Source organism: Ambystoma mexicanum, chromosome 2q (genome assembly GCF_040938575.1).
Source record: "Ambystoma mexicanum isolate Mex_15411 chromosome 2q, UKY_AmexF1_1, whole genome shotgun sequence".
Taxonomy (NCBI): domain Eukaryota; kingdom Metazoa; phylum Chordata; class Amphibia; order Caudata; family Ambystomatidae; genus Ambystoma; species Ambystoma mexicanum.
The window spans coordinates 1,249,870,472-1,249,942,560 of record NC_090924.1 but is presented as its reverse complement, the minus strand read 5'-3'; positions in this window follow the sequence as shown (position 1 = coordinate 1,249,942,560).

Here is a 72,089-nt window from a genome sequence, read left to right as displayed (position 1 = left end):
TATTGGAATGGTGTCATGTTCTATGTTGACTAATGGTGTTGGGTTTACCCCCAACCCTTGCTGTTGGAGAGAAGCATTTAGATGTATGTAAGCATCAGGGTTTTTCAACTCTTGTCCCCTTTTAACTTTCACTTCCAGGGAGAATTGTCAGGTCTTTTCTGGGATGGTGACTTCCTCTTTAACCTGAATTTCAACTGCATAAGGTAGCAATTGAGCTGACCTAAATGCTTTTTCTTGATCATCAAAGCCCATGGGATTATCCGCTAATCGGGACCAAGCTTTGAAGTTTATTAGGTCCAAACTAATGGCAAAGCGATTGAGAATGTCACTGCCTAAGTAAAAGGCGGCAGTGACGTCTCGCACGACCCAACAATTATGGACTATGCTCTTGTTGCCAATGGAGATTTTGAGCATACACCTGCTTGGCAGGAGATGTTTTGAATTGGGTGCTTCCAGGTCCATTTCCCATTTGTCTATCAGTTTGAAGGTGGCAATGGCTGGATCTTTTGGGAGTTGGCGGAACATGGCTTCGCTGATGAAGCTCTTACCGTTGTTCACACACACTCAAGCGAGAACAGAGTCCTTCCCATCATTTAACTGAACAGGGATGAACAACTGCTCTCCAATTTGCTGAATATCAGCCAGGCTTTGAGCTGATTTCACATCTTTCTGGACTATAGGAGTGGGAGTTCCTGATTGTGGATTAGTATAGAATTTCAGAGTGTTTCCTTCCAGCGTGGAATACCACTTTAGACTGGAAGGAAGGTTGATTTTCAGAAATAGAGAGGACCCCCCATCACCAGTCTGTTGTCCTACTGCTATTACTGTCACGTCTGGAATTTGGTTGTTCTGGAAGTGAAATTCTACTTGGTCAGATTTTTGTTCAACCATGTGGCATGTGCCGTTTAAACTAACATGGTTGACACTCTGTCTTAATTTTATTGGTTGGCTAGTCTGGGTCCAGAGGACCTTGTTTACGCAATCTATTAGAGGTGACAACCTTCTCAGGAGGTCATTCCCTAGTAAACAAGGGGTGCCCTCTGGGGTCACAACTATGACCGGGTGTTTCAACTTGTGTCGCCCGATCTTAATGTCCAAGTCTGCAGTCCCCTCAACGGGAATTTCCTTCCCGTCAAAGTTCTGCAGTTGTCCAGGAAGAGAGGTGAGAGGAATTTGGTAATTCTCTCCCCTTCCTGCATTCAGTTCGTCAAAGGCCCTTCTGGACAGAAGGGTAGCTTGAGATCCAGTGTCCACCAGTGCCGAGATTGTACCCTGCCCCTGTACTTGTACCGGGGCATAATATCTTCCCTCCTTCTCCTCAAGGGGGCACAGATAATGTACATTTTTGGACAACTGGTGGGCTAATTTTCTGGTTTTGAACATCGCGAGAGAAGAATTTTGGGCAGAATTCTGTGGAGAGTCTTGGGAATCTGAAAGAAAAAGTTGGCAACTGGAGATCAGAGCCATTGTGGGTTCCCCTGGTTCCGGTTCTGGGCCGCCCCCCCCTTTTTGGAGGCAGTCCCCAGGATGGGTTTGAACCAGGGGATTTTCTTGCTGTTGGTTCTGGGATGAGATGGTGGGCGGCGGTAGCTCAGTCTCCACATCTCCCCAGTCTGGATTTGCATCCCTAGGGACCCATTTTTCTTTGGGAGGAGTTCCCCCCTCTCTGAAGGAGAAGATCCTTTCCCCAGGATCCTCTGAGGATCCCTCTCCCTCAAATTGGAAGATCTGTACCTCCTCCTCAAACTGAGTCTGTTTGGGTCTTTTGTTTCTCCTACCCCCCCTCTGCTCCTTAGGAGGCAGACTTTCAGGGGCAAGAGATTTTGTTCCCGGTTCCTGGGTTTCCAGGGGCTGTTTACAAGTGAGGAAGGAAGCTTCCTCCAAGGCTTTACACCCCCCTTCTCCTTGTGCCTCCTCCCTGGGAACCGGTGAGTTATCGGGGTGCTGCCCCCGTCATTGTTCTGGAGCACCAGGTCCAGAGTTGGATGCGTTCTGCGCCGGCATGCTGATCTGAGGGTTCTGCTGCGCCCTCAGTATATGACCCATATCCCGCGCCATGTTTTGAACCTGGCGCTCTAACTGGGAAACCCGCTCAGGCTGATACGGGGCCCTGTTTTCTCCCCTGGGCTGATCCCGGGAAGGGTAGCTGTCCCTCCTCTGGTAATACCCCGGGTTGGGAAGATTTGGGTACCCCTCCACCCTTGGCCTCCCCTCTCCCGGATTCAGTGGTCTGGGCTCAGGGAACTGGGGAAAGAAGGATGGATGGTTTTGGGGCTGAAAGTCGGGTGGATATCTGGGGAAAAAGTTCTGCCCAGGGTTTGGTAAATTTCTGCCCTCCTGTGGGAAGTTTGGAGGGAAGTTCCCTGGGTTAGGTGCTTGGCTGGATCCCCCCCCTTGGGCTGGAGGAGTCCACACATAACCCAGGATGGGTCGATTTCCCTTGTAACGGGGACTCACATAATCAGGAGAGCGAGGGACCCCATTTGTGGGGCTGCCTCCTTGGCTCCCTGTCTGTGACTGACCCGAGGACCTCCTGGGCCTAGCATTATTAGGTGCAGGTAGGTTTTTAGGCCCCCCATCTCCAAATCCAAAACGGGGGTGACCTTTACCTCTGCCACCTTGGCAGCAGCAGGGGTGCTGTTGGCTTTGGGGTTTTTCTGGGCATTACTTTTGCTATCTACCGGTTTCTGCACCTCATAGATCCGGGTAGCCTGTTCAATGACCCAGTCTAAAGATCTTTTCTCGTGAAAATCCCTCACGAGCTGGGTCATGATATATTTGGGCAAGGCATGGAAAAACGTATTAATAAATTCCCTGCTATCCGTGCGCACCCTTCTTGTGGTCTGTGCAAAAGCACGCTTTAACTCCTGCACAAATTCTTGTGGGGCCTGATCCTCCCCACATTGCAAATTGTAGGCTGCCTTGCGAGCCTCTTGAGGATTTCTGTGAACAGAAAAATGTTTCAAGATGGCCGCCTTATAGGTGGACCATCTTAAATGATTTTGGTCCTCCAGCCCCGCAAAGAAACTGGAGTATTCCGGGGAGAAGGTCCACTTTACATATTGAATACAGCTTTGGCTGTCCTTCAAATGTAAAGTCTCCATCATTTGTTCAAACAACTCTAAGTGCTCCCAAACAGAATACTTAGCGTTCTTATGGTAAGGCGTGATGACGCTCCTGATCGCCTTAATCTGCTTTAAGGGGTCCTTAAGCAAGGCCCTTTTTGCCTTATTGGCCTTTTTGGTTCGGGTAACCCTTGTCCATTCTTCCTCGGACTCAGAGGCACTGCTCCCAGAGGTTCCCGTCTGTTCTTCCAGGTTTTCCCGGATTCTGCGAGCCTGGGAATGGCTGGCAGAATGTGGGGACCTGATCTCCTGTGTCCTGCGCAGTTCAGAGGAGTCTTCAGATTCCTCCTTGCTGCCAGGATTTGATGGGTACCCCCTCCACTGACCTAACTGGGCAGAGGTTTTCAGGATGCCCTTAATGGGCCTACTCTCCTGGGGTTCCCCATTGAACTGTACTGTACTTGGGTGCCCATACCCGGATGCCCACCCCTCCATTCCTGAGTGGTACTGGCCTATGAGCCCCATACTCTTAGCTGGATAGTAATCTGCCATCCCTGCGGCCCTGTGCTCATGTGCGCCAGGGGACATGGGGGTGGTAGAGTCCAGGGACTGGGGGAGATGAAGGCCCCTGGTGTTAGGGCTCCTGCGGTTATGGTCAGGAGTCTCTCTTTCCCAGCGGACCTCATCTCTATCCGCCCCTGCTCCCTGTTGCAATGCAAGAGCCTGCATTTGTGCTTTCAGTTCCTCTGTTAAGGCCTTACTCGACTCTATCAGTCTCTCCTGCATCGCTACCTGTTGTTGGAGCCTATCATTGTGTTGACAGAGGGCCTCATTTTCCCTCTGTGCTTCCTGGTTGGTCCTGGAGAACTGGGCCAGTCTTTGCTGCAGGAGGGTTACCTCCTGAGCTTTGTCCCTATTGGCCTGCTCCTTTCTTGCTAGAGCATCCTCCACCCTCCTGGTGTGCTCTAGCAAGTTCTGGTGTTCTTTTTGGAGGTCACCCAGTCCCTGGTGAGTCAGGTGATTTTCTTCCATTTTTCTTTTTAAATGGCAGACTTCCTGGCCTAAGGTATCCCTTTCCTGACTGAGAGCCTGCATCTGTGCTGCCAGGTCGTCCCTTTGCCTTTGGAAGGCACCAGCATTCTGGCGCTCCTGATCAAACTCTGCCTGGGTATCCAGGTCTTTCAGAATTAGTTTGTTGCTCTTCACTCTATCTAGGTGGCCTTGCAGGGTGACTACCTGCTCAGCACATACCCTATTGAAGTCTAGCTGTTGCTCCAGCTTTTTCTGGCTTTGCAGTAGGGAGTCCAAACCTTCTTGGTGTTCTTTCTGCAAGGCCAGAAATCTGGTATCCTGTTCTGACTTTTCCTTTTGCAGCACATCCATATCCTCCTTTATTTTAGTGATGTACAGTCTGCTGTCATTTTCTGACTCCTGGCTCCTCTGCAGCCTCTGCTCAGAAGAGACCAGGTCAGATTGGACCTTCTCTAACACCATCTGTTGCCTATTTGCCAGATTTTGGCTTTCAGCACATCTATCCTGCATGTCTCCCATATATAGGTACAGGTATGCTGCTATCCTGGCAATCTTATTGTGTTCCTCTTTGGCTTTAGGAGCCATATATAGTTCACTCAGGGCCACATGTAATGGACCCTGATCTCTCCATAAGTCTGACCCTGTTTCAGTGACCTGTCGCGTGATGGCCTGCAACCAGGCATCCTGGCCCTGCTCAGCCCATTCACCTCTCACAAATAGTTTATGTAAGAAGTGCTCTCTGGCTATTTTCATATCTACCAAGGTCGTCATTCTAGAGATTGGTCTCTGTCCTGACTTACAGGAGTTAGTATTTTATTTTTGCAGAACAGAACTTTTCTTGGAGTGTCCCTTTTGAGGAATGCTTCACAGCGTAATGCAGCGTGGTGATCCGACCGGATGTATGTATCCCGTCAGTTAGCGCACTGTATTAAGCTGCACAAATGGTAAATCTAACCCAACGTCTCGGCTCGAGCCCCCAATTTGTAAGAGGATTCAATTCAGCACTACAGCTAAGTTAACGCCTAGTCTAGAATACTGAATGAAAACCCGTATTGATATATCTTTAGGTCCAGTTCATGTGTTCTGGATGACTACCCCTATATAACACCCCTCTCTTGGAATCCCCCTGACCCCACTGAGCCAAGAAGTAGTTCTGTTTTGCAAGTTAAAAGGTTTATTTGATAATTTAAACAATAGGTATATATATCCCACTTTATAATAAATTAATAATTGAATATCACCCTTAATCTGATATGATAAAGATTAACAATGGAGAATCTGGCACTAGCACACTTCTTTATAATCACTAATGAGTTGACATGAAATGGATAAGATAGCACACTGGTAAATAGGTACAGAAGTATAATGTGGTAGAGAATGCTTTATAGAGTTCAACTGGATGTAATGTTGAATGAAAATGCAATACAGAAAATACTCAATATGATTTCAACAAACAAGGTAATCACTTTTCTCTGGCAATCCCCTCCCCCCCTTGATGCAATGCAAGGAAATGGAAGGAAGCACACAGTTCTCAGAAATGCAATCAAATGTGATTCAGTTCAATCCCAGCAAGCTTACAGAAAACAGATAGGAGTTTTGATAACACAGGCCCAAATGCTTTGATATGTGCTAGCAATGGATGAGAAATATGCTGGAAATGCTTTTAATTCCCTTTCAGAGGTTCAGGGTGAGTGGTATCTAGTTAATATTAGTCCAGGCTCACACTAGCAATGATGCAGGGATAGTTAGCAGGTTAAACGAATTTCTGGCAAATGGAAGGCAAAACTGCTGTCTTTTTACACGTGAAGAAATTTGCAAATCGCGGCAAAATTCGCGGATGCGTGTTCCGCGATTGCGGTAAAACTATAAGGGGTAGGAATGCGGTTCTAGGTTCGTAGGAAAGCCACGATTCTAAGCTTTCAGATAAAAGTTACTGCAAGTCTCTAGCCCAAACGGTTACAGAGTTATGACCGATTTTGTGAAGGTCGTTTTTGGCTTTGCAAATTTTAAAAGCTCAAAATGACAAGTGACAGATTTTGCAGCTAGAATGACAGGTGACAGATTTGGAGCTATCAGGCAGTTCTACTTAGGTTAAATAGATTGAATTAGATGAATTTAAACTGAAAGCTTGGTTCTACACAGTCCTGCTGGGTACTCACACTATATTCTTGAATTAAATGGGCCTCGTCACGGATCTGGTTAGGGTTTTGGACTGGGCTCGGGTCTCTCTCTGGGCACAGCACTGCTTTCTCTCTGGGTACAGCACTGCTTTCTCTCTCTGGTCTGGTCTCTAGTTTGGCTTTCTGGAGGTTGATGAATTTGAAGTCTGGATCTCTGGATGTTGTATGGTCCGGCAGAGTGCGTTGCAGCAAATGGAATTGAAGGTCTCTACCTAAGTTTCAGTGGTCCATTTATATGTTCTGCAAGTGGGTGGGTGTGTTGGTCATAACTAAACTTGCCCCTCTCACTTGTCATTGGTCCAATTTCCATTCCTCACTTGATTTGGGGAAGGAACTGTGAGTCAGAGTGATGTCATTTTATGATCTCTTGAAAAAAACTCCCCTGTAATCTGTGCACCCAAATCTATATATGATCAAAATCCATATTTCACAGTTACACAGTTGTTTGAAATTACATACCCATGTCACCTATCACATGAGGTATACTCTGTCCCAAATCTGCTGTTTCTAGGAGCTTGCATTCAGAAATGGCACATATTTGACTTTTTAACTGATTTTTCAATTTCTGACATTGACCCAACTTTACATACATGTGCGCAGGGAGTATGGACATTAACTGATGAAGTTTCAGATTTTTAACATGCATACATTTAGAGTAATATCCTCTTTTCCGCTAAAACCCCCCTGAACATACCACCGGTTCTAAAAACCTCTTAAACTGTGGGCAGAAAAATCACAAGAATTATGGTATCATTTATAAAATTTTCACATGTCCGCTCTATGAATGATCCATCTTTTTCTAAACAATATTCTGGCTACAAAGGGGTGTGGTTTCCTCTCAGCACAAGGTAGAAATACTGGTTTATCCAGTTCTGCCAAGCCAGCTTGCTCTCACAGGCAGTGCCCCTCCCAGCTTCTGCCAAGAGGAAGCTACATTTTACGACTGCTGTAATAAAACCTTTGCCTGAGTCAGAACAGGCTTTGTTCAGAGCTCCTGTAGAGCATAGGTAATTCAATTATCAGATAGATGGCATATCCTTAGTGTTGCCAGCAAAAGGCAGATAGCCTGGGAACACAGTTGTGACTCAAGTTTCACTCCTGATGAGGGTAGCTGTCAAGCAAAATCAAGTTCCTTAAACCAGACTTTCAGCTAACTGTCATGTTTTTTTTTTTTTTTGCTTTTTAAATTAACTTGCAATTTTACACATGCAGCTAGAATGCTGATTCTAAGTGCAAAACTATGACATTTCAACAGTTACAAAGGCATGTGACACCAAACATAGGTCACTCATTTAATCTAAACATTTTCGATTTTAGTGTCTTTAAATCCAGTGCAACTTAAACTGCTGCAATCCACAGCTCAGCCAGTCTTGTTATAAACCTTAAAGTCACTTCAGAATATCTCTTTACATTGTATCCACCTCTCAGTAAGTCTTTCTTTGGCCTGCTTTGGGTTCATTCATTTTTACACAAAAAGGTAAAATCTGGTGTTGTTTGAAATTGCCGGCTTTTGGATAGTGGTGAGTACTGGTACTGCACCCATTTTTGGGATTTAAGAATGAATTCCCCACCATTCTAGGTTGCATTTGGCAATCAGCATTGCCATTCCCAATGGTTTCAGACTACTGTGCGGGTAGTCCAATGGTGGTTTTAAAGCGCTTTGAAGCTAACCGGCGCTACTGTTTTTCCTTTGGCAACCCATTTCCCTCATGGCAACCCGGCCTTTCATTCTCGCACTGGTGGGTGGCAAGTGAGGCAACCATTTCGGTGTGCGCACAAACTGCGCAGCTTTCCTGGATTTCGGCGCACATGTGGGTTTTCCGCCATCTTGAATTTTCTAAGCCCACAGCACCAAATGTTGTGGCATGATAGCTTAAACGTGGGTCAGGACACCCAACACAACGCTCCCGCTTTAAGCGTGAGACTTCCGATTTGTCATTGAAAAATCGCACTACTTCTTACTATCTCACACATAACCTATACATACGTGCCAACCCTCCCGATTTACGCATGAAACTCGACTTTTCATAAAAAAAGTCACAATTTTTTACTGTCTTCTGCCTAAATGAATGCTACTCCCACTGACATCTCCCTCTCGGGTGCTCCCGATTTTTCACATTCCTACTTAAAATATGAAAGTATTCAAATTATTCCCATCTACTATAAAAACCTATCACTTCCAAACCTCTCTTCTATCTGCAACACAGCTGCAAAAAAACAAGGGAATTTAATGAACTTAAAATTGTACTCATTTGCGAAGCAGTTTAAACTAACATATTTTAAATAACATATAAAGGCTGCACATAGTCAAATGAAATGCACGCATACACTGTGTCGAGATATCAAACGAGAATACTTCCACAAAAGCTGAAAAATTAACATTTGTATTAACATCAGTGCTATAAACACACAAAATTACTAACTTCTTCCTTTTACAATTGCAGTGAAGACCACTCTCCTGAAAATCAACAGCATCTACACTACAAACAACATATCCAAAGAAACCTGGTCATTGCACAAAAAAAAGTAAATACAAAACTACCTTTATATTCTTACTCTTCCTCAAAGAGATTGTGTGGGTTATGTATGTAATTTGCGCACTAAAAAAAACATTGTTTTCTGAACCATTCTGCTCACAATAAACAGAGAATAGCAGGCAGAATGGCACACAAATCTCTGTTTCTTTGGAACACAAATATCATACTCATCCCTTAGAATATTAGTATTAGGAAACAAAGAACTGTTTTAATTGTATACCATTACGTTTACTATTAATGCTTCTCGACACCACTAGCTCACTTTCTACTCTCATCTGATGTGCAGTGTAGTAACATACAAACAAAATAATAGCCTTCCCAGCGTATTGTAACTGCCCAATGCACATTCACACACAACCACATACATCTTCCCCCATCAAACTCATACACGCATGCATACAGCACACATACATTGTAAAATCGACCAACCCATACCTTCTTTTTTTTCAACAGACCCCAAAGAATGCCTACCAAAAAGCAAGTCTGTAGAAAGGAACGCAGAAATAGAGCTAATGAAAATAAAAGTGTAAAAGTAAGCATCCATCTCGACCAGAGTTTGTACAAAACGTTAAAAACAAAACAGCTAATGCAGTCATTTAGCGAAACAAATGAATCTTCAACTACAAAACCTTTGCCTCCTCTATCAAAATGTGGCACGAAACACAAAATGCTTAACAAGAATTCGGCTACCACTACTGCTAAAACTGCTCCTATAAATCCTGATATAGTAGCAAGAAACCATAGTAAAAAACGTACTCTAGTAAAAATGTTCTGTCACAGAGTCCTTCAGAATCTAATAAGAAGAGGAGTGAAATCATCCACAACCCTTAAAACGTATTGTAGAAAATTAATCCTAGAAGGTCTCGTAGACAGTGCAATCCTTCTCAAAAGGAATTTAATCATTTTAGTTATAAACAGGATGAAACCACTAACAAAACTAAGTACTAAACTACAAAAGAAACTTCTCAATAAACGGAATGTCAACAAAAATAACTTCTTAAATATTTGTGGAGATGAATGGAGTCGCACCATGACCACAGAACCATATTTTAATGAAGAGGCATACGAACAAAATCAAACAAACACAATTGCCATCCATATCAGTGGACGAGGATATGAAAAAATCAATAATACAATCATGGAACAAGAAACACTGCTTACCAATGTTCCCCCAGAAAACTCAGAATTACCTCTCCATTCGACTGAACCAGACCGTCCACTATACAAATGGCTGTGCACGTCAATGTGTAACATTCCTAACAAATCATTTAAATCTTTATGCCATTCCTCAATCAGTATGTGAAAGGTAAAGACAAAATCAAAATGAAAGTGCTGCAAAATATGGATATCTGTCCAGTGCGCAAATACACAGGACTACAAGGGCATTCATTAGCCTGCATTTCAGGACCTATTTGCAAAAGCACCTTCAATGATATCAAAATTATATCAACACATCATTCAAATGTAAGAAATCTAGTGTATAAACTGTATAATGCAAAAAGTTCAGCTTTAGAACTATCCAATTTAAATAACACTCTTCTGCATGGTACACCCAAATACCTACAAGAAGAAATCAACCGTATCCAGAAAGAAATATTTTGGAAGTGAAAGCCACGTACAAAATGCAATAGTTTTAGAACAGACTAGCAACAATTCTGCACATGGCAACCTTCTATTACACACATACAAAAAAGAAAAACTAAAATTTAATGGTACATCCGCTGAAGTACCAAACCATGTGTGTGTGTGTTGCCATAGAACTTTTTACAAAAGTAACACAAAAACTATAGATGTAACATACAAAATGGAAGACAATGAACATTCAAAAAGGTTTGAATTAGCTCTGTACCTTTTAGCAGAAAACAAATACCAAATAAGTCAACCCCTATTATGTTGCAATTACTGCACTACAAAACTTGACAACAACCAAACTCCTTCACGTGCTATCACAAACAATTTGGAATTATTCCCACTACTAAAACCCCTGCAACAACTCAATGTGTATGAGAGCATCATAATTCAAACAGTACAACCATTTCAAGCAATAATACGCCTTCAACCAAAAACAGCAAAATTACCACCGTCTGACTTGGTGAAAGGCATTCGTGGCAAAGTAGTTTATTTACCATTAGATCTGACAGAAAATGTACACACTCTAGGAGTGCAACATCCAAAAGAGCATTCTTTAATTGTCTTAGTAAATGGTGCACAAACAAAAGACAGAAAAAATTGGCAACAACTTGTGGATTTACGTGAAGTTAGACAAGCCTTGCAATATCTGAAATACAATAATGAATACTACAAAGACATACATATTGAAGAAAGGATAAGGGAAACAACTGAATTAATTCAAGACTCATCAGAAACTGGTCAATTTGAACTTCTGGATCCTGCTGCAGTATCCACTCTTTTAGACCATTATACAATTCATCCATTGCACTCTAATGAGAGCCTAGATGATGCACTAGAAACTTACCAAATGCGACAAACCAAAGGGTCACCATTCGGCATATGGGAAAAAAGTATAGAAGCACGTGCTTTTCAACTACTATTTCCTACTGGCAAAGGACGAAGATACAATGATAGACCCACTCAGATAACAGCATCAGAATACCGCTCATTATGAATGTATTCTGAAGATCCCAGATTTAGACAAAATGTGGAATACATATAACACCTACTCTTTGAAAGTGAACTAGAAACAGTATGTTACGGAGTTGCGCACATATTGAAATCTGGAACCCACTTTCAAAATATGTCAGCTATGCAATTAATACAAAAAGTGCAAGAAAAAGATGAGGTTTTACAATCAAGCATAACAAATCTGTTTGCAAACATGCGTTGTACGAAAGAATACTGGTTCCGAGGTCACGGAGATGAACGTTGTTTGATCAGAAACTTTGGACCACCCACTTGGTTTGTTACATTAAGTTGTGCAGAATGTGCATGGGAAGATTTACATGATTTCCTACGCATATCAAACAACAACAAAACCAACATAGATATACTAACATCTGGAGAACTTTGCTCTCTAGATCCTGTTAATGTTTCAAGATATTTCCACCATCATTTCATTGCTATGCTACACTTTATTTGTAATACAACTGTTCCTCCCCCTCGGAGAAGTGCAACACTTCTTTTGGAGAAAAGAATACCAAGCCAGAGGAGCACCACATATCCACATGATTTTATGGATTAAAGGTGCACCTAAATTTGGTCAGGACAGTGATGCTACTGTTTTGCAGTTCATCCAAAAATATGTCACTTGTGAAATCCCTTCACAAAGGACACATAGTGACCTTCATGGACACATTGTACAATTTCAAAGACACAAATGTGGCAAATATTGTCGTCGCAAATACAAAAGCAAAGGGAAATACTACACCAAATACTGCTTTGGTTTCCCTAGACCAGTTACAGAAACAGGTGAAGTGAACAACTTCATGTCATCAGTTCGACATAGTGTTAAAGGTAAATCACCTAAGAACACGTATTACATAAAAAGAACAGAATAATCAAACTATATCAATGATTATAATGCAATCATTGCCCTCTTATGCAATGCAAACATAGATGTGCAGTACATTGCAGACAATTCCACTGCAGTTGCACGATATGTTACAGCCTACTTAACAAAAGCAGAAAAATAACCGATTTGTAAAACCTCTGGAATGACCTATTATCAGACAAAACACTATCTTAGAAATTGTACAGACTAGGCATAAAAATGCTCTCTCATAGAGAATGTGGTGCCTATGAAGCTGCAGATCGTTCAAGCGGTACCTCTTTGTATGGAAAATCTGAAAATATAGGAGTCTTGCTCCTGCTAAATCTAGAAAAAGAGTTCTCAAATCATATGAGGACATAGAAACAATAGCCAAAAATGATCCCTACAGCCAAAACATTTTAAAGAACAATTTACTAGACACATACTACCCGAACAGGAGTACCACTTTGGAAACCATGTGTCTATACCACATAGCCCAAAACTTTGCATACAGACATAATATAAAACCTGATTAAAGCAAAGGTAGATATAGAGTTACAGATTGTGAAGGCAGCTTAGTGAAACTTACCAAACAAAGCTTAATTAAACATGTCAAATTATCATTAAAAATTCCTCAACAGAAAGAACTATATTACATGTCCCTGCTACAACTTGTTAAACCATGGAGTAAAGAGGAAGAGATACTAGATAACTATGACTGCTATGAAGAGTCTTTCAAAACAAATGAAAGCGCTATCACCGATGTGATCTTTACACAGTACAAAGCAATGTTGCACAATGAACAGCAACACAAAGAAGAACTCCAGGCCCAACTAGATAAGGACACTTCCGACAGTAGTCAACCTTCTATAACAGGAAGTTAAGAACCACTTGGACAGCCACTAATAGCAAATGAGGCAGAATTAGCTATGACAGAAATGGAATACACCATGTGTCACTATGAAGAACATACAGAAGACTGTACTACAATCAAAACTTAACAAAGACCAGCGCACCATTTTTGAAGAAGTAACAAAAGAAATTGCACATTGTATACAGCATGAAAATAAAGAATGTACCTGCCAAAATTACAAACCTATACTGCTGTATGTCAGTGGGAAAGCTGGTTCAGGTGAAACATTCTTAATCAAAATCATCAGCAAGTTCCTTCAACAATTGACAAACAACAAACTGTCAGCTGTTGTAACTGCCCCCACAGGTTAGCTGCCTACAACATAGGCAGTGTGACTTTACACTGATTACTACTCCTTCCAGTAGAACACCAAAACAAATTAGACTATTATAAACTTTCTACAGAAGCTGCAATGGAACTAAACAGAGTATGAAAATGCTACTAATAGATGAAGTGAGCATGGTCTCCAACCTAATGTTGGCTTTGATTCACCTCAGATTGCAAGAAGTACTTAAAAGAAAGTATAAAGAACTTGTTGCAGGAAACATCGTTTTCGGAGATCTTCTACAATTGACACCAGTGAAAGGTGAACCTATTTTTAAAACCTGAGGACACAAACTCTGTCGTAAAACTGTTGGCAGCATAGGAAATGTCAAACTTTGGCAACATTTACAATACAGAGAATTAACAGAAAACATGCGTCAATCTGCACACCTCACTTACGCCAACATTTTAAAAAGTATTAGAATTGGTGTACTATCTCAAGAAGAACAAGCAATGTTGAAAAACCGGCACATCCCTGCACTTTATGCCGATAACGCAAGTGCTACTGATGTTATAGAACAATTAGTGCACAAAAATGTTAATTGTATGGCCTTAATGCCAACTCTTGCAAGCTTTTCCAAATTCAATGAAACAATATTAAAAAAAAAAATGCAACCAATAATTGAAATTTGCTCCACAGACAAACTGGACGTACATGGTATGACACTACCCATGTGTCAGCAAGCCTCAACAAGACTAAATACCTTGGAAAATTTAATCTCCAACACATCTGGGTTGGAAAAAATATTAAAATTGTCCTTAAATTATAGAGTAATGCTTAAACGTAACCTTGACATGGAGCAAGGACTAGTTAATGGGGAACTGGGTACAGTTGTTGGCTTTCAAACATACCCATGTGACAACAACATTCAGTTTGTCAATATTCTCTTTGACAAACTTTCAGAAGTAAAAAGGAAAGGGCGCTCAACATCTCAATCCCTTCTCTTCAATGACATGTATGTATGTAGAGGACAATTTTCTCTAACTTTTGCATATGCAGTCACCATTCATAAATCCTAAGGTCTTACCCTAGACAAAGCATTGATAGATATTGGAAACTCAGTCTTCAAAGAAGGCATGAGCTACATAGCACTATTACGCTTACGTACACTTGACGGTTTATTTCTAATCAACTTTGATGCAAGCAAACTGAACGTTGATATTGCTTGCATTTTAGAATACAATAGACATCGTTCACTGTACACACCCCATCTGAAATCAAATCCTGTTCAAGAAAAAGGAAAATGTTGTAAAAGAAAACTAATTCAAACAGAAATGCAACAGGATCTGACTGCAAATCCTTCAAAGAAATCAAAAGAAGCTAATACAACACCGATTACCACAAGCAAAGAAGAACCTATTAGCGAAAGTAAATCAGGTATTTCTTCAAAACAGGAACACAAACTCCGAAAACATCACACGGACACAGAACTATCTGGTCCATTCAAATGTTCAAATGTAACTGTAGTAAGTTACTACGCAAATGTAGCAATGAATATTCTATTTCAATTGCCACCAATTGTTTTCAATATTTACTTACACAGTACAGACCAATTGTGTTTGCAAATATTAGTCCTTCATAGAAATGCAGCAAACAATCATGACAACATGTATAGTGTTCAAGGAATAAGACACGAATTGGACTACTGTGCTAGAATGGTGAGGTTCACTATAAACTCACAAGAAGATCCACAGAATTTTTAATGTACTTACTACAAATACTTGAAAACAAAAACATACCTATAAATGAAATCTTCCAGATTTCATACATGTGGAAACATACATGCACTCTCTGTAGCAATGTGACACAGGAACAAATCCCTAAAGAGCGATTTGTGTATGTATCCATACCTAATTGTGAATCCATTCCATTTCAGCAACTTCTACAAAATGCAAACCATGGCAGATTATGTACTATCTGCAATTCAGATAATCGCTCCACCTTACAGATGCAAACACATAGTAACTACACAATACTAATGCTTCTACGTTACAATGTAGATGGTACCAAAAACAACTGCAAGCTGACTGGATTAACACACGGTCAAGTGTCACTTGGTGTCACTTGGTAAGAAAACCTTCACAACAATAGGTATAATCTACCACGCAGGAACCACAACCAATGCAGGTCACTACATTGCATATATTAAAAAGTGGATGATTCGAATGTAATGATAGTAGCATTACTCTAAAGCAGAGATTACCAGCAAATCTTACAAACACTTCTTTAATCTTCTTAAAGCCAAAATTTAATAACTAATGTGTACGTCAATATTAACAAAAATTAAATTAAAAAACTGTAAACAGTTAGAATATGCCAACAGGTATCTAACTGCCCATATTGTACAACAACCACACAGATAAATCAATACCACTGATTTTTGCAACAAAAAATACACAGAATACGCCAACAGGTATCTAACGGTTTAAGAAATCTGCAAAAAGCCAACATATAGAACATTATTCAGAAATAACAAGTGAACACTCAACGGAAGCAAAGAAATTGTTTGTAGCATAGCAAAGAAAGTTTTTTTTAAAAATCCGACAAGGATTTTTTTCGTCCAGACCCAAGGATTTGAAAATCAAACACAGAAACTGAGCAAAATGCATAGTACACTGGTTTGTGAAGTAAATATGAGGGGGGAAAAAAAAGCTAAAATGTCTATTATACAATGTAATAAGTCTTTATAAAATACAAACATTAACATGCCCTTTTCTTTTATCACAGAAATTGAAAAATAATATTTTTTACAAGTACTAAAGTCATGTAAGAAATATATGCAATCTCAACAAATTTAAACAGTAAGTATAATTTCACACATTTCTTATATATATGAATCTATACGTGTGATCGATGGTTGTAATATGGTGCAGTGGCTGTGGGCAGGGCCTAGAGTTTTGGATGTATATCCTACCTCCTATACCCTGCGGAAATGCAACCAAGACTCTAGGTCCTACCCACAACCACCGCAGCATATCAAAACCATGGTTGCTTATAACTTCACTGCTTACAACTTTGGTCTTAGGTCTAAGATTCTAGGTTCTGCACACAACCACCGCAGCACACCCATGCTGACTTATAACTTCAGTGCTTATAACTTCAGTCTTGGGAGCATGGCCTTCGGCCATGCACCCAACACCCTAGGTCCTAGCCACAAGCACTGCAGCATATTACACCTATTGTGGCTTATAACTTCAGTACTGACAACTTTGGTCAAGACTCTACATCCCAGCCACAACCACCACATTATATAAAACCCATGCTGGCTTATAACTTCACAGCCCATAACTTTGGTTTTGTGTGCATGGAGACTGTAGGTCCTGGCCACAACCACTACAGCATATCACACCCATTGTGCCTTATAACTTCAGTACTTAGAGCTTTTTTCTTGGTTGCATGGCCTTTGGCCATGCACCAAAGAGTATGGGTCCAGCACACAACCAGTGCAGTATATGAATTGCATGTTAGTTTATACCTTCAGAGCTTATAACTTTGCTTTGGCCATGCACCCAACTTCACTGCTTTTAACTGCACTGCTTATAACTTTGGTCTTGTGTCCATGGCCTTCGGCTATGCATCGAAGACTGTAGGTCCTGGCCAAAACCACCGCAACATATCACACCCATTGTGGCTTATAATTTTAGTACCTAGAATGTTGGTCTTGTGTGCATGGCCTTCGACCATGCACCCAAGACTGTAGGTCCTCGACACAACCACTGCAGTATATGAAATCCATGGTGGCTTATAACGTCAGTGCATATAACTTCGATCTTGAGTGCATGGCCTTTGGCCATGCACCCAAGACATTAGGCCCTGGCCACAACCACCTGATAGATATTCAATTCTATGCATGTATGTATGGGTGTGATATGCTGCAGTGGTTGTGGCCAGAGCCTAGAGTCTTGGGTATATGGCCTACGGCCTACGGCCATGCACCCAAGACTCTAGGCCCTGGACAAACCACTGCAGCATATCACAACCATTGCGGCTTATAACTCATTGTCACACCCATACATTCAAACATTTTAACTGTGGCATATACTCAATTTGCACCCAAGACTCTACGCCCTGCCCACAACCACCTCATAAATATTCTATTCTATGGATGTGATGTATGAGTGTGATATGCTGTGGTGGTTGTGGCCAGGGCCTAGAGTCTTGGATGTATGGCCTACGGCCTACGGCCTGTGGCCATGCACCCAAGACTCTAGGCCCTGGCCACAACTTGGCGGCTTATAACTCTGCAGAGAGCCTCGTAACCTGTGGGACTCATGAAGGACGAGACCACCAGTCTCAGCGGAAGTGGGGGGGGGGTTAGCAGGGGAGGTTGAGAGGGAAGGAGTTAGAGAAAATAAGTGCTTTGAAAGGTTTCAAGAACTTAAGGAGTTCCATATGAAGCTTGAGAGAGGCAGAGAGTCTGTTCCAAAGAGATGCCAGCCGAAGAGAGAGACGTGCCCCCCATTCTCTTCTTGGAGAAGCGTTTAATCAGCAGAGAGTTTGAGCTAGAGAGAGTGGGGGAGGGAATTGGAGATAAAGGGGTCCCAGGCCCCAGAAAGCCTTGCCGATTATGCAGAGGGTCATGCATTTGATCCTTGCTGCCACCGGGAGCCATGGAGATATTTTACGGCTGGAGAGATGTGGTCCCTGGGCTTGAGGCCAAGGATAAGTCTTGAAGCCCTATTCTGGATTAGTTGAAGGGGCAGACAGAGGAAAGAGGCAGATTGAGAAAGAGGCTGTTGCAGTAATCCAGCCTGGAAAGGACAATAGCTCTGGAGACATTGAGCTTCTGGGGCAAGGTAAGGAAAGGAAGAATGCCTCTGAGGAGATGAAGCTGAAAATGGATCTAGTTGGCAAGGTCCAAGATGTGAGGGGTATGAAGAGAGAGGAGTCGAAGATGACTCTGGGATTTTTGACCTCACTGGAAGGTGAGGGTAGAGGGCCCAAGGAGGGTGGCCAGAGGGCATGAGGGAATCAAGGAACCAGTGTCCCAATCAGAAGGTTCTCAGTCTTACTAGCATTAAGGCAGAGATAATTAACAGCACACCATACCTGAATATTCGTCAGACAGATGGGAATGAGAGATGCGGAGGAGGAGGTAGTAGAGGAAAGTTTGAAGGAAAGTTGTGTGTCCTCAGCATAGCACTAAAATTGAGGAGAGAAGGAGGAGATCAGGTGGGCAAGTGGGGCGAGGTAGCTATTGAAGAGCCACAGCAAGAGGATAGAGCCCTGGGGAACGCCGCAGGTAGAAGTTGAAGCAGTGGAGGAGAAAGGGCGCAGTTGCACCTGGGAAGGGGAGTTAGTTAGGAAGAAGGTACGCCAGTCTAGTGCCCGGTCTGTGATGATAAGGGTATCACAGAGCTGTATTGTGAGGATAGAATGGTTGACTGTGTCAAAGACAGAGGAGTGATCAAGGAGAATGACAAAAGCAGGAGAGTTGGAGTCAAGATTAGTGAACAGATCTTCATGGGTGTTCAGGAGAGCAGTTTCCGTGTCTCTGGATGCCCGTAATTCAAATTAATGGTCATGGAGGCAACTAGTGAGTTCAGTGTGACAGATCAGTTGGTGGAAGACAAACTTTTCCAAGAGTTTGCCCAGGGGGTGGTAGAGATAGTTAGCCCAGCAGGAAGAGTCAGCAGACAGCTTTTTTTAGGAGAGGGTGCACAAGGGAGTGCTTGAGGGATGAAGGGAAAGAGCCATTGGTGAAGCAGTGGTTACAGAGATTGGCTAGAGCCGGGTCAAGAGAGGAGATGTTGTCCTTAACAGTTCTGGTGGGAACAGGGGAGCACCTGTTTGGATGAGACCTTCATAGAGCAGATAACTTAAGATACCTCATCAGTTGCAATGGGTGAGAAGGGGAAGAGTGCATGGGGAATGGGGGCATCAAGGGAGGCAGGAGAGCAGGAGGCGGTGAAGGTGGTGGAGAGTGAGGACAGGATGTCCTGAGTTTTAGATGAGAAATGGGAAGAGAGGGCAGTGCAGAGAGCCTGGGAAGGAGGGAAGCAGTCAGAGACTGCATTTGGAGTGGCGAGTTTCAGCCGTATTGTTAGTTGCTCCAGAGATTCGGGCTTCAATGTGGGCCCTCTTCTTGGAGCGGACAGAGAAACAGTGTTGCCTTTGGAGCAGGTGACAGGCCAGTTTGTCAGAGGATGAGCCCGAGGTCTGAATTATCTGTTCAGCAACCCTGCACTTTCATTTCAGTGAAGCTAGATTGTAATCATACCAGCCGTTGCACTTGGAGGCAGGCTTTAGGTGGATCCTCATGACAGGGGCAAGGATGCCAAGGGTATTGAAGATGCAGTGGTGCAGGTTAGCAAGGACAGCGTCAGTGGAAGAGTCAGAAGCGGGGGTGGGGTGGGGATGAAAGTAGAAGCAAAAGCAGCAATTGACACTTGCTTCATCAGTCGAATGACAGAAGAGGAGGCTGGCAGTGCGGGAGTGCAGGAGGCAACTCAGACAGAGGGCTGAGGGGTCCCAAGCAGGAGGAGAGGAGAGAGTGGTCAGTCCAGGAGAGGGGAATGGTGAGAGGGTTAGAGATAGGACTATCTGCAGAGATAAAGGCATCCAGAGTATGTCCGGCTGAGTGAGTCGCCCCGGAGGTAAGAATGGTAAGGGAGAGGGAGTCACAGGAGGTCACAGAACAATGAAGTGGCAGATTCAGGAGTGGGTATTGAAATCTCCAAGGAGGAGGTGTTTAGAGGTGGAGGTCAAGAGGTCAAGAGAAAGGAGGTGAGATCAGCCCATTTGGATAGGAAAAGAGAGAAAGGGGCAGGGTGCCTGTAAATGGTAGCAAGGGTAAGTGAGAGAGTAGGAGAGATGCTGAGCCTACAGACAAGGCATTCAAAAGAGGAGTAGGATTGAGTAGGTGTGATACAAGTGGGAATCCACTCAGGGAAAATCAGGGCCACTCCAACTCCAGACCGATTGAGGACAGGATTTGGAGAGGGGCTTATAGCCCTCGGGAAGGAGTGTGTCAAGAGCAGTGACAGAGCGGGTGTTAAATCATGTCTTAGTAAGGATGAGGATGTTAAGGTAAACATCTACAAAAAGGAGACAGATGTCAGAGGAGTGTTTAACAGCAAAACAAACATTTAGTGTCGGTATTTGAAGCTGGTTGCCACCTTTGAAAGTTTCCAAAGGGGGTACAGGGGCGTGGTACTCCTGTTGCTGGTGGTGAAGAGATAAGGGAGGAGGAAGGAAGGAGTAGCAGGAGAGGGAGGAAGGCAATGAGAGATGGCAGGCTCCAGTCAAGAAGGAAAATATTAGGTTGAGAGCCCTGGATGACAATGCCATTTTGATAGATGTTAATGATGCACCTGTGAATTTTGTAAGGCATTAGTAGGCATTTTGAGGGTTTGTTGGTAACCACTGTTTTTGTGCAACAGAAGTGCTGTTACATTCAAACCAACCACTTCTTTCTTTGACATAGGCAGTATAGGGTCCTGGAGTGGTTGTGGCATGAGTGCGGTACATTGTGCCAACTTTGGCAAACTTTTTTCTGCCAAGAGAGACTTGTGCATTTACAGTTATTTTTTATTCTGAGTGCATTGTTTCCCAAAATCATATGTAACATATTGGCCATGTGTATCTATTTTTAGATTGTAAAATGAGCACAGCATGCCATGATTTGCATTTTGCAGAAGTTGTTGAAATGGTATTGTGACACAATTTGGTATAGAAACATGGCTCTGTTGGTTGTGGGATCTGTATGTATGTGTAATCTGTAGGATTTCATTGATACATATGTTTGTTCTATCCCGCCCTTCCAATTAGTACATTCAGAATACTTGAGTATCCTCTTTTGTATTAAGGGTGAATTTAACAAGTCTTATACAGTGGTCCACTACATGTCTTACTCCTGATACACTATAGATACTGTCAGGATTGTTAGTGGCATTTCTGTGCAGGGTGATGTAAATATAGTCGTGAGCCACGCAATTAAATATATTCCACAATATGTGCCAAATGGAATAGTGGATTAATTGCTTCATTTGTGTCCTCCCATTTCTTCAGAAATTCAAAAGGATCAGAGAATGTGGGAAGTGGTGGATTTGAAGTGTGTGTAGTTTTCTTTGTTTAGTTGGGATTATGGCAATGTCTAATAAGTTTCATTTTCTGCTAGTTCTTCTTTTGAGGGTTTCCCTTTTTCAGGCACATGCCATGAATTTATTTAAAGATATGGCCATTATAGCTTGTTTGGAAAGTGACCATCTCCCTTTAAGCCTCCTTCTATCTGCAATAGTCAATTGTTACACTGCTCAAGAATACGATACTAATGGTGATATATTAACCAACCCGCAGGGCAATCGTATTCGTTGGAATCCCTCAGCTTTAGCTCGTGCCTGTCTGGCCTCCAGTGAGCTGCTCCCTCTATTCATTGCCCACTTTGATGGAACAGCCAATGAATCAGAGAATGAGATTGTGATTGTGTTCTTCCACTTGATCAGCTAAATTAAAGACTTCTCTATAGTCTGCCGGCACTATAAGAGTATAGCTGAGAGATAAAAAAATAAAAAAACTCTTCCAAACGCATACACTATGATCTCCAGACAAAGACAGCTGTGTAGTACAATCAGGAGGGTGATTTATGCGCAACTCACCCCCTACACCGCAAAATAAGTTAGCCACTATGTAAGAGCTGTAAAATGTGAGGATCAAACATGGCTAAAGGACTATAGAATACAATGCAGCCTCAATACTTGGAATGAAATTGCTCTGATGATTACTAAAAACTCAAATATTTGGTCGGTCCTAAAATGAAATGACACCCATAGTCTACTCATTAATGGAGTCTCTCATTAATGGTTGTCCCACACAGCCAACAGGCTAGGTCAGGGTGAGCAAGACGAAGCTCAATTTCCTCTCCCTAATACAGCATGGACATGCAACGTAACAATTCTTGATATCACAATAATGATTGAACAACTTAATCCTTCTCGCGCTGCAGGACCAGATGACATCTGCAATGTTCTTGTATCTATATCCCCAGCACCTGGTCAGAGAGTCATATCTTGCCAGAAAGGGCCCTGGAACCTGGCTTCAACTAACATGTTGCCATGTTGGACTTCGCGTCTAAGATCTTTGCCAAGATATTACTGTCTGAACTAAATGAATGTGTTACAACATATAATGTAATGCCACCAAACCAGATGGGATTTATTAAGAAATCTAGTACCACCCACAATCTGCTTATACTAGTCACCTTTATTGAAAATGCGTGGAAGCATGGAGATACACCAGTCTATGCTGCGTTAATTGATTTTACTGCAGCATTCAACTCTGTCCTTCGCAATAGATTGTGGTCAAAACTTGCACAATGGTACATGCCAAGAGGTGTCCTAAAAATGCTAATGTTATTATATTCCAACACACTGGCTAGCAAACAAAGGTGAAATGTCATAGAGCTGCTGGTATTCTTTGCCAATTCATAGGCCAACATGCTTGGATCTCCAATGTGACCATTCTTCTACTGTATCAAACTTAAATTTGTTTGATTACATTGTATGAGATAGAGATCTGGGACACAAATATGGTAAAAAATGAAATGTTTTGAAGCAGCTATTTTGCGTAAACTGTTGTTCTTACCAAAATCTCTTTCAATTTAATATCTGTATTTAGAATGTGTGCTTACTGATATATATGCTGATTCGAGTGTGAAGATGTTAATGTTTTGTGACAACCTTTTCAAATTGAAGAATAAGACTATGATGGGGGCTTTTTTAGAGGTTTTTAATAGAATTGATAACTGTAAGACAATGGGGACCCTTGGTTTGTGATCTCAAAACATTCCAAATCGAAAGAAAGATGTCTTGGTATAACTACTAATGGGGTTGTGTATATGATACAGTCTTGTCTAAAAGCCAAACTTCAAGCATGTAGCAAAGAACATCACCTAGTAACCGTTTATTCTGTGCCCAATGCTACTGCTTTTTGTGATTACATTAGGCAATATATGAGATTAAAATTTAACATCAGTAATGCCTTGATCACAAAAGGGGCATGACATGGAATCCCACGAAATATTAGATTCTGTCGCTATTGTGGCAATAATGATCTAGAAACCATTGAAAATCTGTTGACAACTTGTGAAAGTCTCCATAAACTACGATGCAGTTATCTAAATTCTTACCGCGGTGGTTTGTATTGTGATCACAGCCTATTCATCTGGTCTGTTTTTATGAATGGTTGTGACCACAGTCTGATCTTTTATTTAGTTACATTTTATTGGAAATGGGTTGAGATCAATGACATATTATCTTCTTGAGGAAATGATCCTCAGTCATTCCCTTCAATCTGTTAATGAGCGAAAGACATATCAGATATTAGCGGCTTGTTTTTAATAATAGTTTTAATGATGCCTTGTTTTATTGTATCTTTATGGTTAGCTTATTTTAAGTATGTATTTTGTAATGCTACCTTATTCAAGTTCTGGTTGTTTTTATCGTGATGACCAATTTTTACTGTGAAGTTTTTTATACCATTGATACATTTTTACACCTTGATGTATACTATTTATTATAAATGTTTTGTGTGTTTTTATGTTGTATATGCAAAGCCATTTGGCTTCATGTATATGAAATAAAGGAAAGTACAGTAAATTATATCACTACACGTGCTAAACTAAGATAGAAATATAAACATTTGATTAAGAACTATAAAAGCCTTTTATCTCAAAAAGATACAGAATTGTTGCTTTCCATTACAATGCAGATCATTACAATGAACCGCTGGACATGAATTAATGGCAAAAACAATATCTTATCATCAGAAAAGTAAATTTCCTGAAGTAGATTGGATTAAACATGTTATGGCTACCGTCTCATTACCCACACCAAAACTACTGACTCTTCGCTGATAGATTTTGGTTGGTTGCTCAGTTATACTAAGGACTATTGAGGGCTTAATTAAGAAATCTAAAGTTTCACGTGCTACAGGTCCTAATGGCCTGTTGAACTTTGCACTTAATGGTGACCTAAGCCTATGGTCACATAATGTAAAAACCTTATTTTACCAAATTATTTGATCCCAATCTACTCCTTCTTCTTGGAAACTCTCACACATTGTTCCAATTTGGAAAATGGTGACAGGTCATTGCCTAAGAACTATCGTCCAAACGGTTTGGTAGATGTAGCTATTTATTTATTTATTTTTACATTTATAAAACACGCTAAAACCAGAGGCATCAAGGCACTGTTACATGACCAGTTACTCACACAGTTATTCACAGAACATGTACAGTGAGACAGGGTATCAAGCAGTTTTAACATAAACAGTTAGGTGAACAGTAATGTTTTAAATGATTTCCAGAAGGTCCAGTAAGACTGCTCAGCTCGCAGGGTAGGCAAATGTAAGTTCTATTGTTTGGCTGCAATAGTATGGAAGCTCAAGTCACCCGCTTTAACACGTTTAAATTTAGGTTGGTTGAGACGGTGGGCATAGGCCGATCTGGTGGGTCTAGTGGAATTCACTTTCACGATTTTCTCTGCAAGGTAGGGGCCCACATCATTGGAGTGCCATTTGTAAAAGTTCTAAAGAGGATAAACTCGTCCATGGTAGCCAGTGCACATTTCTGCTTGCTGAAGTGATGTGCTCGTGTTTGGGGATGTTCAAGTCAGCTTGAAAGGAATTTTATTGAAATGACCTGCATCTTCTGGATGTTGCACTTAGAGGTGCCTGCAAAGAGAGCATTACAATAGTCGAGCCTTGCACCGATGGTGGCTCTGGCTATTCTTGTTAAAGGGTAATTGTATAGTGTCTCCTTTATATTTATAGTGGCCTAAGCCTAGTCGCTCTACGAGAAAAACGGTGTTGCAAAGTTCCGATTTTAAGTTGACTTTGCTGCCATTTTAAGATTCATCCACCATTTTGATATCTATCCGTGTGTTTCTTCATTCTAAAATGGACTATGTTTTCAATTTGCAACAAGGCTTCCTGACCTTTGAGTTCTGTTAGAGTTTAGACTGTCTGATGCTTAGACTAAGCAATGAGGCCTGCACTGCAATTGAACTGTTGTTTAAGTGTTTTCCGCGCTCACAAGACTCATCTGTGAATACACATTGAGGACAATGTAGAACAAACCTCGAGCATAGACACAGCCCGAACTACATTGTGTAGGAATATAGAACAAGGCTTACTGCAGGATTTGAGAACATACATTGCCATTGTATCTCTATGGAAATGCAAACCTATGTAATCCTTTGTATAATATTGTATGATCTGTATGTGAACTAGGCACAAACTCTAGACCACAAATTATTAACGTGAAGAGAGGCTGGACAATATTACACAAAACTGTATAAAGTTATGAACGTTTAGACGTCCAGCACTCTCTCACCTCTCTCTGTCGGTCTGGTACACATTGCGGGGTGTTAAGAGCCACATAGCTATCTGTGTTACTTTGTAAAACTGTGCAGTAATAAAAGATCTGTGAATCTTTCTAGCCCGTGATTGGTGTATTTCCTTAGTGGTACTGAGCCTCGCTATTTTCTTGTTCTTTCATTCTACGGCAGCTGTCTGGGGAAAGGAAGGGTCTGCAGGCATTGATTCATTTTGTGTTGTAGGAGGAAGAGGAGGCAATGGTCTTCACTTGCCTTGACAGTGATAGTGTTACATCTAGGAAAACTCCTAATGTCTTTATGGTCGGTGAGACGGGGACCTGGATGTTGTCGATGGTGATGGAGATGTATTGGGCATCAAGCTTCCTAATCACTGCTGGGGGACCCACCAAAAGAAACTCTTTTTGTCGTTCAAGCAAAGGCGTTGTGTAGCCATCCAGACCTGGATGGTTAAGTAGACAGTGTTTAGAGAGTAGGTGTCCTTGCTGTAGTTGCAGGAAAGTAGTAGTAAGATTTGTGTATCATCAGCACAGTTTGTGATATGCCAATCGAGTCTAAAAGAGGTTTTGTGAATATTGAACAGGGTTGGGGATACACAAGACCCTTGTGATACACCACGAGTGATGGGTGCCATAGGGGGGCATTTGCATTCTCAGCAAATACTGTAATGGATCTGTTGACCAGGAAGTTGTGTAGCCATCCAGACCTGGATGGTTAAGTAGACAGTGTTTAGAGAGTAGGTGTCCTTGCTGTAGTTGCAGGAAAGTAGTCGTAAGATTTGTGTATCATCAGCACAGTTTGTGATATGCCAATCGAGTCTAAAAGAGGTTTTGTGAATATTGAACAGGGTTGGGAATACACAAGACCCTTGTGATACACCACGAGTGATGGGTGCCATAGGGGGGCATTTGCATTCTCAGCAAATACTGTAATGGATCTGTTGACCAGGAAGGAGGCAACCCCCGATGTGGCCTCCGGTGAAAACCTGGCTGCAGAGGTTAGGTGGCGACAGAGAATCGTGTGGTCCACCAGGTCGAATGCCGTTGATAGATTAAGGAGTAGCAGGAGGTCAGTCTTCCCTTCATTCCCGATTTCATCGAGCTGGTTCTTTAGGTCAAGTAATGCAGATTCTGTCCTATGGCCAGGGTGGAACCCCGACTGGCGCCTACCCAGGATATGGTTGGCTTCCACATAATGTTTAATTTGCAGATAAGCAACTCTGTCCAGGATTTTTAGTAGGGAAAGACTGTTGTGATATGCCGGTAGTTAGTTAGAATCGTGGGGTCTAGTGAGCACTTTTTAATGAGAGGGTGTACCCAGGCCTCCTCGATGCTGGTAGGCACTACGCTGGTAGAGAACACAGCATTGATAAAGGAAGTGATGATGGGTCTCCTTTGCATCATGATGGTTTAAGAGCTTTTAGGATGGTTTTGACTTCAACTTCTGAGACATTGGTAAAGCGGAATATTGATAGGTCTTGATGATTGGGAGAGGGGGTGATGTGGATATCTGAGCTGATTTGATCATGGTTTGCTTCAGGTTAATTTTTCTGTGATGGGCGTCTGTTATGGCCAACATGGCATTTTTTATATTGGTGCACCAATATTCATCTTTAGTGATTGTGGCCGGTGGGTTAGTACGTGTCTCAAGTTCCCTAAGGATGATGAAGATCTCATGGGTGTTGGAATAGCAATGGCAATGCAGGCATCATAAGTGATAGATTTAGCGAGAATGATGAATGCTTATAGAATTTGGCGGCTGTTGTGAACATTAGCTTCTTATGAATTGTAGGTGATTTTTTCCAATTGGCTTCAGCAAGTCTTTTTTTAGCACGGAGCACTTGGAGGTCTAGTGTGAGCCGGGATTGTCTGTGTGCTGATGGTTTGGATTCACACAATGGTATTGATATATACAGTCAAGGTTTTGGAATACAGGTCAGCAAGTGATCTGTGGAATCAGAGGGACACAGGCAAGAGAGTGCTAAATAAGGAGGTCATAGACTCCTATTCGTAGGATGCACAATATATTAATATTCTGAAATGCATAATGCATAAAGTGCATAGTACATATACTAGCCATGGACAAAGTGCATTATGATTTTTGCAATTCCACATTAGACAAATGTAATCCGAGCACTTTTATAAGGTGCTTAGTGTGTTAGGGAGAATTCTCCAGAATGGCTAATTTCCCTTACTACTGAGTCCCTCAGCAGCTTTGCTGGATTTCTATGATTTATTTTTTTCACCTGGTAAGAGTGTGAGCCTTTTTTCCCAGTCTTACATGTGTTTAGCTGTTTGTTTAACATTTTTGTGTTCATAGACTGTGAAGCTTCACTTACTCCAAAGGCATCATCTTTTTACTGTGTGTCACACAGCACTTTTAGTGCAGTGACACAGGGTCATCTTTTTCAGACTTCCCATCTTAAACTCCATTTTCTGGGACTGACTACTGACTCCCAGAACATGTAAAGTTGCCATTGACTTTATTAGTCTTTTTAAATGCACAGACCCAGTAAAAACGATCTTACATAGAGTACTGGAAAGGGTTAATAGTTATCCCTTTTTGTCTGTTTCTCATGGAACGTTATTTCGTTCCCCTTTCTTTAAGATTTGGCTGGTGGCAGTGGTATCTACCACATTGTTCCTACTGCAGTCTATTAAAATAGCCTTGGTACTGTTTTAGGCTAAGTTAGTAGCCTCAAACTTTAATCCGCTGGACCCCAGTTACTTTTATTTGGTTCTGGCTGGGTTTATTCACCATTTCTTTTTGTAAAGGTTTTTCTCGTATTTTACTCTGTGCGCCAAACCAGGTTTGGTTCCTTTGTTCGCCGTCCTTTGGAGGGCTTCTGCACAGAAGCCCTCATTAGGCGCCTGAGAGTCTGGGTAGACAGGAGGTTAGGGAGGGGTGTTAGGACCCATGCACAGGGTTCCCTTGCAAACCCAAGTCACACTCTTGTTTGATTGGCTAGGTGACTATCCTGCCAGGACAGCCACCCTGCTGTGTGATTGACAGCCAGGCTGTGTGAATGAGGGAAAACCTCATAAAAAGCATGTCTCTGGGACTTGTAAGGCAGTGTCCCACTGGATCGAGAGAACCGAAGAGAAGCTAAAAGAAGAGGACCACTACCACGACTGAACCTCCGGGTGAAGCCCTGTTGCGGGTCCGAATCTCCTAACTTCGATGTCAGAGAAGATCTGCAAGGAATCTACTTCTCTTGAGCTGGTGGGACCAACAAGTTCATCAAACACCAAGCATGGCCTCCCTCCCATGGTTGAATTTGCTGTGCACAGCTGGAGCGAACCGGATAGCCAGGAAGACCTAACACTGTTTGGATTTTAAGGAGTGCACCTTTTATTTGTTGCTTTGCTCTTAGTGGTTTCTTCCCTGGGCAGTGCAGGACCCTCCAGTCTTCCTCCTTTGTGTCAGTCCGACAGTCGCTTCAGGAACCGTGAGCCTGCAGGATCTGCCAGTAACTTCTGCCTCAGCTACAGCATTCTTCTTCTTCTAAGGTGCTGTTCAAACCCGGTTATTCGTTCCGTCCGACTGCGATGAAAGTGTTTTAATCTTTAGCCAATCCGAGGGCTTGTCCTTCTCTACTCTTTTAAATAACTTTTCCTTCATCCAACTTCGTTCCGAACTCTTGGCAAAGACTTAACCGTGAACTACTCTGAACTGTGTGATCCTCTGGAAAGACTCTGAACCATTAACATTGGCCCAGGCCTATTGATTTGAATCCTCATTGTAGCAAGCCTTTTCTAGATTGCCCTACCTACTTACTTGCTGGTGCTGCTAAATATGTATAACATTGTCTTTCCCTCCCTTTTTTAATTCCTGGAGTGCCATTTTGCTCACACTTCATTTTGAGCTTAATTTGTCCAGAATTGATTGGGTGTTGTGTAATATATTAAGAGTGTGATTTTTTTGCTGCTTTATTTAGTGAACTGTTTTACAAATGAATGTGTAAATAAATGTATATTCTTTTACTCAGAAACCTTGAGTCAGTGTTTGTTTGAACCATAGTAATTACTGTCCTTGGTGTATCTTCTGATACTGCTCACTTTACTCTTGATATAAGTCTGGCTGCTCAGCCATCGCTACCACTTTACTGTGTAGTACAGGCTTGTACCAAAGGTGAATTTGTACTTACACCTGTAGTCTTAATTGTGTGTGGTGTTCCCACAGGGTACTGCATATGATTCTGCCTAACATAGTGCTAACAGTCTCAATGATTTATAAAGTGCATCATGCTTCTGCTCTCCATAATTTATAAAGTGTGTACTGCATTCGTCATATGTTAAGAGACTAGAATATAGCCTAAATTTAATAACACCTTCTTTTCAAAATATTGGTATGTTCTTTCACATCTGCTAAACTGTGTAGAGGGATATTAGGCAGCATAATCTATTCACCTCATGACCATTTTAAAGTGCCTAGTGCATGTAATACTAATATTATATAAAGTGTTCTAATCCTATCTCCAGGCTGAGATCCAGATATGATAAAATGCCTAGTGCATATAGCATAACTGCCAAATAAAGTGCATTGTCCATTTAAACCCCCTCAACATTATATGTTTCCATTGCTTGTAAATTATACCTATATCAATAGCCAATATTCAATCTAACATACTCTTTAACCTATCATTGGAGCACCTATTCAAATAGTAACACATTATATTTGAGCTACATTTTGATATCCCATCTTTTGAAATGCTGCAATTCCAAGACAGAGATTCTGCCACAGGGAATCACTTGTGTCCAACATTAACTAAATATAAAATATAGCTGTAAAAAAATATGGAAGGTTGCAGCATCTTTGATCTGATCATGTTTCACAAGTTAGAAAACTAGAATGACCACCAATATGTTGATGAGTATAGTTCAAATACAGTCCTCGTTTTCATAATCCTATAAATACATGTAATGCCTCATCATTCTTTTGGCCTCTTGGATGGTTCGTATCCACCTCTAAAATGTATTTGGATTCTTTTTGTCGTAATATCTTTACTCAGTCATTCCCTTTTCAGCCAATATTTATAGAGTCAATTGCGAATTATACAAATGATGAAAAATACTCTTTGTGGACTTCCTCAAAGTGTTTGGCTAAAACATATGGGGAATCTTTGTTTTTAGTTGCTTGCAACTGTTGAATCTTCGTCTTGACTGCATAATGCTTCCTTTATACCATTTATTGCAGCTGCACTGCATAATGTATATGGCACAGGTACTTGCAAATGTCTGTTACTTTTGGATTTTCACCACTCCACCTATATGAGGGTTTATATACTCTTTTGTTCCTGTCCAAATGTGCATACCTTACATTTATTTGCGTATTTATTGTTTATTTATAGAGCACTTATACACAGGTGAAGTGCTTCAAAGCACTTCAAGGGTGGAAGGGAACAAGGGAATACAGTCATCATTCTTAGGCCTTGAGATTCTGAATGATCTAGACAGAGAACTAGAATACTAGGCCTGACGACGTTTCTCCTAGTGCAAGTGCATGAAATGTTATAATTGCAACCGAGCTCGGGAGGGGGGGTGAACGATGGTAAGGAGGGTGGGTTGGGGAGGAACAGGACACACATCAAATGGTCCTAGTACATTTAGGTAAGCATACGTACAGAAGAGGGTGCAGGGAAGGGAGGTTTGAGGGGGTACAAAATGAGTCAGGTCCAGTATGGCCCTGGGTTAAGTGCAGCGAGGTTGCCCCGCTCATGTAGCATAGGCTGATAGTTCATAATGCTGAACAAAGTGCAGCGGCCCAGAGGCAAGTACAAAAAAGACTGGTGGGGGAGCCTGGGATCTATAGACTCTGGTGGTGAACTAGGCAACCAGTCAGCAAAACTGAGCACAGTTAGGGGGAGCAGGAGGGTGGAGAGAAAAGACAGGATAGCAAAGGAAAGGGGAGAGAAGGAGGAAGAGATAAAGAAGGTCTTGAGGAGTTTCCGGAACTTAAGGTACTCCAACTCAAGACGGAGAGAAGCAGGGAGGCTGTTTCAGAGTGAGGCACCTGCAGAGGATAAAGATCTACCCCAAAATCTCTGTTTGTGAAAATGGCTCACAGGCAGAGAGTTGGAGGAGGAGGAGCGGAGGATGAGCGGAGGAATCTAGAGGGAGACTATTTAGGAAGAGAGTGTTATAGATAAAGTGGGCCCGGGTTCAGAAAGCTTTGTGGATTATGCAGAGAATCTTGAACTGGATCCCTGCAGCCACAAGGAGCCAGTGGAGGGATTTCAGCAAGAGAGAGATGCAGTCCCATGGCTTAAGGCCAAGGATAAGTCATGCTGTTCTGTTCTGGGTGCCTTGTAGACGGTGAAGAGTAGAAAAGGGAGAACAAGGGCTATTGAGGTGATGAGCCTCTGGGGGAAGATGAGGAAGGGTAGAATACCTGTAAAGAGGTGCAGTTGGTAGTTGGATGTTTGGGAGATATTTGAGATTTGAGAAGAGAAGGAGAGAGTGGAGTCGAAGATGACCCAAGATTTTTTGCCTCATTGGTAGGTGAGGGTGCAGGGGCGAGGGAGGCAGGTCAGTGAGAGAGTGGGAAAGTGGGAGCAGGGGTCCCAATGAGTATGATCTCTGTCTTACTGGCATTTAGGCAGAGATTGTTAGCAACACACCAAGACTGAATTGAGCATAGACAAACCAGGATGAGTGAGGAGGAGGAGGAGGGGACAGAGGGAAGCCTGTGAGAGAGAGCTGCGTGCCATCCGCATAACATGGAAAGTTGGAGGTAAAGGTAGAGATCACGTGGCACAAGACGGCCACGTAGCTATTGAAGAACAAGGGGGAAAGGTTAGAACCCTGGGGGATACCACAAGTAGAGAGAGAGGTACAGTAGAGAAAATGACTGAGTTCCACCCGGTCAGAGAGAAAGAAGGCAAGCCACACCAGGGCCTGATCTGTGATGCCCAGGGTATCACAGAGATGGGTGATCACAATGTTGTGGTTTACCGTATCGAAGGCAGAAGAGAGGTCAAGAAGAATGAGGACAGAGTTGGAGTTAGAGTAAAGATTTGTGAGCAGGTCTTCACATGTTCAGTATGCAGGGTAAGTTTAGTGATAGCAAGCTTCTCCAGGAGTTTTCCAAGAAAAGGGGTGATGGAAATTGGGCGATAGTTTGCCGGAATGGACGGATCAGCGGAAAGTTTTTTGAGCAGAGGGTGCACGAGAGAGTGTTTGAGAGGTGAGGGGAAAACTCCAGTGGCAAAAGAGAGGTTGCAGACGTCGGACAAGGCTGGAGCGAGAGTGTCATTATTGTCATTGATGGTTTTAGAGGAGCAGGGGTCCACCTCTTTGGAAGAGACTTTCAAAGACCAGACTTGTTTGGCGACCTCATCAGATGTGACAGGGGAGAGGGAGGAGATTGTGTTTTGGTGTTGAAATGTGCAGCCAGGGCAGAGCAAAGGGTCTATGTAGGTTGAGTAGAGAATGCAGCAGTGGTAGGGTTTGCCAGTTCCATGCAGACTTTGAAAGGTTTGGCTGTGTTGTAGGTTGCCACAGAGATGTGGGCTGGAGTGTAGACTCTTTTTTGGAGTGAATTCAGAGTCTATATTGCCTATGAAGAAGGCGGCAGAATGTTTGTCACAGGGTGCACCTAAATATCCCCATTTCCGTTCCGCTGCGCTGCACTTGCATTTAAGGAAACCCAGCTCAGATTCGTACCAAGAGTTGAACTTTTTGGGAGGCTTCAGTTGGACCCTCATGACAAGGGCAAGGATTTCAAGAGTGTGGGAGATGGAACATTGAAAATGCACAATCACACACCACCACACACCACCACATACATCTTTCCCATCATACTCAGACACTCATGCACACAGCACACATACATTGCAGAACGGCCCAACCCATACCTTATTTTTTTTTATAAACAGACCCCAAAGAATGCCTACCAAAAAGCAAGTCCGTAGAAAGCAACACAGAAATAGAGCAAATGAAAATAAAAGTGTACAAAATAAGCATCCATCTCTAGCAGAGTTTGTACAAAAAGTTCAAACAAAACAGCTAATAATTTAGCGAAACAAAACAAGCTTCCAGTACAGAAACTTTGCCTCCTCTATCAAAATGTAAAACGAAACAGAAAATGATTAACGAGAATTCGGCTACCACTACTGCTAAAACTGCTCCTATAAATATTGATAAACTAACAAGTAACCATACCCAAAAAAGTATTTTAGCAAAAATGTTCCGTCACAGAGTCCTTCAGAATCTTATAAAAACAGGAGACAAGTCATCCACAACCCTTCAAACCTACCTTAGAAAATGAATATTAGAAGCTTTGATAGACAGTACAACCCTTCTCAAAAGAAAGTTATTCATTTTAGTTTTAAACAGAATGAAAGCACTAACAAAACTAACTACTAAATTACAACAAAAAAACTTCTCAATAAACGGAATGTCAACAAAAATAACTTCTTAAATATCTGTGGAGGTGAATGAGGTAAGACCACGAGCAGAGAACCATATTTTAATGAAGAAGCATACAAACAAAACCAAACAAACACAATTGCCATACATAGCAGTGGACGAGGTTATGAAAAAATTAACAATACCATAATGGAACAAGAAATATTGCTTACAAAAATATCCCCAGAAAACTCAGAATTACCTCTCCATTTGACTGAACCAAAACTTCCAGTATACAAATGGCCATGCACGCCAATGTGTACCATTCCCACAAAATCTTTCAAATCGTTACGCCAGTTCCTCAATCAGTACGTGAAAGGCAAAGACAAAATCAAAATGAAAGTGCTGCAAAATATGGATACCTGCCCAGTGCGCAAATACACAAGACTACAAGGACATTCATTAGCCTGCATTTCAGGACCTATTTGCAAAAACACCTTCCATCATATCAAAATGATATCAACACATCATTAAACTATAAGAAATCTAGTCCATAAACTGTACTATGCTAAAAGTCCTGCTTTAGCACTAGCCAATTTAAATAACACTCTTCTACATGGTACACCCAAAGACCTACTCGAAGAAATCAACCATATCCAGAGAAAATATTTTGGAAGTGAAAGCCACTTACAAAATGCAATAGCTTTACAACAGACTAGCACAATTCTGCACATGGCAACCTTCTACTGCACACATACAAAAAAGAAATACTAAAATGTAAAAGTACATCCGCTGAAGTACCAAACCATGTGTGTGTGTGTTGCCGCAGAAATTTTTATAAAAGTAACATAAAAACTGTAGACATAGAAGACAATGAAGATTCCAAATGGTTTGAATTAGCTCTCTACCTTATAGCAGAAAACAAATACGAAATAACTGACCCCTTAATACTTTGCAGTTACTGCACTACAAAACTTGACAACAACTTCACGTGCTATCACAAATAACTTGGAATTATTCCCACAACCAAAACCCCTGCAACGACTCAATTTATATGAGAGCATCATAATTCAAACAGTGCACCCATTTCAAGCAATAATACGTCTTCAACCAAAAACAGCAAAATTGCCTCCCTCTGAATTGGTAAAAGGCATTTGTGGCAAAGTAGTTTATTTAACATTAGCTCTGAAAGAAAATGTGCACACTCTGGGAGTGCAACATCCAATAAAGCAATCTTAAATTTGCTTAGTAAATGGTGTACCAACAAAAGACAAAACAATTTGGCAACAACTCGTAGACTTACATAAAGTTAGACAAGCCTTACAATATCTAAAAGACAATAATGAATACTACAAAGAAATAAATATTGAAGAAACTGAAATAATTCAAGAGTCACCAGAAACTGGTCAATTTGAACTTCTAAATCCTGCTACAGTATCCAATATTTTAGACCATTATACAATTCATCCATTACACTCTAATGACACCATAGATGATGCACTAGAAACGTACCAAATGCGACAAAACAAAGGATCACTAATCAGCATATGGGAAAAAAGCATAGAAGCACATGCTTTTCCTCTACTCTTTCCTACTGGCAAAGGAGGAAGGTACGATGATAAACCCACTCAGATAACAGCATCAGAATACTGCTTGTTACGAATGTATTCTGAAGATCCACATTGAATACATATTCCACCTACTCTTTGAAAGTGAACTAGCAACTCTATGTTAGGGAGTTGCACACATATTGAAATCAGGAACCCACTTTCAAAATATGTCAGCTACGTAATTAATACAAAAAGTGCAAGAAAAAGATGGGGTTTTACAATCAAGCATTACAAATCTGTAAGCAAACAGGCGTGGTACGAAAGAGTACTGGTTCCGACGTCACAGAGATGTACGTTGTATGATAAGAAACCTTGGCCAACCCACTTGTTTTTGTTACATTAAGTTGTGCAGAATATGCACGGGAAGATTTACATGATTTCCTATGCATATCAAACAAAAACAAAACAAACATAGATATACTAACACCTTGAGAAATTTTCTCTCTAGATCCTGTTAATGTTTCAAGATATTTCCATCATCGTTTCATTGCTATGCTACACTTTATTTGTAATAAAATTGTTCCTCCCCTCGGAGAAGTGCAACACTTCTTTTGGAGAAAAGAATACCAAGCCAGAGGAGCACCACATATCCACATGCTTTTATGGATTAACGATGCTCCTAAATTTGGTCAAGACAGTGATGCCACTGTTTTACAGTTTATGGAAAAATATGTCACTTATGAAATTCCAGCGAAAGCAACAAATAGTGATCTTCATGCACAAATTGTACAATTTCAAAGACACAAATGAGGCAAATATTGTTGTGGCAAATACAAAAACAAAGTGAAATACTGCACCAAACCAAACTTTCCGTAGACCAGTTACAGAAACAGGTAAAGTGAATAACTTCATGTCTTCAGTTAGACATAGTGTTGAAGGTAAATCACATAAGAACACGTATTACATAACAAGAACAGAAGAATCTAAATATATCAATGATTACAATGCAATCATTGCCCTCTTATGGAATGCAAACATAGATGTGCAGTACATTGCAGACAATTCCACTGCAGTTGCACGATATGTTACAGCCTACTTAACAAAAGCAGACAAAACAGAGCCTAAAGACCTCTGGAATGACCTATCATCGGACAAAACTCTATCTCAGATATTGTGCAGCTTAGGTATAAAAATGCTTTCTCATAGAGAATGTGGCTCCTATGAAGCTGCAGCTCGTTTAACCGGTACTGCTTTGTATGGAAAATCTGAAAATATAGTATGGCTATTTCTTTCTCCTGCTAAATCTATAAAAAGAGTTCTCAAATCATAAGATGACATAGAAACAATAGCCAAAAAACATCCCAACAGCCAAGACATTTTGAAAAACTATTTACTAGACACATACTACCCAAACAGGAGTACCACTTTGGAACCCATGTGTCTATACCACATAGCCCAAAACTTCACATACAAAAATAATATAAAACCCAATGGAAAAAAGGTAGATATAGAGTGACAGATTGTGAAGGCAGCTTAGTGAAACTTACCAAACGAAACTTAATTAATCATATCAAATTGTCATTAAAAACTCCTCAACATAAAGAACTATATTACATGCCCCTGCTACAACTTTTTAAACCATGGAGAAAAGAAGAATAGATACTAGAAAACTATGACTCCTATGAAGACTCTTTCAAAGCAAATGAAAGCACTATCACTGATATAAACTTTACGCAGTACAAAACAATGATGCACATTGAGCAGCAACACAAAGAAGCACTCCAGGCCCAACTAGATAAGGACACTTCCGACAGTAGTTAACCTTCTGTAACAGGAAGTCAAGAACCACTGGGACAGCCACTAATAGCAAATAAGGCAGAATTAGCTATGACAGAAGTAGAGAACACCATGTGTCACTATGAGGAAGATACAGAAGACTTAACTTTACTACAATCAAAACTGAAAAAGAGCAGCGTACCATTTTTCAAGAAGAAACAAAAGAAATTGCACATGGTGTACAACATGAAAATAAAGAATGTACCTGCCAAAATTACAAACCTATACTACTATAAGTCAGTGGTGAAGCTGTTCAGGCAAAACATTCTTAATCAAAATCATCAGCAAGTTCCTTCAACAATTGAAAAACAACAAACTGTCAGCTGTTGTAACTGCCCCCAGAGGTTTAGTTGCCTACCACATAGGCGGTGTCACTTTATACCGATTACTACTCCTTCCAGTAGAACACCAAAACAAATTAGAATATTACAAACTTTCTACAGAAGCTGCAATGGAACTACACAGAGTTTTAAAACAAATGAAAATGCTACTAATAGATGGAGTGAGCATGGACTTCAACCTAATATTGGCTTTGATTCACCTCAGATTGCAAGAAGTACTTAAAACAAACTACGAAGAGCTCTTTGGAGGAAAACACATTATTGTTTTCAGAGATCTTCTTCAATTGACACCAGTGAAAGGTGAACCTATTTTTAAAACCTTAGGACACAAACTCTGCTGTAAAACTGTTGGCAGCATAGGAAATGTCAACCTTTGGCAACATTTCCAATACAGAGAATTAACGGAAAACATGCGCCAATCTGCAGACCTCACTTAAGCCAACATTTTAAAAAGTATTAGAGTTGGTGTACTATCTCAAGAAGCACAGCAATATTTAAAAACCCGGCACATCCATGAACTTTATGGCCATAACACATGTGCTACTGATGCCATGGAACAATTAGCACACAAAAATGACAATTGTATGTCCTTAATGCCAACTCTTGCAAGCTGTTCCAAATTCAATGAAACAATGTTGAAAAAAGAAATGCAACCAATAATTGAAATTTGCTCCACAGACAAACTAGACGTACATGCTATGACACTACCCATATGTCAACATGCCACAACAAGACTAAATACCTTAGATAATTCTATCTCCAACACAGCTGGTTTGCAGAAAATATTAAAATTGTCCTTAAACTGTAGAGTAATGTTTAAACGTAACCTTGACGTGGAGCAAGGACTAGTTAATGGAGCACTGGGTAAAGTTGTTGGCTTTCAAACATACCCACAAGACAACAACATTCAGTTTGTCAATATTCTCTTTGACAAACTGTCAGAGGTAAAAAGGATAGGGCGTTCAACAGCTCAATTCCTTCTCTTCAAAGACATGTATGTACCCAGAGAACAATTTTCTCTAACTCTAGCATACACAGTCACCATTCACAAATCACAAGGTCTTACCCTAGACAAAACATTGATAGATATTCGGAACACAGTCTTTAAAGAAGGCATGAGCTACGTAGCACTATCACACTTACGTACACGTGATGGTGTATTTATAATCAACTTTGATGCAAGTAAAGTAAACGCTGATATTCCTTGCATTTTAGAATACAATAGACTACGTTCACTATAAACCCCTCATCTAAAAACATATCCTGTTACACAAAAAGGAAAACGTTGTAAAAGAAAACTAATTCAAACAGAAATGCAACAGGATCTCACTGCAAATCCTCCAAAGAGAGTAAAAGAAGCTAATACTTCATCAATTACCACAACCAAAGAAGAACCTATTACTCAAAGTAACTTAGCGACTTCAAAGAAGCAACACAAACTCCAAAAAAATGACTTGAACACAGAACTATCTGGTCTATTAAAATGTTAAAATTTTAAAATATAACTGGTGTAATTTGCTATGCAAATGTAGCAATGAATATTCTATTTCAATTGGCACTTGTTAACATTTTCTTACACAGTACTGACCAATTGGGTTTGCAAGTGTTTGCAAATGTTAGTCCTTCATAGAAACGTAACAAACAATCCTGACAACACGTATAGTGTTCATGGAATAAGACAACAATTGGACTACTGTGGTGGAATGGTGAAATTCACTATAAACTCACAAGAAAACCCACAAGAATTTCTAATGTACTTACTACAAGTACTGGAAAACAAAAACATACCTATAAAGGATTTCATATATGTGGAAACATACATGCACTCTCTGCAACAATGTGGCACAGGAACAAATCCCTAATGAGTGCTTTGTGTATGTATCCATATCTAATTATGAATCCGTTCCATTTCAGCAACTTGTACAAAATGCAAACCATGGTAGATTATGTACTACCTGCAATTCAGGTAATCGCTTCACCTTAATAATACAAACACATTACGTTACAATGCAGATGGTACCAAAAACGACTGCAAGCTGACTGGTTTCACACATGGTCAAGTATCACTTGGTAAGAAAACCTTCACAACAATAGATATAATCTACCATGCAGGAACCACAACCAATGCAGTTCACTACACTGCATATATTAAAAAGAAATGTGGATGTTTCAAATGTAATCATAGTACCATTACTCTAAAGCAGATATTACCAACAAATCTTACAAACTCTTATTTAATTTTCTTAAAACCAAAATGTAATAACTAATCTGTACTTATACATTAAAAAAACTTCAATTAAAAAACTATAAACTGTTAGACTACGCCAACAGGTATCTAACTGCCCCAAGATTCTATAACAACCAAACAGATAAATAAATACCACTAAATTACAAGAAATACACAGTTAGAATACGCCAACAGGTATCTAACTGCTCCACAAATCTGCAACAAGCCAACAGATAGAACATTAGCCAGAAACAACAAGTGAACACTGAAAACAAACAAACAAATAGAATGTAGCATAACAAAAAAACATTTTTTTTAATCCGACATGGATTTTTTTTTCCCACAGACCCAATGATTTGAAGAAAAAAAACACAGAAACTGAGCAAATTGCACAGTACACTGATTTGTAAACTACTAAATATGAGGGTTGAAAAAAAGCTGAAATGTCTATTATGCAATGTAAAAAGTCTTTATAAAATACATACACTAACATGCTCTTTTCTTTTATCACAGAAATTGAAAAAGAATATGTTCTCCAGTTACCCAACTCATGAAAAAAATATATCCAATCTAAGTATATTCTAATAGAACGCATAAATACTGCTGCATAACAGAACCATTGAATCAAACATCTAACCCTACACCACAATACAAAAATTTACTTCCATGCATATGTTATACGCAGTGCTTGATACCAAACTCTACAATCTTAATAACATGACGTAGCCATGACGTAGCCAAAACTTCACATACAAACTATACAAATCAAACAGTACACAAACTGTAGATTTGCAAATATTTGATAGATAGTTGATTCTATGGGTGTGATCCTGCAGCCATGCACCCAAGACTCTAGGCCCTGGCCACAACCACCGCACTATATCACACCCATAGATCACACCCATAGAATCAAACATTTTAGCTCTCTATATGGGCCCACCCATATCACACTTTTTACAAAGTTTGGTGAGGGTTCATCCAGGGAGAGCAAAGTTATAAGCCACCCATGGTGTCTTATAACTTCGGTGCATATAACTTCTGTCTTTGGTGCATGGCCCTGGCCACAACCACCGCAGCATAGCACACCCATAAAATATAACATTTTAACTGTGGTATATGGGCAATTTTTATGTCCGCGGACACCGTGCGTGTCCTTAGAACAGTTTCAACTTGCCTGCGAACAGCACGGACGGGAATACTGTCCTTAGGACACCTCTTATTTTCACTAATTATGGACATCCCGGACAGCGCGGGCATGGCGAATACATCAGTAGCTCCTGCCACCTGAACAAATACAGTATTTGACCCATCTCTCATGCCCCAAACCTCCCCAAGCACTCTTGCACACCAAAACACTCCCCAAAATTGCATTTCGCCTCTGTTCACTGCCGGGCTGTCGGCGGATCCAAGATGGCGGGTGCATCAGAACAATCTGACGCACTTCACGCTCTTCACCATCCATCAACGAACGCGTCACATGTCCGTGGACATGACACAAGCCGATTAGCCAATCGCTGTCCTGCCCGCAAAGCGAACAGGGATGTGTGTCCACGGAACGGACATAGATATCACTAATTTCTTGAGACCTACTTTTTGATCGTTTTTAAAAGAACTACTGGACGGATTTTCAACCAAATTTACTGTAGGCGTGCGCAAAGTTTTTTCCCCTTCAGTCTATGGGAAAAAAATGAAATTTTGGGACCCCCCCCTATAACTTTGCCATCCCCTGGACCAGACCTCATCAAAGCAAAAAAAATCAGAGTGGGCCATATACTTTTTTGGTGAGGATTCGTCCAGAGAGAGCGAGGTTATAAGCCACCCATAAAATGCTCTTCCTATGGGATTAGCACCTTAACCATAACTACACAGCCCCTATATATAAAACTGATTTTTCAGATGCAAAATAGGCTGTTTCTTTTCCAAGGATTTTGGAGTGGGTTTGTAGGTGATGTTAGATTAAGTTACACCTAACTGCACATGAATATGCAAAATAGTAAGAATTGTCTACATAACACATTTAATGTCAATCTGCACTCATCTCACATAGCCTTCATACAACAACATATGAAGTTGGGACATATAACAGAGAAAATCATAATCAATGCATTTTCCACCATGGGGCCTATACTGCTACATCAAGGACAGCTTAAATTTACACAGTAGCATGGTCTACCACCACTAGGATGTACTAGTGTTGGTGTTAGGCACAAACTCTTATACTTCACTACCCATCTAAGGGCAGTACCAATAATCCACCAACCTATCAGAGGTCCTGGTCAATCCAAAGTCACCAGCCAAATAGATATCTATTAATCAAGTACAGTGAGCACCTCCAGTGGCATTGAGGAACAAAGTACACTCTGAACAAGCTCACTCTGTGCTTTTAGCACTACAAAGCTGCTGCAGTTACACATTCTCTGTCCTTGGAAAAAGTCAGCCAGACTTTGGCCCCAACTGAGGAAAACTTAATTTCTGACAGTCCCTTAGGGTGTGTAGCTACAGAGTATTTGTCCTTCTCAGGTTAGCAATCCTAAAATCACTGATCCCATTTCTCCGATAGAAAGAAACTAAGTGGCCATGGGCTATTTTCCCGCTGGAGTAGACAACTCAGTCAACTGTGGGACATTAATTGAAACTTACTATACAATTGGTCAGTCACACCCGCAAACTCGAGTACATTCTTATCAAATTCAGACTGGTCATTACCAAACAGACATCCTACAGGGGGTGGGAAGATAAATGAGGGCCAACATGTTTTTCTCGGAAGCAAGAGAACGCAGAGTGATATGGGTTCAAACCTTGGTCCACGATCAGAGGCTGGTCTCAGGCATGAAGTGCCATATAAAAGCTTTATTAATCTACACGAATTTAATCTTTCAATGCACTTCAGCACATGGAGGTTTTACCTCTCCAATTAAATTCTTACATGGCCAGTGGATATGTTCTAGGTGCATCCAACCTTCTAACAGCACAATCAGGCTATAATGTGTAATGCAGGTCTTGTGTCCAGTGACTTTGAACAGTAGCGATAATTGCTCCAGTTCGAAAGAGCGCAGGAGTTTTCGTCCCATTTATATCATGATCCATAAATAATTGGATACATTTACTGAGAGTAGAGTCTAGCAGATGGCCTTCTGTTCCAGTAAGACAATGTGTGCGTCTGAACACATGACACTTTCTAACTGAGGCATCAAACATAGAATGCACAGTCAAATATATAATAAAGGGTGCCTGGCTATGTCCTGATATGCACAGTTACAGTAAATGGCACGTTGAGTAAAATAAACTGAAATGGGCCATGACTTAAGGGCTTCAGTGCCCAGGCCATATTCATGCCCAGCAACAGTTCATCATTGATATGTTACTGACTATGCATGCAGAGGTGTGCTCATGGGCCTAGCTGCCAAGTGAACTAGTGCCACGTGTTCAACTTCCATGATGGCTGGCTATAATGCAGCCCTTGCCCTTAAAATTGCATGCTAGCATGCTGTAAATTGCAGGGGCTGCAGTATTCTGAGTAATGTGGTCCCTACAGTTATTTTTCATTGTAGATTCCCATAGAACTCCATTGTGGAAATGCTATATTAAGGCATGTGTTTTACATGGAGGTACTTTTATCCACAGAAATGAATGATAAGGCTCCAGATTTATTAGACATGCATCGGCTTTTGGTATACCTAGGAGCAACTGCACACATCTCCTCGTCCTAACAAATTTTTATCCAAAACTAGATTGCCATCACAAGCAACATAACCAATACCTAAGACACTGCAGATCTCAATGCCTATTAAGTTTGCAGATAAAAACTCTACTACCCTACCCCAGTCTACTAGCCACCTGATTAAAGGTGTTTTAATAAACGCCAGATCCATTATCGTGCATGCTACCGACATAGCTGATATCATTAATAAGGGAGAATTAGACGTCCTTGCCATTTCAGAGACCTGACTCCATGTTGCTGCTGGTCCATCCCTTCTCCTGGCCATTCAAGTTGACTACACCATTGTAAGAGCGGATCATGAACACACAAAAAGAGGTGGGGGTCACCTTTATCGATAAGTCCAGCCTAGCGCTTAGCATAACGACCACCCCGACAGTCAAAGCATGTGAACTCTTCTCTGTTAAATTAGCCACCTCCATATCTAGCACCTTAATTATCCACCTATTATACAGACCCCCCCCCCCCCCCGAGCCCATTGGCTCATTCGAGGATAACCTCATCACTATACTTTCGGATAATACCAAACCCACCTCTCAAATATCAGTTCTAGGTGATTTTAACTTAGGATTCCAAGACCCAAATGACCATGAAGCTAAAGTACTTGCTGACTTCCTAACTTAACTAGACTTTACTCAAAGAATTAACAAACCCACCCATGAGAAAGGACAAATTCTAGATTGGGTTGCTGATTTCAACTGCTAAACTTTAATCACAGCCATCGAACCCCAGACTTGGACGGACCACTCTCTAATTTCCTTCACCACTTGCGCCATTAGACCAGCTAACATACCTAACAGAATCACCCCACCCCTCCTCACCAGAAATAAATGGAACATCACTACTGACAAGTTGATGCCCATCTTCCTCTCAACATTAAACTCCTCTAAATCACAAGATCCAGCAGAACTAGTCAATCTTTATAACAAAATCATGACCCAAGCTCTAGACACTATTCCCCTGCTTAAACTAAGAAACAGTAAACCTAAAGCACACCTTAATACGTGGTTCACCCCTCAGCTGAAAGCCCTAAGGCTAGAAGAAAGAAAAATGGAAGCCACCTGGAAAAGCCTTCCTTCTAAAGAGAACAAAGACAAAGTAAACACAATTTCCTCAAAATATAAAGCTGAGATGATTCGAACTAAACAAGAAACATACAACAAAATGATTCATAAGCCCAGTTCCAGCACAAAGGAACTATTCCTTATCCTAAAGGAACTAGAATCACCTATTCCACCTGATGATTTGTGGCCAAAAAATAAATACTGGTGCACGAATATCCAAAATTCTCTCGCTAATAAAATTGGCCACAACAAAAACCCGCCCCTCAACCTACTCCAAGAATTCAAATTTGACAAAGTTACTATGGCAGAAGTTGAAAAGATTATAGCAGCCCTTAAACCATCTAATTATCAAGGTGACTTGTGTCCGGCCCAAATAATTAAAGAAGCTGCCAGAGACCGTGCCCTGTTCATCACTAAACTTATAAACGCTTCATTCAGGACATGTCAAGTACCTACTCACCTCAAAGATTTGTGAGTTCTGGCTTTATTCAAGAAAGCCACATTAGACCCAACCATCCTCACTAACTAAAGGCCTATAACTACTATCCCCTTTCTACCTAAAATATTAGATAAAGCTGCTTAACTTCAGATCCTGCAATATCTAGAGACTAATAATCTGTTAGGACTTAGACAATCAGGCTTTAGACCACTCCACGGAACTGAAACTGCCCTGATCGATCTGAAGATGCACATCGACCAACTGAAGGACAATAGACAATGGGCTCTACTTCTCCTATTAGACCTGTCAGACACTTTTTTGACTTGGTGGACCACAACATCCTTTGCAAACACCTTTCATCAGCGGCCAACTTCTCGCAAGAGACCACAGACTGGATACAATCCTTTCTAAGCAATAGATAGGCGCGTCTTTTGCTGCAGACCCTGCCCCGATCACATGCAGAGTGCCACAAGGCTTGTGTGTCTCTCTAACCAAGTACAATGTATTTACTAAGCCTCTCTTTGGGGGCTCATATGGGAATGGGGAAGGGCCATGGTGAATCGGGAATTACCGCCCCTGCCAACCTTGGAATTGGGCGGTAATTGCAGCATTCACCATGCCGGACTGCGGCGGCAACCATGGCGCTACTAGCGCCATGGTTACCAACATCCGTGTAATGAGGCCCCATATTTCTGAAATGAGAAAAAAGCATAACTGGCTTTCTGTTAAGGACAGGATTAACTTCAAAATATTGTCCATTATGCACAAATGCCAGAGCATGCTGCTCCACAATACTTAAAAGAGAAAGTCATTAAGAAAACTTCACCCCGACCAACTAGGTCCATCAACTCCTACTGCATTACTGTTCCTCAGTTTAATCTGAAAAGAGTTGGTGGCAACAGCTTTCCGGTCCAAGCAGCTCAAGCGTGGAATGCCTTCCCTTTTCATATGTGCGCTGATCAGCCATTCCAATGATTCAGGTCCACACTGTGAGTTTACTCGGCCCTCCTGGGACTCTGCTGCATTTGGTCTTATTGTATTATACTTCTGGCCCCTGCCTCGTGCTCGCTCCCCGGTCTTTTTTCCTTCCCACTTCCTGCTTCCACGTCCTCCCGCCTCCCTACCAGCCCCTCCCTCCCCTGATCGGCCTTCTTCCCTAATGTCATGAATAGATTCCGGCTGCTGCCTCGCCGTGTTCTCTATTCAATTTCTGCTTCGCACAGTGAGTTTACTTGACCCATCTGGGACTCTGCTGCTTTTGATCTTATTGTATTGAACTGCTGGCCCCTGCATCGTGCTCGCTCCCTGGTCTTTTTTCTTTCCCACTTCCTGCTTCCATGTACTCCTGCCTCCCTGCCCGCCCTTCCCTCTCCTGATTGGCCCTCTTTTCTGCTTTAAGCCCTTCTTCCCAGGGCAACCCTCTGCCCGGCAGCCCCTGACGCTAAGGGCCTCTAGGCAAAGGGCAGCTCCAACCAGTGGGCGGCTCCAACTGAGGCTGCTTCAACCAGTGTCTGCAGGTGTCCGCAGTGGAAGCCTGTGGCCAGCCGTCAACCTGCAGCAGCTAAGGAAGGTAGGTGTGGCCCTGTTGGCACTCTACCCTGCAACCTTATAGCAGACTCTTAAAAAACATAGGTGTGTTTTTTTCTCCTGTACTCAAAAACTGCATTGGGAAAGTATTCTAAATTGCATTGTGAAACCTAGGCCTTCTTCCCACTATCCAGGACTGTCATATTTAGGTGTGTTTTTCTCCTGTACTCAAAAACTGCATTGTGAAAGTATTCTAAATTGCATTGTGAAACCTAGGCCTTCTTCCCACTATCCACGACTCTCAAATTTAGTGTGTCTGTCTCCTGTACACAATACTGCATTGTGAAAGTAGTGCTGTCCTATGGCTTGCCTCCTTGCATAAGCACTCATCCAGCGAACCTTCTGCCACTATCTTAGCGCCTGTCATCCTGTCCAATTGTCAACCTGTCTCGTCCCTCGGTCTCATCTGCGTGCATCCTACCCTTCCCACTCGCTCTCTCTTCTCACCTCTCCCTTCCTTCTCTACGGGGCTCTCTGCCTCTCCTATCTTTTCTAATTGCTTCTCTATCGACTATCCTGCTCTCCATCACTGACATCCTCTTTGTAGTTCCCTCGCCAGACCTATAGATTCTACATATCGTCTTCTCTTCCGCTCACATTAATGGTGGCACCCAGTGGGAGGCCCTCTTGGCATCCTTCCACTTCTCTAAGGTCATCATTAATGTTTACTTGAATGGTACCGTCTTGGTCCAAGGCCCTCAGGCAAGTCTTCTCCTCTTTGATAGACGCTTCCCGCGCCTAATCAACTTCCTCTCCTCTCCTGCTGTCCCTTTTCTTCCCTCGAGGGCCTCCCCTGCTGTCTCCTCCTTGGCTTCCTTGCCCTCTCCTCCTTCCCTTTCTGCCCCCCCTGGGTTTCTTCTACACCTCTGCAGGGCATACCTCAGATTTGTATCCCTCCGTGGAAGTCTTTTAAGGACGGCATCCTTCTCCATATTGCCACTCTTAACTCTCGCTCAGCTGTCAAACACTCCTTTGACATCTGCCACCTTCTGGAGGAACTTGACCTAAACGTCCTTGGTCTCACCGAGACATGGTTCACCGAGCGCTGTCACAAGCTTTGATACTCTCCTCCCTGATGGCTACAAGATCCTCTCTATGCCCAGGCCCAACTCTTCTGGAGGGGGTGTAGCCCTGATCTTCCCTGAGTGGATTCCTGCCTCTGTCATTCCTACACAGGCCTACTCCTCCTTCAAATGCCTTGTCTGCAGGCTCTCTCTCCTAGCCATTCCCTTACTGTGGCTACTATCTATCGGCCACCTGGTCAGATCTCCTCCTTCCTCTCTGAGTGATCAGACCTCTCCTCTTCCCTCCTGGTCTCGACCACTCAAATCCTCCTTCTTGGAAACTTCAACATCCATCTGGATACTTCCTGCCCTTCCTCCAGACTCTTTTGCGACCTTTGCGACTCTCTCTCACTCTCCATTCTGCCCTCTGGCCCGTCTCACTCTGCAGGGCATACACTAGATGTTCTGATCTCCTCAGACCTTCCGCTTTCCATCCCTCTCACCACTCCTCTCTCCTGGAGTGATCACCTTCTCCTTTCTTCCCAGCTCACCCTCTCTAGCCCTCAGGCCAAGCTAACTCCATCATTGCCACCCACCTTCTCGGTCATCAAACAAATGAAGCACTTGTCAGTTGAGGCTTTCACTGCCACTTTCTCTCTCCCCCCACCCCCTTTGGCTGACTCACACCCTGACACAGCCTTTTCCATGCTCCACTCTGCTATATCAAACACTCTTGATGTTCTTGCCCCTGTCATGAGGATCCGCCTGAAGCCGAAAGCCAAGTGCAACTCCTGGTACGACTCAGACCTCGTCACCCTTAAACACAAGTGCAGGGTGGCTGAGAGGAAATGACTTGCTTCACGTACATCCTCTGACAAACTGGCCTGCCGCATGCTGCAAAGGCATTACCGGTTCTCTGTTCGCACTAAGAAGAGAGCTCACATCCAAGCCTTTGTCTCTGAGGCATCCAACAACTTGGCTGAACTCTTTGAAATCTGCAAGGAACTGGCCAATACTGCCGCAGTGTCTTCTTCTCCTGTCCCTTCCCAGGCCCTCGCACGGCACTGGCTTCTCACTTCATCTCTAAAACTCAGAACATCCTGTACTCTCTCTCTCCCTCTCCCCCTTCTCCATCTACTCCCTGCTCTTCCTCTGGCCCTTCTGCGGCCACCTCTCTTCCCTACTTCTCTGCCTTTCCCCTGGTTTCTAGACAAGTCCAATCTATGAAAGTCTCATCGAAACAGGTTCACCCCTGTTCCTCCAAAACCATCAAGGACCACATTGACTCCCTGGCTAATGCCCTTGCTGATTTCTGCAACCACTCCTTTACCACTGGAGTCTTCTCCTCCCCCCTGAAACACTCCCTTGTGCACCCTCTTCTTAAGAAACCCTCTGCCGACCGTTCCTGTCCGGCTAACTATCGCCCAATCTCCATCACTCCTTTCCTGGGCAAACTCCTAGAAAAGCTTGTCATCTCCCAGCTTAATCTTCACACTGAATCTGTTGGTTGTCTCCATGACCATCAGTCTGGCTTCAGAGCTGCCAGAAGCATGGAAACTGCTCTCTAACCTTGATTCCAACACCCCCTGTGTTCTCTTCTTATTTGATCTCTCTTCTGCCTTCGACATGGTCAACCATGCCATCCTGCTCAACTGTCTCCGTGATAACCTGGGGATGACTGGTCAGGCCCTGGCATGGCTGACTTCTTTTCTCTCCGATCGACCCTCCCAGCTTCAGCTCAGGTCCTTCCTCTCTACACTCAGCTCATTTTCAGCTCATCTTCTGCCTCTCTCATCTCTGACTGTCTGTCCGCCATCCAGGCTTGATGTGCCGCCAATGATCTCTGCTTCAATGCCAGCAAGACTGAGATTCTCCTCATCAGCACACCCACACCCTCCTTTCCTGTCACTCTCTGGCTGGCCTCTCTTGGCCCTCTCCCTGCTCCCACCTGTGAGGCTAAAAACCTCGGGGTGATCTTTGACTCGACACTCTCCTTCTCTCCTCACATTTCTGATGTCTCTAAGAAGTCACACTACAGACTGCACCTCCACAGAGGTATTTTGCTTTCCTATCCTTCCCCCAGAAGCTTACTGTCTTCAGAGCTCTGGTTCCCTCTAGGCTGGACTATTGCAACAGCCTCTTTCTAAATCTGCCTGCTTCTACACTCTGTCCTCTACAACTCATCCAGAACCGGACTGTGAGACTTGTCCTTGGCCTCAAGCCCAGGGATCGTATCTCTCCAGGACTGAAATCTCTGCACTGGCTCCCAGTGGCTGAGAGGATTAAGTCCAAAATCCTCTGCATTGTCCACAAGGCCTTCTGGGGCCTGGGGCCTCAATACCTTCAACTCTCTCTTCCTAAATATCTTCCTTCTCAAGCTCTTCGCTCATCCACTTCCAACTCCCTCAGGGTCAGTCGCTTCTCCAAGCAACAAGTTGGTGGTAGGTCACTTTCTTGGACTGGGGCCTCCCTGTGGAACAGCCTCCCTGCCCCCCTGAAACTTGACGAGAACCATCTCCGGTTCCGGAAGCAGTTCAAAACCTTTCCCTTTGCTTCTGATTTTTCTCCTCCTCTCCCCTGCTGATTTCCTGGCTGATACTGAAACTTCACTGGTTTACCTGGCCACCCTCTGATCTCGAGCACAGGTCCCCTTCTCTGACAGTCGCACACCTGCACTGCCCTCCTGGCAACCCCCGCACTTGGGGACCTTTCTCTGTACCCCTACAGTCCCACCACGAGCACTTGACACCTGATGCCTTCACTTACCCTTTACCCTTGCACTCTCCACCTGCTGCCCGTACTTTACTATTGTTATTTATTCTATTATCCCATGTATTGCTCTGTCCCCTCCCCCCCTGCACTTTCCCCTTCCCCCTTCCCATGCACTTGCACGATCTGAATGACACCTGGCCTAGTAGGATCGTTGTCTGTCTTCCCTCTGTTCCCCCTTCCTTGCCTCGTTGCGCCTTGAAACACTTGTGTATAGGCGCGTTATAAATGCCATATCATATGATATCATAACCAAAAAATGGCTAGCTATGAACGACAGGCACTTAGAGAACCCTGAACTCTTTTCTGCTCCTTTTTCCCTTTATGCACTTGCTGCTTACAGGAGCACAGTCCTCCCAACCTGTCACTGTTGAAAATAATTTGTAAACTTTGCCTATACTTTGTACTGACACTTATCACTGTTACCTTTCTTTTTTTCTTCTTGTTTTATGACTGTTATGTATGATATGATATGATATGTTATAACATGCTTAATACCCAGAGGTTTCTAAGCGCGGACCGGGGTTCGAACTTATGGTGCTCTGTGTCGTCTTGCTTCAAAGGCAAGCATGTTGCCCCTGAGCTATCCTCCCGAGTATTCACACAGTGTGTTATATATGTAAACAATATGTATACTATCTGTAACTAAGCTGTCTTGCAATGCGCCCAGATACCCCAGGGTGTGGTGCGCTATGCAATCCACATAAAACTAGCAGTTTCATTTGAGTTTCAATCACAAAAGTCTAAATTTGGTAGTTCAGTAAAAGGAACGGTAATCCTGTTTCCCCGACTTTTTGAAACATCTCCAACCCTTTAAAGAGTCCCCACGTGAAATGCATTCAATGGGGGCCATTCCGAGTACGGCGGTAGGGGGTTAACGGCACCGGTAAGGATGCCAGTGTCGTTAACTCCCTACCGCCGCATTCCGAGGTCCCTTAACGGGTCCCACTAGGGCCGGTTGATTTTACCAGCCGCCCTTAGCGGGACCCGTTAAGGGACCATGGAGCTAATAACGGAGCCGCAATTTGACAGCCCGTTATTAGCTCCTTCCCCATCCCCATTGAGCCCTGCGGGGGCTCAAATGGGAATGGGGAATGGTTTTTGAAATGGGGACTTCCCGGACCCAGACCTGAGTTTGGAGGCAGCCATGGTACTAATAGCACCATGGCTGCCTCCAAACTCGGAATGACCCCCAATGATTCATAAACTGCCTTCCATGCATTCGGTGTAGACCAGCCGTTAAAGTTGGGACCCGCAAAGGGACCTTGGTGCTAATTACGGTACCGCAATTTGTGGTACCGTAATTAGCTCCTTCCCCATTCCCATTATGCCCTATGGGGCAAAAATGGAAATGGGGAAGGGCCATGGAGAAAGGGGGAATTACCGCCCCGCCAACCTTGGAATGGGGTGGGAATTACCCTTTCCTCCATGGTGGTACCGGTGGTAACCATGGTGCTAATAGCACCATAGTTTACCGCCTACCGTGTAATGAGGCCCCAATATCTTCTCGATCGCTCATATGTTGTAATTGGAGCGCAGAGACACATTGGGCCTCATTACGCGGTAGGTGGTAAGGGATTACCGGCACTGGTAAGGGCACCGGTGCCGGTAATCCCTTACCACCCTATTTCGAGGTCCCTTAGCGGGTCCCTTCCTGAACGCTTGGTCTGACCAGGTGTTAAGGATGGGACCCGTTAAGAGACTTCAGAGCTAATAACGGTACCGCAAATTGTGGTACCGTTATTAGCTCCATCCCCATTCCCATTGAGCCCTATGGTTGGAAGGACCTGGTAAGTCCCTATTTCGGGAACCCGGACCCGGAATGCGGTGAGGAGGTAGCCATGGTGCTAAAAGCACCATGGCTACCTCCTACCACGTAATGAGGCCCATTAGCTTTTACTTATTTATGTATGCATTCGTTTTTCAGGAGTAACACCTGCCTATGATCAATTTTCAAACTACCTCCCCCATCTATGCAAGGATGTATATTTACACCTAGTATTGTTCAATTTTGGTTACCAGTTCGCCCTTAGATTTTTTAACTTACTATGGGCCTCATTACGCGGTAGGAGGTAACCATGGCGCTATTAGCGCCATGGCTACCCCTTACCGCATTCCGGGTCCGTGATCCCGGAATAGGGACTTACCGGGTCATTCCGACCTTGGAGGACCCAGTAAGTCCCCATTCCGGGAACCATTCCCCATTCCCATTTGAGTCCCCATAGGGCTCAATGGGATCGGGGATGGAGCTAATAACGGGCCCTCTATTAGCGGGCCCGTTATTAGCTCCGAAGTCCCTTAACGGGTCTCTTCCATAACGCCTGGTAAAACCAGGCATTCAGGAAGGGACCAGCTAAGGGACCTCGGAATAGGATGGTAAGGGATTACTGGCACCGGTGCCCTTACCGGTGTCGGTAATCCCTTACCACCTACCGCGTAATGAGGCCCATGTCTCATTTTTCCAGTTTGCTTAATGGCTGATGTCTAATAAACTGGTCCTGCTAACACAGTGCACTTCTAGGCCTCCACCGCGTGCTATACCATCTCTATCTTCCTTACCCACCTCCTTGAATTGCACTCTGTTCTGTTGGGCATCTCCAGCCTCAAGGGCACCATCACACAGGAAGCTGCAAGGGATGATGTGTATGCAGTCCACAGAAATAGCACTGAGCCATGCACCAGCCAATGTCTCAGCATCGCCGTTATCCTCCTCTGCTTGAAGATGCACAACTGCTTAATGAGCTGACAATTCCAATAGTGCAGCTAAAAAGTCAGGATGTGTGGCGATTCATATGATGCAGCCACGTGGTCAAGACGTGTGTCATTGCTTTGGAAGCACTGCGTTAGCTCGCTCTGCATCAGTTAGGCGAATGGAATGTCACTTAGCAGCAGACTCCGTTGCTGGTTTCTCTTCATCAAGGCTAACATGCTTTGCCATATTGATCCTGGGCTTGGGGTGACCTGGCCTTGACCTGCTGATTAATGTGTGAAGAGCTGCTGTCTTTCCATGTCTTCCATTAAATAAAGATGGGTATTTAGGAAATGGCCTCTAACCTGTGTAGCATGCGCACTTTCATAACGCATATTTCATTCTTCGAATGCCTTGAAAATGAATGTTATGGTTGGCTTTTTCGCTTGCTGTGTAAAACGGATATACTGAATCATGTTCCTTTCTCTACTGTGGTTAAAAGTAGTCTCAGGCGTGCCGCTAGGCTTAAAATGTTTGAAAACCATAAAATTGCATTACACTGAATCATGGCGCGAATAAGGTGTTCTCTGAAATCCAACGTGTATGCGTATATGGCTTGTGTACCTTGAACAATACCCCAAGCCTCCTGTGTATTTCTTGCATTCCAGAAAAATGCATTTTTTAAAGGAAAATTTAGAATGATCGTTCCTATCTTTAACATTCTAAATGCATTTGAGCTTATCTGTCCAATGTCACCATCAAATGCCCAGGTACAGACATCTCCATTGCTGTTTTTGAACTCAAAACCTAGATTCAGATAGATAGATAGATAGATAGGAAATTATGAAGGTCGCTAGGTATATACATGGATAGATATTTAGGTGGATAAACACATGGATAGGTGAAAAGCTGAATGGAGAGAGATGGATAGATGGATAGAGTGGGTTTAATAACATACTGCCCTTCCCAAATGCTAAGAACACACATTTATGTATGTATTACATGGCCACGGTAGTGGCCATGTAGTTATGGTTAAGTTGCTGTTTCCATAGGAAGAGCACCTTTTGGGCGGCTTATAACTTTGCTCTCCCTGGACGGATCCTCTCCAAACTTTGCAAAAAAAGTAGTTGGGTCACTCTGAATTTTTTGCAAAGTTTGATGAGGATTCGTCCAGGGGGGAACACTTTTTTTTTTCCCATAGACTGAATGGGAAAAAACTTTGCACACGGCTACAGCCCGAACCACTGGACGGATTTACACCAAATTTGCGGCAGGAGCGGCGGCCTGGTCCCAAAAGCGTGCTTTTGTAAATTTGGTGTAAATCTGTCCAGTAGTTTTTTTTTAAAAATGACCAAAATGTAAGGAAAAAAAATTAGTGATATCTGTGTTCGCTTCGCGGACGGACTTCCCTGTTCGCTCCATGGACAGCACCCCGATTGGCCCATGGCCTTGCGTCATGTCCACGGACATGCGACGTGTTCGCTGATTGGACGGCGAGGGGCATGGAGCGCGTCAGATTTTCTGTGGCGCCCGCCATCTTGTATTCGCAGTCGACCGCGTACAGTGCAGTGAAACATGGATAAAAAATTGTATTTAGTGCCGTGTGTTGGTGTGTAAGAGTGTTTGGGGAGGGTGGGGAGTATGAGATAGGTTCAATGTTTTGTTTTTTTATGTGCTAGATGTTTTTGTTGCGTTCGATTTGTCCGCGGAGAACACGGCTGTTCTGACATTTTGTAAATAAACTAAATGGTGGGGTGTTTAGAGGACGGAGTATGTGTCATTTTTGTTCGCAAGGAAGGTAAAAATGAGCTATGAACACTCGCGGGGTACTTAATTGTTCGTAAATACACAAACTGGGGGTGTCCTCAGGACGCTGTCCGTATTGTAATCTGTCTAGTTGAATGTGTTCTAAGAACACTCGCAGTGTCCCGAAATGGTTGCAATTACACAAAATGAGGGTGTTCTGAGAACAGTGTTTGTACTGTTCGTTGTCAGGGTGAAAGTGTTTTAAGACCCCTCCTTTTGTCCGCTAATAGTACAATTTCCTAGGGGCGTCAACCGACTTTTTGTCCACTAAAGAAACGATAAATCCGGCTGGTGTGCGCCGACATTATGTGATAATCCTATGACTGGCGCTATTGACCTGGCTGACTTGCTTTTACGACACTAAATCATATCTCCCGCCCCTAAGCCTGATATTATCAAAGCATTCATATTCCCCGCCTCTCTCCGTGACGTTACAGGGTGCGTAATCAAACACGCCCAGTTCTCTGCAGTCCTAAGTGACTTTACACAGAACCCGGAAGACAACACATATTATGTCACAACACAGCGCGCCACAATTCGGAATATGAAACAGTGATTTAAAAGCAAACAGCAAGATTGTAAATGTTGTAAAGTACATTTATTTGACATCAAATGTTTAGAGAATATTCAGCAATTTGCATTTGTCCTTGTTGTCGATCCGCAAAAGTTCATGTTGAGGCACGCGATGTTCCTTTGCGGTACAGAGGGTGTTAGATCAGCTTACAACTCAGTGCGCCACAATTCGGAATATGAAACTGTGGTTTAAAAGTAAACAGCAGGATTGTACATTTGGTAAAGTACATTTATTTCACATGAAATGTTTAGTGAATATTCAGCGATTTGCTATTGTCTCTGCTGTCGATCAGCAAAAGTTTATTTGGAGCCACGCGTTGTTCCTTTGTGGTAGATAGGCTGTAGGTTTATGATAAAAGCAGTAAATGGTCGCTCTGATAATCGGAAGGTTGCTCCAACAACGAGCCATTAGACCACCCTATTGGTTGGTATGTTGTTTGTAGCCGCTAGTACTGCGTAAGGGCATATTGGTCCTTGGCGATTGTCCCTTAAAATGGTGAGGGTCATGAAGTTGCATATTTGGACCTGCACCTGGCAGTTGAAGACCCCATCCGCTGGAGTCTGTAAATCGTGACATAGGCAAAATGGAGCCACATAGCTGTTTTAAAAAACCTAAATTAGTCTCACCAGCCGATCTTCATTAAAAATCATAATTTTATTTATTAGGGCGTGAAACTATTTGCTATCGAAGATAGTGCAACAGAGTATGTTAATAATAAAATAATAATATTTTCCAATTCATATAGCGCTAAGAACCGTGAGGTATCTAAGCAGTGCTTATTATTAACCACGGTGTGTGGTGCTCATTTATCGACCACGGAATGATGAAAGGCTGAGTTTGGCCTTGCCGGGATTCAAACTTGCGTTAGCAAGCTGTGCACGGATGTCAAAGCGAGCGCTGTACTCGCTGTGCCACTTGACAGGCTACAGTGAAGTGGCACAGCGAGTAGAGCGCTTGACCGCCTATAGACCGGTTAAACTATTTCTATTAACCCACCCTGTGTCGTCTGCCTTTTTCAGAGCCCTCTAAACGACAGGGGATCAATTCGGCGGTGATAGTGCGCGGTAGAAAACATTATGGCACTTTCAACAAACAAGTTCAACTTGAGCGGTCTTTAATGCTACGCTATTGTAATTATATTTGGTATAAAATAATCTAAAGGGTTACTTACAGTACAATTGCAATTTCCATTGTCTACGAGTGGTGCAGTCCCAAAATATGACTCCGCGTATGCCAACGATCTTTCGCATAGTGATATAATATATAAAAGTGGTTTTGTTTCAGAAATTTCATCTTTATCTTCTCTTACGTTTTAGCAACACTCCTTCAAGAGAAGTCTTTCATCACAATCTCTGTCTGTCAAGGTCAAAACACAATACAACCTTATAGTCCGCTTCGTGAGCCTCTCCGGGGCCCGAGAAATAAATGGAAGCAGCTGACCTTCACTGTGAACGAGCATAAATTCTTACTTTGCAACATTCTGTGTAAAGCCATCTGTAGAAGTTGTGGAAGCAGCTGACCTTCACTGTGAACGAGCATACATTCTTACTTTGCAACATTCTGTGTAAAGCCATCTGTAGAAGTTGGTTTTTGCACGCCATGTTTGTATATTGTTTGCGTGATATTAAAAAAAGTTTGTTTAAAGGATGTCATGGTTCTAAGTACAGCCGAAAGACCCCTGAAAATCGCAAGTTATGGTAAACTATGAAAAATAACTGGCGCCACCACCGTGCACTGCTAAGATTAACACCCAGGACATCAAAGATGACCTCGCAAATGTCATTGATGAAATCACTGATGACATCACGTGTGTATGTACTTTTCATGGAATTTGTGTACTAGGGATTTTTATTATAATGTTGCGAAAAATGTGTCAAGGATATTGCAATAAATATCATACCGTTATTAGTGCTTTGAATGATGCATTGATATAAATAGCATTGTATTATGGGATTCTATCTAGTATACTGAGCTACTAATGGAGAAACATAGCATTGTGTGCAGAGTACAAGATGAAAGTATAATATTTGTAATGTTAATATGTTGAGTAATGAAATAATAATTGTCCTGAAATGTTCGAAAATTGACAAAATGGGGTTGTTCTGAGGACGTTATTCGTATTGTGTGATTGCTTAGCTGTATGCAATGAGGGAATGGCACAGAGAGTAAAGTGGACGCCGTCTGCGGATACCGTGGCTGTTCGTGGACAGGCCGTGCTACATCCAGGTTTTTCCAGGAAATCCAACATGGAAAGAAGACTGTACGGATTAGCCATTCAGATGTCGAGGTTGTGGATTTGTGTTGAAAGATACTGTGTGTGGTGAAGATGGCAGAAGTGGAGAAAGTCAGGGTGTTGGTGCTCGGAGATATGTTTGTGCATGGTTTACAGCAGTACGCTGAATGCAGGCATGTTGCAAAGAACTTTGATGTGAAAGGAGTGGAGGTGGTGTGGAGCAGTGTGCCTGATTGCAATGTACAGGGAATTGTACAAGTTTGTGAGGATATGGCCACGATGAACAGTCCGCATGTGGTAGTTTTGCACTATGGTGCTTTCCATTTGGGCAACGTCAGTGCCCCTACTTTGTTGGCTGATTTGGAACGCTTGGTTCAAGCAGTAATGAAGATCCTTCCAAATGCAAAAGTATTTTTTTCTGGATTACTACCTAGGGCAATATGGGACAATAGTTCAGTTTTTTGTCCTCCGCAATATATTGCTAGGTGTGTCATCAACCGAGGCATGTGTGCCTTCATGGTTAGAGCTGGTATGTTGTTCTGTAACAATGAGAATATTGATGCCAGTAATGCTGTTAACTTTACAGAAGATGGCATTTCTTTATCTTTTACGGGAAATACCTTTCTATTTTGGAATGTAAAGGTTGCTTTGGAGAAGGTTATGTGAAGATTTTAGGAGTAAAGTAAGAAAAAAAAACAAGAAAAAAAATACAAAATAACAGGTGTCTGTCAAGCATCTGTAAAAAAAAAACAACAGCTCTTTTCAGAGCCAACTTCAAAGGGGAAATGGGGCACACTATTTAAATTTACATTCACCACGCTCAGATTTTCGATGTGTCCGCAGACATGGCTGTAGTCCGCGGACATGAAAATCACTACGTGGGGGTTAGTATGTTCTATGTTACATGTATATGAAGTCAGGGATATTATGGTTAAGTTGTGCTACTAAAAACCTATGAAATTCAGTGAAAAAACTTTGTTAAAGGGACATTATGGTTAAGTTGTGCTACTAAAAACCTATGAAATTCAGTAAAAAAAACTTTGTTAAAGGGACGTTATGGTTGTGGCGCTACTAAAAACCTATGAAATTCAGTGAAAAAACTTTGTTAAAGGGACATTATGGCTCAAAGTAAAACCGAAAAACCCCTGAAATTCGGCAGTTATGGTAACATAAGCAACAATAACTCGCGCCACCTTGCACTGCTAACACTAACACCGAGGACATCAAAGATGACATCACAAATGTCATTGATGACATCACTGATAACATCACATGGCTGGCTCTCCCTTTTTATCCTTTACTGACATATCAAAGCCACAAAGTTTTCTTCAGTAACAGTCAGGAAGTAAAAATTGAAAAAGGTACTATATTTGTAGACTTAGGGTCCCGTCACATCATATGAAACATATACATAGCGGAAGATACAGGCTTGATAGAGAGCAATCCTTTCTGTACATGAAGATAATCATTATGGTTATCAGCACTTTCTCATAGTTTTATTTTGATTACTCTACCTCCCCTCTATATGCTCATATTTGTATACATTATACTCACTCTCCATAGAGTGAATGGGAAAAATTTTTTGCTTGCGCCTACAGCCCAAACCGCTGGACGGATTTCCACCAAATTTGGACCAGGAGCAGCGGCTTGGTCCCGAAAGCGTGCTTTTGCAAATTTGGTGAAAATCCGTCCAGTAGTTTTTTTTTAAAATGACCAAAAAGTAGGTCAAAAAAATTAGTACTATCTGTGTTCGGTTCGCGGACACACTTCCCTGTTCGCTCCGCGGACAGTGTCCTGATTGTCCAATCGTCTTGCGTGATGTTCGCGGACATGCAATGTGTTCGCTGATTGGACGGCGTGGAGCGTGAAGCGCGTCAGATTTTTCGGTAGCGCCCGCCATCTTGGATTTGCGGATGTCCCCGGACAGCACGGTGAAACTTTGTTCAAAATGTGTATTTTGTAGAATGTGTTGGTGTGTAGGAGTGTTTGGGGAGGGTGGGAGTGTATGAGATAGGATGAAAGTTGTGTTTTTTATGTGCTAGACGTTCTTTTTGTGTTCGATTTGTTTGCGGACATCACGGGTGTTCTGAAATGTTCTAAATAAACTGACTAAGGGGGTGTTTTAAGGAGTCAATATGTGTCCGTTTTGTTTGCAAGCAAAGTGAAACTGTTCTAAGAACACTCGCGGTGTCCGGGGAGTGTTCGTAGGGTGTGTTCTGAGGACGCTGTCCGTATTGTTCTTTGTCAAGTTGAATGTGTTCTAAGAACACGCGCGGTGTCCTGAAATGTTCGCAAATAAACAAAATGGGGGTGTTCTGAAGACGTTTTTGAGAACACTCCCGGTGTCAGGGGAGTGTTTGTAGGGGGTGTCCTGAGGACGCTGTCCGTATTGTTCTCTGTCAAGTTGGATGTGTCCTAAGAACACTCGCGGTGTCCTGAAATGTTCGCAAATAAACAAGATGGTGGTGTTCTGAAGACGCTTCTAAGAACACTCCCGGTGTCCTGGAATGTTCGTAGGGGGTGTCCTGAGGACGCTGTCCGTATTGTTCTCTGTGAAGTTGAATGTGTCCTAAGAACTCTCGCGGTGTACTGAAATGTTTGCAAATAAACAAGATGGTGGTGTTCTGAAGACGCTTCTAAGAACACTCGCGGTGTCCAGGGAGTGTTCGTAGGGGGTGTCCTGAGGACGTTGTCCGTATTGTTCTTTGTCAATTTGAATGTGTCCTAAGAACGCTCGCGGTGTCCTGAAATGTTCGCAAATAAACAAGATGGTGGTGTTCTGAAGACGTTTTTGAGAACACTCCCGGTGTCCTGAAATGTTCGTAGGGGGTGTCCTTAGGACGCTGTCCGTATTGTTCGTTGTTAAGTTGAAAGTGTTCTAAGAACTATCGCGTTGTTCTGAAATGTTCGTAGGGGGTGTCCTGAAAACGGTGTCCGTATTGTTCGCTGGCAAGTTCAAAGTGTTCTAAGAACACTCACATTGTTCGCGGACATTAAAAGTTTCCCATAGATCATAGTTGAAATGTTTGACTCTATGGATGTGATATGCTGCGGTGGTTGTTGCCAGGGCATAGAGTCTTGGGTGCCTGGCCATTTGGCCATTTGGCCAGGCACCCAAGACTCTATGCCCTGGCAACAACCACCGCAGCATATCACATTCATATTTGCTTATAACTTTGGGTGAAAAACAAATGTATAAGTAACAAAGGTATTAGATACTATGGATGTGATAAGATGCTATGGTTGTCCTTATTATTGTATACTTACTGTTTGGTCTAGTAATGGGAGTCCATGTTTTTCTTCTTCATTTCTGTGATAAAAGAAAATAGCATGTTAGTATTAGTATTTTGTAATGACTTGTTACATTGTATAAGCAATATACTTTTATTTTTTTTCAACCCTCATATTTAGTAGAGTACAGATCAGAGTACTGTGCAATTTGCTCACTTTCTGTGTATGTTGCTAAAATCATTGGGTCTGTGGGAGAAAAAAAAATCCATGTTGGATTAAAAAAAAAACCCTTTTTCTGTTATGCTACAGTTTATTTGTTTGTTTTCAGTGTTCACTTGTTGTTTCTGGCTAATGCTTTATACTTTGCTTTGTTGTATTTTTTTTGGAGCAGTAACAGATTCTTCATTTGTTTTGATATTATAAAATTTTGGAGCAGTTAGATACCAATTGGCATATTCTAACTATCTATTTTTTTAATATATTTTAGTGGTTTTGATTTATCTATTTGGATATTGTTAAATTTTGGGAGAGTTAGATACCTATTGGCGTATTCTAACTGTGTATTTTTTGCTCTAATTTAGTGGTATTCATTTATCTGACTAGTTGTTGTAGAATCTTTGAGCACTTAGATAGCTTTTGGAGTATTCTAACAGTTTATATTTTTTTTAACACAAATTTACTTAAAGGTTTAAATACAGTTTATTTATCAAATTTTGGTTTTAAGAACATCAAATAAGCGTTTGTAAGATTTGCTGGTAATCTCTGCTTCAGAGTAATGGTACTATCATTACATTCAAACTATCCACATTTCTTTTTTATATATGCAGTGTATTGCCATGAATTGGTTGTGGCTCCTGCGTGGTAGATTATACCTATTGTTGTGAAGGTTTTCTTACCAAGTGATATTTGACCATGTGTGAATCCAGTCAGCTTGCAGTTGTTTTTGGTACCATCTGCATTGTAACGTAGAAGCATTAGTATTACGTATTTACTATATGTTTGTATTTCTAACGTGGATCGATTATCTGAATTGCAGGTAGAGCATAATCTACCATGGTTTGCATTTTGTACAAGTTGCTGAAATGGAATGGATTCACAATTTGGTATTGATATATATATGAAGCGTTCATTGGGGATTTCTTCTTGTGTCACATTGTTGCAGAGAGTGCATGTATGTTTCCACATGTATGAAATCTGAAAGATTTCATTTAGAGGTATGTTTTTGTTTTCCAGTTTTTCTTGTAGTAAGTACATTAGAAATTCTTGTGGATCTTCCTGTGAGTTTATAGTGAATTTCACCATTCCAGCACAGTAGTCCAATTGTCGTCTTATTCCAAAAACACTATGTGTTGTCAGGATTGTTTGCTGCATTTCTGTGAAGTACTAACATTTGCAAACACAATGGGTCTGTACTGTGTAAGTAAATGTTGTCAACAATTGGTGGTAATTGAAATAGAATATTCATTGCTACATTTGCAAAGCAACTTACATCAACTATATTTGAGAATTTAAATGGTCCAGGTAGTTCTGTATCTAACTGCTTTTTTTGGAGTTTGTCTTCCTTCTTTAAAGAAGTACCTGGTTTACTTTCTCCAATTGATTCTTTTTTGTTTGTGGTACTTGATGAAGTATTAGTTTCTTTTACTCTCTTTGGAGGATTTGCAGTGACGTCCTGTTGCATTTCTGTTTTATTTTAGTTTTCTTTTACAACGTTTTAGTTTTTGTGGAACAGAATATGTGTTTAGATGGGGAGTGTATAGTGAGCGAAGTCTATTATATTCTAAAATGCAAGGAATATCAACTTTTACTTTACTTGCATCAAAGTTGATTAGAAATAGACCGTCAAGTGTACGTAAGCGTGATATTTCTACGTAGCTCATGCCTTCTTTAAAGACTGTGTTACCAATATCTATCATTGCTTTGTCTAGGGTAAGACCTTGTGATTTATGAATCGTGACTGCGTATGCAAGAGTTAGAGAAAATTGTTCTCTGCGTACATACATATCTTTGAAGAGAAGGAATCTAGCTGTTGAGCGCCCTATCCGTTTTACTTCTGAAAGTTTGTCAAAGAGTATATTGACAAACTGAATTTTGTTGTCATGTGGGTATGTTTGAAAGCCAACAACTGTACCCAGTGCTCCATTAACTAGTCCTTGGTCCACGCCAAGGTTACGTTTAAGCATTACTCTGCAATTTAAGGATCATTTTAACATCTTTTCTAAGCCTGCTGTGTTTGAGATTGATTTTTCTAAATTATTTAGTCTTGTTGTGGCTTGGTCACACATGGGTAGTGTCATACCATGTACATCTAGTTTGGCTGTAGCGCTAATTTCCATTATTGGTTGCATTTCTTTACTTAACATTATTTCATTGAATTTGAGACAGCTTGCAAGAGTTGGCATTAATGCCATACAATTGACATTTTTGTGGGCTAATTGTTCCATAACATCTGTAGCACATGCATTATCGCCATAAAGTGCATTAATGGGCCGGGTTTTCAATGGTGCTTCTGCTTCTTTAGAAAGTATACCAACTCTCAAACTTTTTAAAATGTTGGCATAAGTGAGATCTGCAGATTGGCGCATGTTTTCTGTTAATTCTCTGTATTGGAAATGTTGCCAAAGGTTGACATTTCCAATGCTGCCAACAGTTTTACGGCAGAGTTTGTGCCCTAATGTTTTAAAAATAGGTTCACCTTTTACTGGTGTTAATTGAAGCAGATCTCCAAAAACAATAATGTGTTTTCCTGCAAAGAGCTCTTCATAGTCTGTTTTGAGTACTTCTTGTAATCTGAGGTGAATCAAAGCTAACATCAGGTTGGAGACCATGCTCACTTCATCTATTAGTAGCATTTTCATTTGTTTCAATACTCTGCGTAATTCCATTGCAGCTTCTGCAGAAAGTTTGTAATAGTCTAATTTGTTCTGGTGTTCTACTGATAATAGTAGTAATCGGTGTAATGTAACACCACCTATGTTGTAGGCAGCTAAACCTGTGGGGGCAGTGACAACAGCTGACAGTTTGTTGTTTGTCAATTGTTGAAGGAACTTACTAATGATTTTGATTAGGAATGTTTTGCCAGAACCAGCTTCACCACTGACGTACAGTAGTATAGGTTTATAATTATGGCAGGAACATTCTTTATTTTCATGTTTTACACCATGTGCAAATTGTTTTGTTACTTCTTGAAAAATGCTACTTTGCTCATTGTTTAGTTTTGATTGTAGTATAGTTCAGTCTTCCTTATCTTCATACTGACACATGGTGTTTTCTACTTCTATCATAGCTAATTCTGCCTCATTTGTTATTAGTGGTTCTACCAGTGGTTCTTGGCTTCCTGTTACAGAAGGTTGACTACTGTCAGGAGTATCCTTATCTAGTTGGGCTTGGAGTTCTTCTTCATGTTGCTGTTCATTGTGCAACATTGTTTTGTACTATGTAAAGTTTACATCAGTTATAGTGCTTTCATTTGCTTTGAAAGCATCCTCATATGAGTCATAGTTATCTAGTAATTGTTCTTCTTTTCTCCATGGTTTGAAGAGTTGTAGCAGGGACATGTAATATACTTCTTTATGTTGAGGAGTCTTCAATGACAATTTGATATGATTAATTAAATTTGGTTTAGTGAGTTTAACTAAGCTGCCTTCACAACCTGTCACTCTATATTTACCTTTTTTTCATCAGGGTTCATATTATTTGTGTATGTGTAGTTTTGGGCTATTTGGTATAGACACATGTTTTCCAAGGTATTACTTCTGTTTGGGTAGTATGTGTCCAATAAATTGTTTTTTAAAATGTCTTGGCTGTTGGGATCATGTTTGGCTATTGTTTCTATATCTTCATATGATTTTAGAACTCTTTTTCTAGATTTAGCTGGACCAAGACTTAGCCATACTATATTTTCAGATTTATCATACAATGAAGTACCAGTTAAACGATCAGCTGCTTCATAAAATCCACATTCTCTATGGGTGAGCATTTTTATGCCCAAGCTGTATAATTTCTGAGATACTGTTTTATCTGATGACAGGTCATTCCAGAGGTCTTGGAGCTCTGTCTTTTCTGCTTTAGTTAAGTATGCTGTGACATATCGTGCAACTGCAGTAGAATTGTCTGCAATGTACTGCACATCTATGTTTGCATTCCATAAGTGGGCAATTATTGCATTATAATCATTGATATATTTTTCTTCTTCTTTTCTTTTTATGTAATATGTATTTTTAGGTGACTTACCTTTAACACTATGTCTACCTGAAGACATGAGGTTGTTTACTTGACCTGTATTTGTAACTGGTCTAGGGAAACCAAATCGGAATTTGGTGTAGTATTTGCCTTTGTTTTTGTATTTGCGACGACAATATTTTCCACATTTGAGTCTTTGAAATTGTAAAATTTGTGCACAAAGATCACTATTTGTGGCTTCTGATGGAATTTCACAAGTGACATATTTTTCAATAAACTGTAAAACAGTGGCATCACTGTCTTGACCAAATTTAGGAGCATCTTTAATCCATAAAAGCATGTGGATATGTGGTGCTCCTCTGGCTTGTTATTCTTTTCTCCAAAAGAAGTGTTGCACTTCTCCAAGGGGATGAACAGTTTTATTACAAATAAAATGTAGCATAGCAATGAAGCGATGGTGAAAATATCTTGAAACATTAACAGGATCCAAAAAACAAAGTTCTCCAGGTGTTAGAATATATATGTTTGTTTTGTTTTTATTTGATATGCGTAGGAAATCATGTAAATCTTCCCATGCATATTATGCACAACTTAATGTAACAAACCAAGTGGGTGGGCCAAGGTTTCTGATCATACAACGTACATCTCCATGACGTCGAAACCAGTACTCTTTAGTACCACGCATATTTGCTAATAGATTTGTAATATTTGATTGTAAAATCTCATTCTTTTGTTGCACTTTCTCTAATAATTGTGTAGCTGTCATATTTTGAAAGTGTGATCCTGATTTTAATATGTGTGCAACTCCGTAACATAAAGTTGCTACTTCACTTTCAAAGAGTAGGTGGAACATGTATTCCACATTTTGTCTAAATCTGGGATCTTCACAATACATCCGTAATGAGCGGTATTCTGAAGCTGATATTTGAATAGGTCTATCATCATACCTTCCTCCTTTGTCAGTAGGAAAGAGTAGAGGAAAAGCACTTGCTTCTATACTTTTTTCCCATATACTGATTGGCGATCCTTTTGTTTGACACATTTGGTAAGTTTCCAGTACATCTTGTACGGTGTCATTACAGTGCAAAGGATGAATTGTATAATGGTCTAAAGTATTTGATATTGTAGCAGGATCTAGTAGCTCAGATTGACCAGCTTCTTGTGTTTCTTGAATTATTTCAGTTGTATCTTTCAAGTTTTCTTCAATATTAATTGCTTTGTAATATTGATTATTCTCTTTAAGATATTGGAAGGCTTGCCTAACTTTATATAAATCTACCAGCTGTTGCCACATTTTTTTGTCTTTTGTAGGTACTCCATTTACTAATATAATTAAAGATTGCTGCATTGGACGTTGCACTCCTAGAGTATGCACATTTTCTTTTAGATTTAATGGTAAATAAACTACTTTTCCACAAATGCCTTTTACCAATTCAGAGGGAGGTAATTTTGCTGTTTTTGGTTGAAGGTGTATTATTGCTTGAAATGGGTGTACTGTTTGAATTATGATGCTCTCATATAAATTAAGTTGTTGTAGAGGTTTTGGTACTGGGTATAATTCCAAATTATTTGTGATAGAACGTGAAGGAGTTTGGTTGTTGTCAAGTTTTGTAGTGCAATAACTGCAGAGTATTAAGGGCTCAGTTAGTTCATATTTGTTTTCTGCTACAAGGTAGAGAGCAAATTCAAACCATTTAGAATCTTCATTGTCTTCTATTTTGTATGATAGGTCCACAGTTTTTGTGTTACTTTTATAAAAAATTCTACAGCAACATACACATACAAGGTTTGGTGCTTCAGCTGATGTACTTTTAAATTTTAGTATTTCTTTTTTGTATATGTTTAGCAAAAGGTTGCCATGTGTAGAATTGCCATGTAGAAGGATGTTATTTAACTTTGCTAGTGCTAAAGCAGGACTTTTAGCATAGTACAGTTTATAGACTAGATTTCTTATAGTTGTATGATGTGTTGATATCCTTTTGATATCATGGAAAGTGGTTTTACAAGTAGGTCCTGTAATGCAGGCCAATGAATGTCCTTGTAGTCCTGTGTACTTGCGCACTGGACAGGTATCTATATTTTGCAGTAATTTAATTTTGATTTTGTCTTTGCTTTTTACATATTTATTGAGGAATTGGTGTAAAGATTTGAAACATTGTTTGGGAATGTTACACATTGACGTGCATGGCCATTTGTACACTAGACGTTCTGATTCAGTTGAATGGAGGGGTAATTCTAAGTTTTCAGGGCATATTTTTGTAAGGAGTACTTCTTGTTCCATTAGGTATTATTCACTTTTTCATAACCTCGACCACTGCTATTTATGGCAATTGTATTTGTTTGCTTTTGTTTGTACGCTTCTTCATTAAAATATGGTTCTGAGCTCGTAGTGTGATTCCATTCACCTCCGCAGATACTTAAGAAGTTCTTTCTGTTGACATTTCGCTTATTGAGAAATCTTTTTTGTAATTTAGTTATTAGTTTTGTTAGTGGTTTCATTTTGTTTAACAGTAAAATAAATACATTTCTTTTGAGAAGAATTGCACTGTCCATCAATGCTTCTAAGATTAATTTCCTACGATAGGTTTTAAGCTTTGAACCTGATTTCTCTCCTGTTTTTATAAGATTTTGAAGGACTTTGTGATGGTATATTTTGGCTAAAATACTTTTCTTGGTATGCTTACTTTGCACTATATTGAAATTTGAAGAAGTAGTTTTATCTGTACTGATAGCTGATTTTCTGTTAATTGTTTTTTGGTTTGTTTTACATTTTGATAGAGGAAGCAAAGTTGTTGTACTTGAAACTTCTTGTGTTTCACTAAATGATTGTATTAGCTGTTTTGTTTTAACTTTTTTTTACAAATTCTGCTAGAGATGGATGCTTATGTTGGACACCTTTATTTTAATTTGCTCTACTTTTGCGTTGCTTTCTACTGACTTGTCTTTTGGTAGGCATTCTTTAGGGTCTGTTGAAAAAAATAAAGAAGATATGGGTTGGGGTGTTCTGGAATGTATGTGTGCTGTGTGCAAGAGTGTTTGAGTAAGATGATAAAGATGTATGTAATGGTGTGTGATTGTGCATTGGGAACTACAACTAGTAGGGATAGGTATTCTTGAATTTATGTGTTACTAAACTGGGGTTCAGATGACAAAAACAAAGTAAGCTAGTGGTGTGGAAAAGTACAAATAGTAAATCTAATGTATACAATTAAAACAGTTGTTTGTTCTATAATATGAAAATTGTAGTGGTTCAGTTGGCTAATTTGATTGTCCAAAAATAGAAATTTGTGGGCCATTCTGGCTGTAAATCGTTGTTTAAGACATGGACATTTTTTGACAAAATGGTACAAAATCTCTATTTTAAGAAACCAAAATATCTTGTATTAATGTTATAGTATATTTGATTACTAATACAAATATTATGGTGATATTTTACTTACTTTTTTTTAAATTAACAGGTAACTTCTTAGTTTTTATTTCTTCTTCGAATTCGGCTGCTTCTTTTCAGGAAACTGGTCTTCACTGCAATTGTAAAAGCTTCAAATTAGTAACTTTGTTTGTATATAGCACTGTTATTAATTTAGATAGATTTTTTTAATTGAAATCCTCAGTGCCTTCTGTAAAACCATTAAACTAATTTATTTACATAAGATACATTGCATCAGTTCAGTACATATGATATGTTCTTAATGAACAAATTGTATTGAATGACTAACTGTAGCAAAAAAAAAATATCTTTACTATGTCTTGTGAAATTTAAAATATATTAGTGAATACCACTATTTCTGTAAGTAAACTGTTCTAGGTAATAGCGCCTCCATGTCATGTCTAATTTAAAGTAATTAAGTAAATAAATAAATAAAAACAAAAAATATGAGACTTTTATCCGCATAGTGAACAGGGAAATGGGTCCGTGGAGCGGACCCTGATATCACTCATTTTTTGGGACGTACACTTTAGTTCTTTTCAACAAAAGTACTGGTCCGATTTCCACCAAACACACAAAAGCACACTTTCTGACCCAAGCCCCAGCTCCAGCCGCAAATCAGATCAGAATTTGTCCCGCCGTTTGGCCTGTAGCCATGTGCAAAGTTTTTCCTCATTCAGTCTATGGAGAAAAAAATGTGGGACCCTCCTATAACTTTGCCCCCACTGCACAAAACCTCACCCACCTTGGCGAAAAAATTCAGAGCCGGCCATATACTTTTTTTTGCAAAGTTAAGTGACGATACCTCCAGGGGGAGTGAAGTTCTAAGTCACCAAAAAAGTGCTCTTCCTATGGGTGTAGCAAATTAACCAGAACTACGGGGCTGCTCAAGCGGGCCGTGTAATACCTCTATAATTTCTACATTACATCTAGTATCTCCACAAATCTCAGAGAAGGTCTATGTTTTTGAGAATAATAAAGGTTGGTATACCAAAGAACTTTCAAGGCCAAAGTTCAAGAATGGAAATGGTATAAAAGCCAGACAGCGGCAAAAACCATGGAACCAGAAGCTCTATGTAAAACCTAACATAGCAGACTCAGCGCCTATTTCACAAAAGCGTTTTATAATGGCTAAACCCCATTTGAAAACGCTCTGTGAATTAAGCCCATAGTTGCACAAAGCCATGTTGTTTGCAGATATCAAAGGCCACATATTCATCAAAGATGCTCTTCAGCCACTCTTCAGGAGCTCTCCTGGGAAACAGAAATTAAGGGACACACTCTACACAAAAGAAGGAGCCTCACACCGGGGCGTTGCATACCGAAGGGACTTTGTTGCTGTGGGCAAGGGAACCGGGTGGGGTTATTGTAAACAGATGGCTCTCAGCACATATTGGTACAGCTTCACCATCTTGTTCTTCACTGCACATCTCTTTCCTCCTGCCCCCCCTTCCTTTAACACACAGCACTTTGGGTATGGGGTCAGAAGGCAAAAACAGAAATTGGGTACATTATATCAGGCTTGATTCTGTCCAATTGCCTGTGGGGTTTTGACTATAAAAAGGATGGTTATTCCACTCCTCTTAGTCATATATGGTCTTGAAACACTTGTGTATAGGCGCATTACAAATGCCATATCATATCATATCATATCTTCAACGATTCAAGAAGAATTTGTTTGGACCCTGTTGGGAGAACAATATTTCCAAAGTCCTCTAGTTGTGAGGGAAGGCAGGTGATGCATGGCAGAGTCAAGCTCTGCTACCTAACAATCCCCATGGCACATTGGGGTTACCTGGTGCTGGAGCAAGACCTGATTCTCTGCTGGCTACACCGGTACCCAGGCACTCACCGGATGTGAAGGATCCCTGCAGGTGTTTTCATCCCTCCCCTATGTTTAGGAGAATTAGAACAAGGGCTTATCTCATCCCTGATCCCCTGTATTGGTATTTAGAGCAACTGAAGAAGCCAAGTAGCTGGCCTCATGAATGTTAACCATGTTCAAATGCATTCAAACAAAAGGTAACATGTGGTGCTGTCTTTGGCACTTATTCAAACTGTTTGGACAGCTGTTGTAACATACTCAACCCAGTTTGCTGCTACACCGCACCAGCTGAGCATACCTTTGCCTCAGCTCTAAACACAAGCTCCCCGCCATTGAAGAATTCAAACCATTGCGTCTCGACCAAGAGCTTTGATCCCAAAACGTCTTCGACATGCGATCAAGCATCATACTATCCCTGCTGCCACCAACAACATGCTTCATTAAAACATTTTAACAAACTGCATTGAGCCCCTTTTCAAATGTGACTCGATGCCTGCTCACCATCTGGATCACCCCATCTCGCTACAAATGAACCTCATTTTAACTGTTCGCACTGTGCCATGAAACCTGGTGTCATGGCACTGTCGGATGTCTGTTCTCTGTGGGTGTTGCAAGATGTGCTCCCTTTCGCTTCAGTTTTCCAGAATTGCTGTAGTGTACAGACCTCAGAGCACCCCAGTGAGTACGCACTGAAGAGTACCTGTCAACCTGATTCCTGCACCACAGATCCGCTTCCCTGGATTAGCATAATGCAGGGACAGCAACAAGTGCTAGAATGTGGAGTAGGATAGCTGTGAAGGGAGGTGCTGGTAGCATAATCTAGTGCTGGTAAGACAGCACTGAGTTGAATGGTAGCCAGCCAAAGACCCAGAAGGCGAGGCAGGCCAGAACAGACAGGGGAGCAACTGGCAGGCCAGGACAGACAAAAAGAAAACAGACAGGCTGGGAAAGGCAGGAAGGCAATAGAAGTGAAGAGCAGTGGAGGTGGGACTGAGAGGGAGAGCTGGCCAAAAGCAGAACAAAAACAGGGAGCGGACAAGGAGCAAGCAAGATAAGGAAAGGGCAAAATGAGATCTGGCTGGAAGCAGGATCAGGTAGCCAGGGCATATGTAGACTGCTAGTATGGATTGTGTTGAGGCATGTCTTCCTCCAGCTACATTGCATTTTAGGGGCTCTATAGGTGGAATGTGTTTTGTTAAAAGTCCTAGAAAAATAAGACATTTTCTGAGGCCCACTGAAACTTGGATACTCCTGGCACAGATTAGATGATTGCACACACGTAGAAGAATAGTTTTTAATCAGAAATACAATCTATTACCAAACAGTCAATAACAGCAACATTAAAAACATTAAAACATTTTGAAATCC